This window comes from Saimiri boliviensis, chromosome 9, assembly GCF_048565385.1.
Source record: "Saimiri boliviensis isolate mSaiBol1 chromosome 9, mSaiBol1.pri, whole genome shotgun sequence".
Lineage (NCBI taxonomy): Eukaryota > Metazoa > Chordata > Mammalia > Primates > Cebidae > Saimiri > Saimiri boliviensis.
This window is the reverse complement of record NC_133457.1, coordinates 15,800,693-15,872,781: the sequence shown is the minus strand read 5'-3', so window position 1 is coordinate 15,872,781 and position 72,089 is coordinate 15,800,693. Positions and strand designations below refer to the sequence as shown.

Sequence of the window (72,089 nt, the reverse complement as noted above, 5' to 3'; positions counted from 1 at the left end):
AAGGAGTTTAAAGAACAATTATATGGCATTTGTGAAGCTGAAAACCTCTGGATAATCATATCTCCTGCTTTTGATCAGTCTCAACTCTTGAATGGACTTTATTCACTTAAACTACAAATCACATTTTGGCATGAAAATAATAATAAGTATTTCTCAGAAAAGCCAGAAATGTATAATTATGAGAATTTATTCTTTTTAAAGCACTGATTGTAAGCAGAGGGAAAGCACCAAAGAGCCTCAATCTAATATTTTTAATGTACATTTTTCACATTCTATTAAAATTTTAAAGTTTTAATAAATGTAGGAAGATGAATGGGAAAATGAAATTTCTTATGGAAATAAATACACACAAATATGCACATTTTCTAAATGATGATTAATAACATAGTTAAAGCCCATGTATATGCAGTCTTATTTATCAGACTATATCCAAGCAGGGTATAAGAAAAAAGTATTATGCAGCATGTAAGCCAGATTCTAACCAGCTTTGGCACCTAAACAGGAGTAATATTTTTGGAGGCATGAGTTTGTTTTGAACAACGAATCAAATGTCTTCTGCACAGATAGGGGTTTATTTAACACCAGAGCCATGTCTTTTTCTACTTACATTTCCTGGAAAAATAAGTACAAATTTTGTAACCAGTCTATGAATAATTAAATACCTTCTCATGAATGGCAGACTTCAGATGGTTTAGAATTTCAACCTGGATAAACAAGTGTATATTTGTATGTCTGTCTAGGTTTATGTGTACCTATACTCCATTCCATAAACCATTTCACAGAAATGTTTCTAAAGCCCTCTCCTGTCTCCCACTTTCCACATTTCATGAAAAGATATGTGTGTGGAGGATGGTGGCTCTTCGTAGGATTCTATTTAAGTGCTTCTGTCTTGAGACCAGTCACAAGGCTACTTTAGAAATCAGAGCATGCATTTTCTCAAGATGCTCCCCACATCAGTAACATTCTGTTTGAAGTAGAGAGTGTTCTTGGTTTATCAGAGAAATCATAGATACTTCTTTCCAGTGAAAAGGGTCAAAGAATATTTTGATGATTGTGAACCAGGATGAGAAAAGAAGACTTCTATGTTCTATTAAAGGAGGAAGTAGAAGTGGAAACCAGTTATTGTGTGTATGGTATGTGATGTGTAAGGTTGGATAGTGATCAGTCATGAGGTGCCTGGCCTCTGGAAGCCTTTCCTCTTGTTTCATTCAGCATCTAATTTTTAAAAATTCTTCAATTATGTCCAATGCAGGCAAATGAAAATGTTCAAATCATCTTTGACTCCCCTCACCCCAAATACAACTCAGGAGGACAAAGAGCAGATCACCTAGGATTTCTTTTCCAGACACAGAAGATAGAGTTGGTCTTCAAATGGCCATTGAGGTGACTCTAGCATTTTTTGGTTAAAGACTCTCCATTTTTTTTCAGTTTCTCAGAGACTGGATGAGAAAGAAACTCATCAGATATAATAAGAACATTTGAATTCTATGTATTGTTTAAAGATTATACAACAGTAGTCATGCTTTGTAACTTAATGTATAGAAATTTAGATAGATATATGTAACACTCTTCCTTTAAAAATATTTTAATTATTATGAATACATAACAGTTGTACATATTTATTCTCCCTTTGAGTTTTGGTTAGTCAAGGAGATTTGGGGCTTTATTTTTATCTTATGTGATTCATTTACAACTTGATATCAGTCAGTAGTTGGCTTACCATGCCTGGATAGGGCATCCTTGCCTGAATAGAGTCTAAACCATGCAAATAAACATCATAAATCAACTATATGAGGTTATTTCTATTCAAACATATAATTGTACAAAAAGTAAATACATTTTTTTCCTGTAAAAGTGCAGTGTAGTTGCCTTTTATGTGTATTTGACTTACCTAAATTTTCATTACTACAAAATAGAAGTCTGTATTGATAAATTTTAAAATAATGTTAATTTGAAAATGATAGTGAATTACAATTGTGTTTGTACTGTTGTCTATGGTGGCACCACTGTGTCAAACAGAAATACCAGCTCTGCTCTAATGAAATAAATCTTGGAGTTCTCAAGTGTTTATTATGCAAAAGTTTCAGAGATGTATGTATTGCATAAAGTGTGGGAATGTGACCAACTTTTAATTATATGATCATTGTGAAATATTCAGACAATTCAAACATATAAAAAAGAGAAAGTAAAAACCATCTGCTAAGCCATTAAGAAATATAATTATTGTCTCTAATAATTGTTTTGAAACTTGCTAAAAGAGTTAGGCAAAATATTGACATATTTGCCTTATGGTACCAAATTACAGCAAGATTAGAAGAAATACTGACATCAGTTAAGCAACTTACACTTAAATACTAATGCTCCATCACTTTTGCTTATTTTGATTTATTTCCATCCTCACTCCCACTGTTAGATTTGAATAAAACACAACTCCCTGGATGCCTTCAGCCACGAAGCAGCCCTCAATCCCTTCATTCTCCTAAATACAAAGTCTTTTCTGCTCTGCTTCCAGAACACACCTCTGCTTCTTCTGCATTACTCCATGTCTGCCTCCACCGTTCCTGTCTAGTCCACCATCACATTGCACTAAAGCCAAAGCCTCCTGAATAATCTCCCTCCATCTGCTTCTGCCCCTCTAAAATTGCCTCTCCATTCAAAAGCCAACTGTGTTAATCAATGGTTGGGTTCATTTATCCAAGTATTCATGGCCTTGAACCTATTTTGTGCCCAGTACTTTTCAAGTGGCTAGAGATACATTGGTGAACAAAACAAAGTCCCTCTTCTCTTGCAACAACTTGTAGGTCCTGGAACTTCACAGGCTTTCTTGGACCTGCATGCTCTTGCTTGGGCAATTCCTTTTATCCAGAATGCCTTTCTTTTATTTCTTTTCATGGTTTACTTGAAATAGTTCTTCAAGATTCAGCAAAATGTTCACATCTTTAAGGAAGACTTCTGTGACCCCCATCATACCCCCTCGAGTCTGGGTTAAGTGCACATCTCTCTGCTGTCAGTTTCTTGTGCACTCCTGTTTCTCAGCACTCACTCATACTGTATTGTCATATTTAATTACCTTCCTATCTTCATGCATTAGACTGTGAACTCTTCCTAGGAAGGAACTCTGTGTTTCCACTCTTGTTTATTATATCTTGTTTATTACCTTGTTTATCATATGTTATTTATTACCCTTGACTTAACTTATCAGTTGTTGGAATATAGTTGAGAAAAAGGGCCAGAGATTTTCAATTCAGCATCATAGAGTTATGAGGCAGAAAATAGTGTATAATGAAGAGTCTCAGGCTGAGAAATCTATTTTGGGCTTGTCCTTTTGTATCTTCTGAAAGAGTTTTAGTATTTGGTTGGCTATGGATGACCCTATTTAAGGCAGGGATCACGTAAGAGGGAACAGGTTTGCAGAGACTGAAAATAAACATAGCTAATATTGAACCCATTTCTTTCTTTCTTTCTTTCTTTCTTTCTTTCTTTCTTTCTTTCTTTCTTTCTCTTTCTTTCCTCCTTTCTTTCTTTCTTTTTATTTTGGAGATGGAGTTTCACTCTTGTCTCCCAGGCTGGTGTGCAATGACGTAATCTTGGCTCATTGCAACCTCCGTCTTCCAGGTTCAGGTGATTCTCCTGCCTCAGTCTCCTGAGTAGCTGGAATTACAGGCACATGCCACCATGCCCAGCTAAGTTTTGTATTTTTAGTAGAGGTGGGGTTTCTCTGTGTTGGCCAGGATGGTGTTGAACTCCTGACTTCAGGTGATATACCTACCTTGGCCTCCCAAAGTGCTGGGCTTATAGGCATGAGCCACCACACCCAGCTTGAACCCATTTTTAACCTTCCAGCTGGGTGATTCTCTGCAAATTACATGAAAGCAAGACTAATTGTTTTAAAATTACTATCCCAATAATTGGTATCTAGATCATGCAATACCTAGTTGCTTTTTCTCCAGGCAGATGAAAATGTGGTGTGATGGCAATGGTAAGTTACAACCATGAAGTGTGAGCTTTTGCTTATTTCATTCACTGGCAATTTTCTGACTCCTCTTAAAGTTTGGGCCCATGTTAGGCCTACTCATCTTCATCCTTCCTATTTCTCCAGGCACAGGAATGTGGTAGGGTGTGTTAGGCAGTGGTTTACAGTCAAACAGAATTGGTCTGATCTCTTAGAGAATATGTTTTTCTGAGATTCTAGCTGCAGAAAGAACATTAAATCCACATGTGTTGTTTTCTCTGGTTGCTATTGACATTCAGCAATCAACATCTGGTCTATTTTTAGTTTTTAAATTTTTTTTCTTTCTTTTTGTTTTAATGTGGCTTTTTTAGTTTTCTGAACTTACCCCAGATGCAAAGACTGTTTAAATGCTAACCTTTTCTCCAGGGCTTTATTTCATAGTGTTGATGACTCAACAAATGATTATTATCACTTTCCTCTGTAAAATGAAGGATGCCAATCCTTATGTTCTTTTATGCATTTCTAGAAATGAATCGATTGCCTAAAACAAAATGCTTAAAATTTAACTTTATACTTTTCTAATGAATTAAAGGGGCATTTAAAAAAATAATTGAAAAAACCTGGCTTAATGAATCAGAACAATAATATATTCCTCATCTTGGCTCAGAATGAATTGGCTTGATTTTGCAAAGGTCAAGGGATTTTTTTCTGCCAATGCTGAGTTCATTCACCTTCTTAATCTTGCTTTGAAATATGCAATATTATGTGTAGAATAGACACTGGGGATCTCAGAACATCCCTTTCAGGTTTTTTGGTTTGTTTTGAGACAGAATTTCACTCTTTCATCCAGGCAGGAGTGCAGTGGCGTAATCTCGGCTCACAGCAACCTCCGCCTTCCAGGTTCAAATGATTCTCCTGTCTCACCCTCCCTAGCAGCTAGGATTATAGACACACAACACCATGCCTGGCTAATCATGGTATTTTTAGTAGAGACAGGGTTTCACCATATTGGCCAGGCTGGTCTTGAACTCCTGACCTCAAGTCATCCACCCGCCTTGGCCTCCCAAAGTGCTGGGATTACAGGCGTGAGCCACCATGCCCGGTCCTTGGAGTTTTAATAAAAAGAATTAAAGATTCATATTAAGACTTGCCTTGGAGTGACTCACAGATTCAATAGTCATCACCTTCTTTGGGTGGGGGAAATTAGAGGCTCTGACTAACCAAGTTTCGTTCAGTTCAAAAGAATCAACATTTACTGTTTAACCTCAAGCCATGTGAATTTCTTGAATCTCAGCCGATTTTATTTTATAATTGGAAAGTACCAGGACCACCCTGAAAAAACAGATGATAATTTGCCTTTAAAGAAAAAAGACTTATTAAATAAATATTGATTTCCAGGAGAAAAGCTCAAGGCACAGATGTCCACACCCAATAACTAGCTAATCTACTTTAAATGCCAAAGATGAATACAAAAAAAGAAAGAAAGAAAGAAAGAAAAGAAACTATGACTTTTATCTGCAATTTGACAGGTACATGAAATACTTTGACCAAATTTTAGTTGCCTGGAGCTTAGGTTCCAAATGCTTGCTTCTTTGGTTTTAAATATTTAATGAATTTTTAATTAAAATATTTGAATATAAAGTGCTAGTTAAATAATTTTTTAGTGTTCTCATTCTGCTTTCCCTATGACTAATGACTGAGAAAATGCAGTCATTTTCATTCAAATATTATTTGAAGCTGGTTGTCTTCTTTACCTCAAAATTAGCATCAGCACTGCTGACTATTCACACTATTTTCTTGTCATTTTTTATTAAGAACATTTAGCCTGAGATGGCACAAGGGGAGACGTAAGGTGATCTGCAGAGTGTTTGTATTTCAAGTTGATGTGTAATCTTTTCAAATGTTTTAATGTTAATATGTAAATAAATCATCCTCTGAATACATTTACTAATTTATAGCAGAATATTTTAGAATTTTCTTCTATGAAGCTGATTTGTGTATGCAGGGTTGTGAAATTGCTATTAATATACTAATGAGTAAGACCTAGTATGTATTGACTAATTGCTCCTATTGGTAAGTTTCATATTTGGGGAAAATAGAGTCATGTGAAATATGTTTTGATAATAAGGTTTTTCTCAGAAAATTAAAAGAACATTATCCCAAGATTTACTTACAAAATACCTTATTATCCAGAAGTCAGTTCCATAAAAACTATAGAGATATGAAAGTTATTCCCCTTACTCCCTAATAATGAAGGACCCCTCAGTAACTATGTGGTTGGTTATCTTTTTAAAGGGTTGAGTGGCAAGAATTGTCACCAAATGTTGACTTCATTTTCCTCACTTTATTTTACCAAGGATAAGATGCATTTTAAAACAAACACTATTCAAGATTTGAGACAGAGTAAAATTAGTAAGTCTGGTCTTCCAAATCATGTGCTGTCTATGAAAATATAGAGTCAAAGGATCCATGTTTTCATGAGCCACAGGATTTCTATGTTGAAAAATAAAAGATGAATAAACATAATCTGAGAAAAATAAACAGAACCCCTTTGATACAATATTATGTCATAACCAGGTTCTCTATTTTTTATGTGTGTGTGTGTGTGTGTGTGTGTGTGTGTGTGTGTGTGTTTATACAGAATATTTTTTAAAAAATTATTTTTTCTCATCTTCAGAGCTTCTTGGGTTTGAAAAAAATCAGATTATAGGAAGTAGCTAGCAAGTTAGGCATTAGAAACCAAAGACCACCAGTGCCAGACCAGGCGTGGTGGCTCATACCTGTCATCCCAGCACTTTGGGTGAAAGTGAGACCAGCTTGGGCAACACAGCAAGACCTTGTATCTATACAACATTAAATAAAAAAATATCTCCAGGTATAGTGGTGCACACCTGTAGTCCTAGTTACTCGGGACACTGAAGCAGAATTGTTTCAGGAGTTTGAGGCTGCAGTGAGCTATGGTCACGCCATTGCACTCTAGCCTGAGTGACACAGCAAAACCCTATCTCTAAATTAAATAATAAAAACAAAAATCAAAGCCTGCTAGATGATGCCTCTGATTTCAATGAAAATGACAAAAGTAATAACCTTAATGATGTAGAAACAATACAGTCCTGGCTTACCAAGTGCTCTTAGATCCACTTAGTTTTAACAGAGCAAATTCTTTTTTTTTTTTTTTTAAGAAAGAAGAAGAAAAAGAAGAAAAAGAAAAAAAAAGAAAGAAAGAAAAAGAATGAAGGAGAGGAAGAAAGAGAAAGAGGAAGAGGAAGAAGGAGAGAGAACGGGAGTGTTGCTTTATTGCCCGGGCTAGAATGCAGTCTAAAAATGGGTATGCCAATAATTGTGCTTAATAATGGAGACAGGAAAAAATGAGGGAAGAAAATAACAAACAAGCAGCCAACCAATATTTCATTTAAACCTATAAATAGGTGTGATGTGGTACTGATAAGAGTGTATATTTTGTGTATGTGAAGTGGAGAGTTCTATAAATGTTTATTAAGTTTACTTGTTCCGGGTCTAAGTTCAAGTCCTGGATATCCTTGTTAATTTTCTGTCTTGTTGATCTCTCTAATATTGATGTTGAAGTCTCCCACTATTATTGTGTGGGAGTCTAAGTCTCTTTATAAGTCTTAGAGCAAATTCTTATGAATGAATCCAGATGGCTATTCCGGTTACTCTTCCAGCATATGATATCCTGCTTTCTAGTTGGTGACAAATATTTTACCCCTTGAGATGGATTTTAAAAATCTTTCCCATGGCTGGGCTCAGTGGCTCACACCTGTAATCCTAGCCCTTTGGGAGGCCAAGGCAGGCAGATTGCCTGAGGTCAGGAGATCAAGACCAGCCTGGGCAACACAGTGAAATCCCATCTATACTAAATTACAAAAAATTAGCTGGGTTTGGTGGCATGAGCCTGTTGTCCCAGCTACTTGGGAGGCAGAGGCAGGAGAATTGTGAGACTCTGTCTCAAAAAAACAAAACAAAACAAAACAAAACATCGTTTCTCTCTCTGGATCAGAGCACAAATAAATGGTACAATATTTTTAAAATATCTTGGTTTTCTTTCTTGTCTATTTACACAAACCTGCTTTCAACCTCATGATTGTTTCTTCCAATTGAGATCTGATTGGCAAGTCTACAGACTAAGCCAGTCTGTCTCCTCCTTTGAAACTCTCATGTTTTAATTAGAGAATATCACAAAAAGAAGGCGTGAGCCACCTTAGGATCACTTTGTCCAACCCCTCATTTGTGAGCTAATGAAATAGGAGCAGAGAGGTGAAGGGCCTCTCTGCTTTGTTCAAAGTAACATGGCTAGGTAGTAACAGGTTTGGTTTAGATGGAGCAGAGGGGCTCTTTCTTATATATTCTTCGGGTTGTGCAGCTTCTTCCTTTTTAAAAAACTGTTTATTATGCAAATATTATTTTAAAGTGGCCATTTTTTTCCTTTTCTAACTGAATAGTATAAACTTGATATGTTAGGCTGATATCACTGGCGTGTTGGCTGCCTGTCATATACACTCCCTTCGTTTCTTGGGCAAGGAATGGGGTAAGGAATTATCCATTACTTTCGGTGTCCAAAAGTAAGAAATGACAAACACTTGCTTTTGCACATTTTGCAGTAGCTAGGATAAAGGCAGATAACCTGCCAGGAAATCCACTCTGGAGCAAGTGATGCAAAGATACAGGGACAGAGGAGATTTTGTCCAAGTGCAGGTAGCAGAGACAAGAGTTCCAGTGTCTGAACAGTGCTGGAGACAGTGCTAATAACAGGCAATGTCCAGGATTGGTAGGGGCAATATCTGATATTCTGCAGTGTGGCCATATTGCCCATCCCAATGTTTCCTGAGAAACAATTTTGGCTGTGTTCCTCATATCCAGCCTTTCTGGGTTCCTTCTCATTTTCTGAACCTAACATTCCAGCTATTCTGGAAATTCTGTGAGCATACAATAAACTTTGACAATTTTTGGGTTTAACTCATCTGAAGTTAGTTTTGGTTATACTCAATGAAAAATTTTGGTAAAGGTTACCTGGCTCAAATAAAATAGACTTCACTTTCTGGGTCTGGGAATAACCAGTGAACATCGTTCTGAGCATCAGTTTCTCATGCATAAAATTTGGAAAGGAAAACCTGAGAGAGGTTAGCTGAGTCACTTCTTTGCTTCGCAGAGTCAGATTCTATAAGAATATGTTAGAACATGGAAGAATTCGACCTGCTCTCTTCTTAAGTCCCCAAAATATTTGTCTTCCAATAAAATACAAGGACAAAAAAGAGGCAATGAAAGCAGAAAAGGAAAAAAAAAAAAAAGAAGCCCATACAAATCCTTGCTTTGTTTTGATAGAAACCCATGAAATACAGCAAGTTGGTTTCAATGTTCTAAAGCTTTGCACAATTAGTTAATCTTAATCACTGCCTACAGAATCCAAGCATGGACAATTCCAAATTTTTACACAGTCTCATTCATTAAAATAAAGGCAGAAGCCAGGCTTAGGTAGAGTGATAGTTTTATGAAACACAAGCCTTGTAATTTTCCAACATCTGTGGAGAGTTAAAAAACAATCACTAGGATCACTTCAGTTGCTCCGAAGCTGGTAATACGTGAGTCATGTTAGGTGCTTTCTGGGCCCTACAAAATCATCAGATAGATTTTCAAATGTGTTTGCGGTAAGAGCCACACCTCTTTTTTTCTGGGCATGGAAAAACGGTGTAAAATAGACTCTCAAAGAAGCCAGCATCGTAAGCAACAGACACACAGTTTATTTTTAGAGACTGGGTTACCATTAGCACATATTTGGACATTTTTTGGTCTGACTCAAATACACAAAAAACACTTTCCTGATCATTCATTTATGGAGCAAGTTCTCAGCCTCCACCCTACCCAGAATATAAAATGTAAAGATTCTAATAATAGGGGTACACTTAATAAATGTATTGATGCGTGTTTCTCTTTCAACACGACTGATTTGCCCTAAGCAGTATCTAGTTAATGAGGTCTTAAATTGACAGAATAAATAGGTGTGCTCTGCTCTAACTTCAACATGAGGCCATGGCAGACATGGCTCTTTTCAGCTACCTAACTTTACTTTCAACTATTTTCCTACCCATTCAAGTGCCCCTTTAGTGAGAATGGACCTCCAGCTGTCTGTTTCCTCCTGAAGAGGTCAGCTGTCTTGCTGCACTCAACTTCTTTGTTGGAAGCTGACTCTATACAACTAAAGAACTGCTGGCAAACAACTGTAATTAAGAAATTTAAGCTTGAGAGTATTAGGATGAGGCAGCTTAATGCCTTGTTACCTTTGAGTATTTTTGGAAAGCATGAGGTACTTTTTGTTTCTGGTTAAAACTGAAGGAAACATTTTAAGTCCAGCCTTCCACATAATAAAAAAACCAGGCTGTATATTTGGACAGACTTTATTCTTAGTAGTTACTTCATTTAGGTTTTTACTTTTAAAATTCTTCTAATAGGGAAAAACACTTTCATTCAACTTTTCAAACTAAGTTGTAAAATGGCCATGTCCTTGAGAGATGATACATTTATTTAAATTTGACTGATATTATTTTCTGAAGGTGGGTTAGGATAAACAGAAAAGAGCTTTAAAAAAAAAACATTAAGATGAGTTAAAAAACAAATGTCAGGAGTCTGGCAGGAAGCATGATTCATCCACAAAAAAACATGGGGCAAACAAGTCTTCCAGGAGGGAGCTGTGAGCTGCCTTGAGGCTTATCCACTAGGCATACAGAGGCTGGAGAGTAGCTTTTGTTTTAATGGGAGTTTCTTGGTCAGGGCTAGCTTGACATCCAAAGAATACACCGGGGAAATCTTGGCAAATAGAAATTCCAGTAGGACTTTTTGTTTATGATCTCTCCTTACTTCTAGTATGTGAATTACTCGAGGGTAGGGCATAGCACTGTGTTACTCACTACTAGATCCCTAGTACCTGAAAAGTACCCGATACCTGAAAAGGACCTGATACCTGAAAAGGACTTAATATTTGTTATAGGAAGGAAGGGAGGGAGAGAACGAATGAGGAAGGGATGGAGGGAAGAGAAAAGGAACTGTGTTCCATTGAGACCCCCTGGGGTAAGAAAATCTGGGGTGTGTGGCTTTCAGTAGTTCAGTGAGCACATTGCTGTCTTTACGTCTCCATCTGTGGCGTGTACAAATCCGTAACACCCCACAGGCGTGCGGTTATAAGATTGCTGAAGCAACAGCCTCTAGGTTGACAAAGTTTATCCCAACATGCTCACTCTCTCCAAAGCTCTGTCTGACTTTTAATTTACCCACCACTATTTAGTGGCTCCTGCTTGGATTACTTCAATATTTCTGCATCTCCCATCATGTTGCCCTTTGACTTGCATTTGGCTGCTGGTTCTCAACTGAGGTCCTATCTTTATTTCTGAAATTTACCACAGGGTCTGCAACTGACCTCTAAACACCAAGTTTGCACAATATCTGTGACTGCCTAGGTGTTTCAAGTTGGGCAGCAATCATTTATTCTCAAGTATTCTCCAACTCTGGTCACTGCTTGACCTCACTGAGTCTCGTGTTCACAATGTGGTCGAAACCTGTGGGTGACTGAGTCTTCAGAGGAAAGAACTAAAGGATTCACCTAGGAGGAGCTAAAAAAGCGGAGACTGACTAAAGGAGAAGAGAATGAAAAGAAAGGATTCCTGGAATCTGGTACCACAGAATGCTCCCAGATGGGCGTGAAAAAGTTCTATATACTTTAAAGTCTGACTCTGGATTTGTCCTGTCCCGAATGCTGACTGTCCCAGCCTGCAATACATTTAGGGAGATGCACGACTGTGCAAACAAAGCAAATTGCAAACCAGTTTTAGTAATTTCTCAATGAAGGGATTACCCTGTAATTCTCTGTGAACCTTCTATTTTGCAAGCCCAAAGGGAAAATAGTTTGTTCTAGACACATCTATTATTGCTTGTCCCCACCTCCACTAGCAATAAGGGAAGCTGCCCTTGCCTTCAAGTCTCTGCTGAGCACACACAACCATGCTCAACGTCCTCATCCATTAAATACAGTCAGAAGAGTGTCTGCCTCATAAATCGTAATTGGGATTAAATGAATCACGTCTAGAGTGTTTGGGAGATTGTCTGTTACATAGCAAGCATCTAAGAAGCATTAGCAATGATGTTGACAGTAATGATAAGAGATGACATGATGGTGATTATGATGGTATTAACATATTATTAGCTGTGACGGATTGAACAAGGAATGCGTTTATCCAAAGAGTACCAACCCAGAAGCTGCATGTTGTCTTACAATTCCTGTGGCTGGTTGCAAAAGATGAGCTAGGCCAGAGTCCTCTCAAAAAAACCAACCAACTGTGGCCGATAAAAGCCATAGGCTGGAATGGACATTGTGTGGCATTGCGAAGGTTAAAATTGGGAGGCAAAAAGTAATTGAAAGAAGTGAATAAAAAAGAAGAGACATTGTTTTTTTTTAAAAAAGAAAGAAACAAAAGAAAAGAATAGAAATCACTAAGAAACAGAGACACTTAGTAAGAGAGCCCAGAATACCCAGCCAGCCCCTACCTATCTTTTAATTCTGTGATTCCCACTATCAGTTTCTTAAAGGTCTCCTAGAGTCCAACCATAACACTCAGCTTTTAGTTTTAAGTTCCTCTGGGCTTGAGTATTCTTTGGTTTTTGAGCCTAAAGAATCCTGACTAGATTTTAAAAATACTTTTTATAGCACAATTAATCATACAACGAAAGTGAGTCAGATATCATCTGGCTGCAAGGCTTCCTTTCAACTACAGTTTACAAATTTTAAAGTGTACCAGTTATTACAAACACTGATGAACAGATTTAGCTCTGTATGAACATTGGAATTTCCATGGATAGGCCGTCCCGTGCATCCCCATTCTCTAGGCCACTATGAAGAGATTCTTAAATGTCAGTGGTATGAGCCAGTAACTGAAGTAACAGAGGAAGGTGTCAGAGAGTGCAAATTCAAAGGTCTATAGGGAAACTTCATGCATATATTGGGTGTAATATAATAAAGAGTTGGAGGAATTTTGCAGAAATAAAGAGGTCTGCCATCCTGGACTCCTCCCCAAGACAGAAATTTCTCTTAAGATCAGGCTTCTGCTGATGGGTGGAAATCAATATGGACCCAGTTAAACAAAAGCCAGAAATGTAGATTTTTAAAGTTTAAAGTCTTTTGATTTTTAAATGTTAAAAAGTAATTTAATTTTTTTTAAAAGATCTGACCCAAAAAAATGTATCTACAGATACAAACTTTATCTGAGGCTGCCAGTTTCTGCCCTCTGAAATAATAGGATGGGAAATAGTTTACAGTAAAGAACCAGATGGTACACAACTTGTCATATTTCCTAAGTCCATGTTCTACTCTGGTTACACTGTAAAAAGACAAGAGAGAGGAGACGTTGAGACTTTTTGTTAGAGGGAAATAAAAAATGCACATCAATGTTTGACCAAAAGATTCAAAAAAGACATAACATTATCACAAAATTGTGGGTCCTGGTGATTAACAATGCACACATATATTGGGATACAGTCATGTGGGGTCCTCCAGGACACTTGTACGTCGTTTTGCAGTTGCCCTCCCCATCATTTACATTTTGTCAACAATACCTAGGAAATCATAATATGTAGGTAATTTTCAAAACTTAAAAAAAAAATGTCTAACAGATTAGGATTAAACTCTTGGCTTTGGAGTTGTATTTAAGCATCCTCTTTGATGACAGAAAGAAAGTAGTTTAAGTGAGGTACACGTATATTTTAATAGTCCTAGAATAATGTTTTCTAGGTGTTATTATTTTTTAAAATTCATGGCTAATCTAATCGATTGAAAAAGGATTGACTAGATTTGGTTTGGTTTTGATGAAGCGCAAAACGTTCTTTAAAGAGCAAGTTCACATGATACAGGACACAGCTTTCAAATCATAATCCAGTGACAGTCTTCTTTGTGTCTACTGCAATTGTCCTTATTTATTTTCTAAGGATTACTTAGACACCACCGTGAAATGTCAATCTATTACATTCTGTCTTTTGCTCTAAGTTCTTCAAATCTAAAGCAAAGTGTTTTTAGTGGAGAGATTACTTTCCTCTCACTCAAAACTTGTGCATCTAATGCTAGAGACAAAAAGATGAGAGATTCAGTTATTGCTCTTTAAGAACTCTGGATTTAGTATGAAAAAGTACTTACTACTTCTGGTGTTAGCCCCACCATCTAAAAAGCTTAAAAGTCATCACTATCCTTAAATAGCAAAAAGCTGAACAAACTGAGAATCAACAACGATTCTTAGACCTATAAAAGAACTAAGGTTGCAGAGCAAACTGCCACTGAAATCTGGACAGGCAGTGATAGGAAAATAATGGCTGAAGAGAAGCCCAAGTCATAATCCTTGGATCCTATGAATTTGCTATATGACAAAGCAAAGAGGAATGAAGGTAGTAGATGGAATTATGATTGCTAATCAACTGGTTTAAAGAGGAAGATTATCCTGGATTATTAGTTGCACCCAATATAATTATGAGTCTTCAAATTTGGAAAATGGCTGCAGAAGAGAACTATTGTGATAGTCGTTTGAAAAGTCCTTGGACTTATGTTAATGAATGGGAAACAAGGAAATGAATTCTCCCCTAGAGCATCCAGAAGGAACATAGCCCTGCTGATTCATTGATTGTAGCCTGGTGTAAATGATTTCAGACTTCTGACTTCCAGAACTTTAAGATAATATATTTGTATTGTTTTAAGACACCAAGCTGTAGCAATTTGCTATAGTGGCAGTAGGAAAATAATACAAAGGTGAACCCAGAGAATCACAGTGGAGTGACTTACCTGGAGCAGAAGGCACTAACACCACAAGGTGGTAGAGAAACTAAAATTTTAATTTTAACAAATTCCTAGAGATTGAGTATGGATTACCTGAGAGCAAAAACTCCTGCAGGTCACAATTTTAGAAAGGCTTCAATAGTTTCTTCGGTTTTTACCTCTGGGAACTACTCCAAGTTCTCATGATAAATATTCTACGAAAGTTTCCCTTGCAGCACTAACAGGAGAAAGAAATCAATGTAAAACATACCCACAGCCTTCTCCATAATCGACTGCTCTGCAGAGAAAAGGACTTTTACCTGAGCCTTATCCAAGCTGGAAAAGAGCATTCCTCCCACTTTAGTTCCCTCTAGTGTGTCTGTCTCAACTAAGAGGGTACAAAAACTATACAACTGGAGAAATGTTTGTGAAAGTCATAGCCCACAGACACAGGCTGACTAAAAGAGTGAGATTTCGTCGTAAGTATATAGAAGGAATCCCCTCTCCGACATTTTATCACCACACCAGCAAGACTGCAATATGGTAACAATGGATTACATCTGAAAGAGCTGCAAGATGCAGATTCTCTGTGAGGAGGAGTATTTAGGGACTCCTAAAGTCAAGAGAGAAGACAAAAGCAAGGATACTAGGAGAACAGGAAGCCTCTCACACCCATAGCTATAGCAGAGATTAAACACAGCCTAGATTCCAGCCAGAATAACGTAAATCTTGACAGTAAAGGACGATTTAACTCAGTTATTTTTACCCAATGCAACGTATGGCTTTCAGCAAAAACTACAAGATGTACAAAAAGGTAAAACATGCGTGCATGTGCCTGCATGTGTGTGCGCGCGCGCACACACACACACACACACGTCTGAAGAGACAAAGCAAGCATAAGACCCAGACTCAAATGTAACACAGATGTTTGAATTTCAGACAGAAAATTTAAAATAGCGATGATAACTATGTTAAGGGTTCTATTTTTGTTAGTTAGGGCTGCCATAACGAAGTACCATAGACTGGTGGTTTAAACAAGGGAATTTTATTTTGCCCTGGAGGTTAGAAGTCCAGCATCAAGGTGCCTTCAGGTTTGTCTTCTTCTCAGGCTTGTCTCCATGACTCACAGGTGGCCACCTTCTTGCTGTGTCTGAGAGTTTTTCTCTGTCTGTGGGCATCCTTGGTATCTCTGTGTGTTTAAATTTCCTCTTCTTATAAGGACAGCAGTCAGAAAGAAAGAGATAAAAGTGCCTGCATTTAAATATGATAAAATTTTCTGTTTCAAAATACCAATGAAATGACAGTAAATTCCTGTAACTAATAAGCATATATAGAAGGGTCACAGGATAGAAGGTAGAAAGACAAATTGATTTCCTATATACCAGCAATAAACAACTAAACTTTGAAATTAGAAAAAGAATCAATACCACTTACAGCAGCTCACTCAACTACATAGATAAAAATCTAATATAGTATATATAGAAAATACATGTAGAAGATGACAAAACATCAATAAATGAAATAAAGAAAACCTAAATAAATGAAGAAAGGTGTGTTTTATATATACACAACACATGTATATTTTCCTACTCTACAATCAGTAGTCACATTCCTCAGTATTTACCCAACTTGTTTGAACAAACTCATGTGCACCCAGAAATGTGCACATGGTTGTTTATGAAAGAGAAACTTGTTACTCTACATTTTTTTCTACACATGAGCAAAATTTGAACCATCTACAATAGTCCCCCCTTATTCCTGGTTTCACTTTTCATTGTTTCAGTTACTCATGGTCAACTGCGGTCTAAAATATTTTATAGGTAACTCGATTTGAACAGTTGGGGGAGGTACTGGTTTAGGCCAGTGCTTCTTGAAATGTGGTCCCAAACCAGTAGCATCATCATCTGGAAACCTGCTAGAATTGCAAGTCATTGTAACTCACCCAAGGTTTCTATCAGAAACTCTGGAGATAGGCCCAGAAACGTATTTTGACAAGACTTCCAGGGGACTCTGATCAGCTAACATGAACAGTAGGAGGTTTCAGCAGAAGGAAAGCTCAGGATTGATACCTTGCACTAACATGGGCTGTCTTTAGTGTGAAGACATGTTTTTGTGCTTCCCAGGAAGAGCTGAAGAAGGTGGATGAGAACCAAGAGCCAGCAGGCCTGGAATGGACCTACAATGGTGAGGAATAAATATACCAAGACCAGAAACTGCAAGTAATCTCCTAAACCAGGGGTTGGTGGAGGAGAGCATGGCTGAGACTCAAGGTGTGTTAGTTTGTTTTCACACTGTTAATAAAGACATAACAGAGACTGGGCAATTTATAAAGGAAAGAGCTTTAATAGACTCACAGTTCAGCTGGAGAGGCCTCAGAATTGTGGCAGAAGGCAAAGAAGAAGCAAAGGCACATCTTACATGGCAGCAGGCAAAAGAGCTTGTGCAGGGGACCTCCCATTTATGAAATGATCAGATCTCGTGAGACTTATCACTACCATGAGAACAGTATGGGTGAAACTGCCCTCATGATTCAGATATTTCCGTGTGGCCCCACCTTTGACATGTGGGATTTATTACAATTCAAGGTGAACTTTGAGTGGAGACACAGCCAAACCATATCACAAGGGGTTGGCAGCATCCGAGAGACACCAAGAAGGGCCAAGGCAGCAACATGGTGGGCCTGCCACCCAGTCTGGCAAAGAGCCAGTGCACAGGGCTGGTCCAGCAAGCGTTCAGCTCTACTCAGGCATTCTCCTGTGAGATAGAAAGGGATGAAGAGAAACAGCACTTACAAAGATATTGAAGCTTACACTCTCTGAATGCATATATATAATGAACTATTTTCAGCTGCTTAACTTAGAAGATGAAGGTACTCTCATACCCTCTTCCTACCCAAACTCTGACCAGCTGACAGAGTTTATGTATAAGCTACATATACATTTTTTAAAAAATAAAATTTTACAAAGCTGTATTGAGTGCACATATTTCAACACAACATAAATCTACCTGACTCATTTCACTATTTGCTTATTTAGAAACTATTTCAGAATAAAAGATTAGTATTTCAGATTCCCTTGTCAGATAGCCTGGAAAAAAATGAAGACTGCTGAGGATTTTGAAACATTTCACTTTGAAGGCGCAGAAATGTTGCAGTGACAATTTAAAACCACTTGATGGCAGTAAAAGCACATTTCTTACCTGCACATCGCAGATGATTTAACCATAACCTCCAAAATTAAAGACTTGGCTGGAATACCCTATTTGCATTTCTAACTTTGTCTAGAGTTCCCCTTACCCCTATCTGCCAGGTTTATATTCCTAGAGTTCCTCGAATGTAAGTATAACAAGAACAAAAATTTAAATCACACATTCTGTTTTTGGTTTCTTTCATCAGCAATATTTTTGCTGTGGCTTATAATTGATGTAATTCAGAGACACGGCTCAATTAAGTCCCAATTTTAACGTCTTTACCTCAAATGCTCTTTTAGGCCCATGTAAGTATCTTTCAACATCAATTCATGTCTGTGAGCTTGAGTGTTTGTGTGTGGATGTGTGTGTGTGTTTACCCAGAGAGATTTGAGAACATATATAAGACAGTTGTTAGCATTACAGTGAACAAGAGCCCTTTTGGACACATTTATAAAGTACCTTTACTCTTTCTCATCACAGCCCTGCAAAGCCACTATCTTGGCTTTTTCTTCATCACCACCTTGAAAAAACTCTTGGGGACGTCCCATAATTTTTCAGAAATTAAAAGAAGAAAGGTTTTCTAGTTACTTTTCCCCCACAGATTGTTTCATTTCAACAATTAAATCACCTATCTCTCCATGATACTTAAAATTGCTACCTTCATCTAAAGTTAAACTTCTTCCCTTTTTTGGTCTGCTTCCCGCTAGAAGTCTGCAGTTGGGAGAAGCGGTAAGGTGGTTACACACGTCTTGGTCCATGGTCCCACCGAGTTTCTACTCTTCCTCCCACCAGGCTGCCTGTGACTCGAGGGTTCCAATAAAGGAGAGGGAAGAGAGGTAAAGAGCAGAAGGCGGTTTTTTTCACCAACACCTCTGCAATCTTACATTCATTTTGCGGGGACGGGGACTGTAGCAGTAGTTCAAATCTGCCCATTTCTCTTGTGGTCATTTTTTTGAGGGCTTTTGTGAGCTGTGTGACTACAGAGCCAGGTCAGGGCCGACTTCACGGGTGTGAGCGCTATGTAGAATCTCAGGAGCACAGGCATAGAGGGGCCCCAGGCTTGGCTTAATACTCCGTTGTTGCCTCCTTGCATTTTTAAAATAATTTTTGATCAAGAGACCCTGGATTTTCATTTTCCATTGGGCCCCAGAAATCACAGGGCTGGATTTGACTCAGCCCCTTCAACTGCAGCTTTACTGCAGGGCACTCACTCTTTTTCCGCGGATAATTTATAATCTCCCTCTGCCTCTCTGGTCAGATTTTGCCCCTGGCAGAAACACCCTTGGACAGGGTCCCATGAATAAAGATCACATACCAATGTTTCCTTGCTCCATAAAAGCAAGGACTTGGGAATATGGCTATTATAAACCTCTCTGCTAGAGTCAGAAGCCTCTCTGCCAGCTCTCTCTAGTCAGTTTCCTATCAGGCGTGAATCAAGTAATTCAACTGTGTTCCTAAGCAACCCCAGACCCACGTAGGCTCTCCAGTTAGTCCTTGAGTGGAGCTTAGTCCTCTCACTGGGCTTGAGTGAGGTGGAGCATCGTATCTTCCTCCTCCAGATAGCTGTCAACAAACCACTTCTTTCCTTAACTCCCTGGCATCTTCAGACTTAACTCTTTTGTACCTATAAGTGGGTGAGAAACTAATGGTCAAAACTTCAGTTTTTGACCCCTCCCATTTTAGGTCTGTACAGGGAGTTTAGCATCACTTTGGAAGTTGCAAGTTCTCTTTGTTTTGTTCTTGGCCTTTAGAACTCAATAGAAAAGGAGACAGAAAGAGTCTCAGTATAATGCCCAACCACATCATTTATAGGGAAAACTTTTATTCAAGATTAGAGATTTTGAAATTTAAATATTTATTTGAGTCACATTTTAAATATCCTCAATTCCCCTAAGATATTCATATCTTCACTAACAGATGGATCAATTCAACAAATATTTTGATAATCTCTTTTGTACAGTAACCAGTAATCAGCTGAGCTAATATGCAAATTAGCAAGAGCCCCCACATTCTTGGGGAGCTCACAGTTAGAATTTGAAACACAAAGACAACTTTCTGAAGATGAATGATGTACAAATGCAATAAGATCAGAGGGAAGAGAGAAAATAAACTCTGGGAAAAAAAAGAACATTTCACCAGAACTAAAATTAGATTTGGATTATAAAAAGATAAGAATATGGTGGGCAAAATGTGGAGAATAATTTCAAAGCTAGAGACAGTAATTTGTTCAAAGGCTATTTCAATAATCCAGGTAATATGATGAGGGCCTAAACTAAATCAGGATCTCTTGGGGAAGAAGAAAAGAAGCATAAGTAGGTGGTAGAAATGAGAGAAATTATTGACCAATTAAATGAGAAGGAAAGAGGAACTGAAAAATAATTCCAGAGAAAAACCAGTCCAGAAATACCATCTCGCAGAAGAGGGGGTATTAAATATAAATATAACAGAGTATTAAAATGTATCATTTTTAATATAACTACATGTTAATTCATTTTAATTCAATTATCAAACAGTACAAGCATGCTTTTTAAAATTCAGTGTTTGTTTTATATAATATAGCCAACGTTGGATGTAGTAACTAGTCTGCCGTTTGCAAAATCTTACTGCTTGAATTTCCAAGAACAGCATGTAGACAGGTAAGTCAATTTTAGCAAAATCCAAACAAAAAACCACATTACGTATGTCCAAAACTGTGTAATGCAGTTTGTGCAAAAGTAATTAAGTTCAAAAATGTTTACTGTATGCTGTGTGAGTTGCTGGTGGGAATGTAATGATGCAACTACTTTGAAAGACTGTTGGGAAGTTTCCAGTAAAGAAAAACATATTCTTACCCTATTTCAGCATAAATGAGAACACACGTCTGCTGAAAGATCAGAGTGTTTACCGAAGATTTATTCACAGTAACCAAAAACTAGAATGGATAATAAACCAGATCATTAACACTATATTGTTTTGCTACCATACAATGTGTATTAGTCTGTTCTCACACTGCTATAAAGAACTACCTAAGCCTGGGTAATTTATGAAGAAAAGAGTTTTGATTGACTTCCAGTTCCACAGGCTTAACAGGGAGCATGACTGGGAGGCCTCAGGAAACTTACAATCGTGACAGAAGGCAAAAGTGAAGTAAGCACTTTCTTCCCACGGCAGCAGGAGAGTGAGAGAGCAAGCGGCGAACTGCCACACACTTTAAAACCATCAGTTCTCATGAGAACTCACTATCATGAGAACATTATGGGGGAAACGGCCCTCATGATTCAGTTACCTCACACCAGGTCCCTCCCCTGATACGTGGGGATGACAATTCAAGATGAGATTTGGGTGGGGACACAGAGCCAAGCAATACCACAATACAACACCATGTAACAATAAAAATAAACTATTGTTATGTGTAACAACATGGATATGAACATCAAGATATTATGTTGTGTGAATAAAGTTTAGGCACACAAGAGTAAATACTATATAACAGAACCTTCAATATGAAGTTCAAGAACAAGTAACACTGATAAATGACGTATTGATTTTCTATTGCTGTAGTAACAAATTAAACATAGAGATTTTAAACAAAGCAGTTTTATAGTCTCACAGTTTAAAGAGACTAGAAATCTGGCAACAGCTTACCTGGGTCCTCTCCTTAGGATCTCACATGAGTGCAATCAAGATATCAGCCAGGATGTTTTCTCTTATTTAGGCTTGTTTGGGACAGAACCCTTTTCCAAACTCACACAGAGTGTTGGCAGAATTCATTTCCTTTGCTTGTAGAAATGAGGTCCTCAGCTTCTTGCTGGCCGGTAGCTAGTGGCCACCCTCAGCTCTTAGATCCTGCTCAAGTTTTTAAGGGCTGCTTACATGTCCCTCCCAAGCTGGCTTTTTCACTTTGGCTACCTACTTCCTCGAGCCAGTAAGGAAAGACTTTTGCACAAGCCTGCTATCAAGACAGGTTTATACAGCGTAATGTAATGGAAGGCAAATCCCTCACCTTTGCCATATTAGGTTAAAAAGCAGTTACACGTTGCCCCTATACTTCAGGAAAGGGTATCGCACAAATATTGAACACAAGAAAGTGGTGATCATAGGTGGCCACCTTAGAATCTGTCTGCAACAGATGATAATGAGAGAATAAGGCTAAGAGTTTCTTCTTTATAGGGGTTATATATAGATTTGGAAGGCACATCAGAGAATTGGGATGGTAGAAGTAGTTCATATCTTCCTCTGAGAAGTGGTTAGGGATTATATATATATATACACATACATATATATACAGCCATTATATATATAAAATGATTATATGATTATATATATATATGTATACAGTCATATTACACATGTATACACTTGCTATATGTAAAGTTATACATCATTAAAAATAATAAAAATTGACTATTTGCTAGTAGTGCTTTTGGTACTATTAGAATTATAAGAGAAACTGTGATGATGATTGTTAATCATAACAATCATATAGGTAGAGAAAGAGATGGATAGATAATTGGTAGGTAGGTGGATAGATAGATAGCTCAATCTTACCTACCTATCAATTCTGATGAAACCTGAGATCTGTGCTCTCACCAGTTTTTTGAAATTTTCACCTAGATGCCTCAAACTCTATATAGCCTGTTGAACATATTATGGAGCCTCCAAGATTGCTTTTCACCATATATTACCCCCACTGGCTAATGGCTTCACCAACTACTCAACCATACAAGCTGGAACCAAGGAAAACTTCTTTACTTGCCTATTATCAGACTCTCTGTCCACATACTTCCACTCCCTTTACCCATCCAAGACATCTCCAAGCTTTATTCATTGCAACGACTAAGTATTTCTGGGCTCTGTGATCATCAGTTAGCCAAGCTGGAAGCTCACAGTTGAACACATACTAAATGGCAATCATAAAGAAGAACAACAATAAAAAAATGAGAGAATGTTGTATAGAAAATGTACAGAGAGAATACTTTTGCATTTGTTTACAGGCAAACAAATCTGAGTGAAAAAGACAATAGATGATTATCTCTGAAGCTAGGAAAGGCAGGCTCTCTCATAGATCTAGCCTATCTTAAAGTGGCTAGTCGAAGATTAGCAAAATCATTTATCAGAAAGTGATTCAATAATCAGAGTGGGTGGCAAAATTCTTGGATTTTCTAACAAAGGCTATAAAACTAGAACTTCCTGGGATTGTTTCTTCAAACTATTCTAAACGTTTACTCCCAATCTGTCAAAACAAGTGCATTTATTTGAAATGAATTTTAGCAATATGAGCAGTCCATAGGAGACATAATGGAGAGATACATATGTGTTATTAAAACATTGTGATTAATCAATTTCTCCTCTTTATTGGTGGTATATTCTTAGTCCTAGATCCAAGTATCCCATTCATAGAAACACTTCTGGCTTTTTATTTGACTAATCTATACCATTCACTTCATCCTCATCACCACTTTATAACAGGGGATACATAATTTCCCTTGGTTAATCCTGTGTTAGAGTCGGGATTTGACCTGTTTGACTTCAAGTTCAGGACTCATATATTTCAAGTACTTATTACAGAGAGTCAGACCTTTCAAAAAATAATCACTGCCTTCCTTTCCAGACTCATCTGTCATCTTTAGTCTACATGCCTCACTGCTCCCCTCCAAATCGAAGTACTGAGATAATTTAGGATTTTCAAAAATTACCATGGGTATTTACTCAGAGTGATCCAAACTGTCAGGTTTGAGGGCACAGTCCACATACTGCCATGTATGCATAAGCCTTCTGACACAGACTTAAAGGAATTGGGATCCAACTACAAAGTTAGTGTGAAGAGTCCATACAAAACCACCCTCACTCTGACACCAAATACAAATTTTGGAGGTTCCAAACCACTCTAAGCTTTTAAACATTGCTAGAGGTTCTCACAAAACTCACTGAAAGCTATGATACTAATGGTTTATTACAAGGAAAGTGTGGACAGATAAAAATTAAGCAAAGAAAGAGGTACATAGGGCAGAGCCTGAAAGAATTCCAAACAAGTTTTTGTTTTACTCAGGATGCATTTTTTATCATCAATGTTTGATAGCATGCATGGAATACTGCCAACCAGGGAACCTCACCAGAGCTCTGCTGTCCAGAGTTTTTATCGGGGCTTCATTCTACAGGCATACTTGTTGATTGCCTATGTAGTTGATCTCAGTCTTCGGGTTGACTGATACCACGTGCCCAAAGTCCCTATCCTAAATCACAGGATTGGTCCTTCTGATGTAGACAGCTTCTGCTGTAAGACTATGAGGCTCAACTTCTATCCTCAGGAAAAACACTCCTATCAGCTATAACATAGATTGTCTCCCAGAAGCCAGGCCTCTTTTAGGGCAATCATGATCACAGTTTCTCTTATAATTCTAATAGTACCAAAAGCACTGCCAGTGGATAGTCATGAAGTCTTGTATTTAGTATTCAGTATGTGTTTAATAGATTATTTGTTGAATAAGTCAAAATAATAGGGGAATAGGATTAACTTGACTCCTATGGAAGATTCTAGCATTCAGGGATATCAAATTTGAAAACAAGGGAAAGATTCCTTAAAAGAATAGACTCCCTGAGGTGGCATCTTATAGGTGGAGTAGTGGTTCTCAACTAGAACTAGTTTTATCCCAGGGGAAATTTTGCAATATCTGGAGACATTTCTCATTGTCACAACTGGAGTCGAGGGTGCTCCTAGCGTCTAGTGGGTAGAGGCCAGGGATGCTTCTAAATGTACGACAATGCCCAGAATATCCTCCAGCCCACCAATAAAGAATTATCTGACCCACAGTGTCAATGTTGCCACGGTGACAAATACTGAGCTAGAGTCTTTTATGCTCAGACCTTTTCTTGCTGAGTGACACAGGAAGAAAACCACAGCTGGGACCAGAGGCTTCTATTTGTCCTGCTATAGAAATCTTCCTCTTATTTCTTTTAGTTATATAACATCCTGAGTTTTAGCTGGAGCCTTGGTTACCAATTTGAGACTGTATTTCTCATTTTCACTTGTAGCCAGGATTGACATTCTAGCGAATGGAAAAGAGTGGAATGGATATGGGCTTCACGTTGTGAAAGAGGAGGTGTTTTGCGCTCTTCATTCTCTCCTTCCTGAAACTTACAACATGGATGTGGAGGGTGTATCAGACCATTCTTGCACTGCAATAACAAAACACCTGAGACTGGGAAATTTATAAAGAAAAGAGATTTCAAAAGGCAGAGGCAGGACAATAAAAGCAAACCAACCCCTGCCCCCACAAAAATAGGTTTAATTGGCTCATGATTCTGCAGGCTTCACAGGAAGCATGGTGCTGGCATCTGTACAACTTCTCTGGAGGCCTTAGGCAGCTTCCTAGAAGGTGGAAGGTGAAGGGGGAGAAGGCACATCACATGGTAAAAGCAGGAGCAAGAGGGAGAGCAGGGTGTAGGGGAGGTGCTGCAGACTTCGCAATGACCAGATCTCTGGAGAACTCTTTCGGTATAGCGAAGACAGCACCAAGCCTGGAGGGATCCACCCCCATGACCCAAACAACTCCCACCAGGCCCCATCTCCAGCATTAGGGTTTACAATTCAACATGATATTTGGGTGGTGACAAGTATACAAACTATCAAAGGATGGGAATAATATTTGTCCTTTTAGATGTGGATAACAACTGCATAGGCTAGTGAAGCAATCAGATAGAAGCGTCAACTGAAAAATTCTGTAAATCACAAGATCCATAAATTTGGAAAGGAGACTTTATTTCTTATAAAGGGTTACAGCTTGCAAGGTGGTCGTTCTGACAGGCTGGAAAGTATAACCCCTGGCAGAGGCCATTGGCAGGCACTTTGAGGGAGGGAAGGGTGAACTAGGAATTTATACAGAATGCTTTGTCAAGTCTACCTATCCAACAGGTTATAGCTTCGAATATTCATGAAGGGGGTCTTAACACATGCACACTGAACAAACATATATGTTACATTTGTCCCATGTTCACTTTGGGATGGCGACTTAACATTTAACTACATTACAAGTAGGCTCTTGTCAAAATGTGAAGCGGGGATGTGAAGGCCTTCAGGGCAAAGCCTCAGTAAATCAGCCAGACCCTGTCCATGTGGGTGGTCTCTTATCAGGAGAAAGTTACTGAAATCATTTTCTTGTCTTATCAAAGCTATAGTTACGGCTTGTGAAAGGGGGATCAGTGAGTCAGTGCTTGGAGGTGGATGAGCTGCAATTGTTTCAATACTGTTCATCTCAAGGCCGGTGCTTATTTAGTTGCTGGAGAAAAAGAAAAACCTTGTGGCAGTGAGAACATAGTTTATTCTTTAAGTGTAGGGAAGCATGCCATAACTTTTGCCTGCTACGGCCTTAGGTCTTATTTATAATTTGGTGTCTTTTTGTCAGAAAGAGTCCATATTGTCAGTCTTATCATTTCTATTTTTACATTAACGCTGTTCAGTTGTGTGTCTAAACCACAAAAGGGAAGGGCTGTAATTAGGCTTATCCAGCCTCCTGTCCAGTTATGGCCAGAAACTCAGTTTTTAAGGTTTCTTTGGAGTCCCCTTGGCTAAGAGTGAGTCCAATCAGTTGACTGGGGGTTGGAGGGGGAGGGTGTAGAATGTTAATTTTAGTTCTCGGAAGGAAGCTGTGTCCCTGAATCACCTTGTTGTGTATCAGAAACCATACCCCAAAGTATGGAGCTTTGACATGCTGAACTGAAGAAGCCTCAAAGTCTCTCTGACCTTCCCCCGCCATTGTCTCCCCAAATCTTTTATCTGCCTAAATATGATCCAGACCCACCAAAAGGAACAATTCTCCCCCCTGTTCTCTGTAAGACCAAAAATGTAGTCACACCTGAACAGACCCTTTCACAAGACAATATGCAAATTAATGCCTGTTCCCTGATTCATTCATTCTCCCCAGAAATCCTCTCAATCTCATGCCTCTTCTCCCACCTTCCATAACCTGATTTGCCAGGACAATATAGAAGCTTCTGAAATGGATAGGGGTGTGGGTTATCACTCTGGTCCTCCTTGTGTTCAGGTTAATAACATTTGTTTGCCTTTTCTCCAATTATTCTGCCTTTTGTGAGTTGACTTTTTAGTGAACCTTCAGAGGGCAAAGGAGAAGCTTTTCCTTCTCCCCTATATCCTCATGGAACAGAATTACTTACCTGTCTTGCCCTGGGTATTTCTTGCTGAGGGTAATGTAAGAATAAAATCCTTTGAACCACAATATTGTTTGAACCCCTTTTAAGTGCAACTGAACTTCAACTCTAATTAATACAAACCAGATACAGTTTTTGTTGTTCTGGACGATGACTGGAAATACATAGCACTGCAGGAGACAGACAGCTACACTCACATGGTTTAGAATACAATAAATAAGAGTAATAAAAACTGATCAATACATGGGGATGACCAAAAAAAGGAAGTAGACCGCACCTCAAAAGAGACGATATTATCTGTGTGCTGCAGCCTTTGTAGCAACCAGCTAACCATACATCACACGCTATATACAGTACATGATAGGATTTGAAGTTACTATAACTTTTCAGTTGTGACATTTAGAATATGCATCCTTTTTTCCTTTTTCTGTGTTGATATTGCTTTTAATTAGTTTGTTTATAAGCTTAGGAGTTGTGATTAGGGTACATGACCGTCTGGTAGAAAAAGATATCCCCCATTTTCTGGGAGAATGTTTAGGAAAGAAATGGACATTTGATTCTTATTATAAGCATTAGAGATCCTAGGAATAATGCAGATGTTTTATTCAAAAATGTGAGGAAAATTTGGGGAAACTATACTTTTTGAGCAGCTATCAAGTGCCTGATACTCTGCGTTTCTTGTAGGATAAAACCTGGAGGAGATAATAACTGTTTTGTTCTATCTACACTTTCAGGTTGTTGCTCAAATCTCTAACCATCAAGTTAAATGCCTTTTACCCTCTCCAAGGAGGGCAAACGCAGCTGAGAAAGAGGAAATCAGTTGAGTTCCTAAGAAATATGTTAAAACTCATGAGCCAGGCATTTTGAAAGCCAAGTCTTATAAGAGCCAAGCTTTTTGAGATCACAAAGGATTTTCGAGCTACAAAAGGCTAAGCCTCTGGAGACGGCTGAACATGGAGTCCTGAAGATAAAGTTGGGGGAAAGCATGTATGCTGATGTAGGAGTATTTTCCCACACCAATGGTGATGAGGTTTAGTAAGTGAGAGGGAAGAGTATTAGTAGAGGCGACGAGACCAGAGTTTGGAAAGTGACGGTAACTGAGATGGCACATTGTGTCCTACCCTCACTCCCAGCCAAGCTCTGGATAGTGTAAAATGCAGAGCCCAGACAGAATTTGACAGAGGTCTTGAAACAAAGGATACAAGTTTTCTATGAAGCCTGAGCGAGCACCACTTTGAAGGTAAATCTCAGTGTAGAGGTACCTAACCAAAGTAGAGTCAGAGATGTTTAATCAGAGATGGACAGTACACCCTATTCCAAGTTTCTCACAATTTTGGATTAGCACAGGAGAGTTTCAGAAAGTTTTCTGTGTCCTTGAGAGAGGCACAAGAGAGCTAAGCAGGCCACTCCGTGCCCTGCTTATTCTACCTGTACATGACTGTAGAATGACCTGTACAGGTAGAATAAGCAGGACATGGAGTGGCCTGCTTGGCCATGGCAGAGGGAAAATAGAGGAGATGTGGATGCTGTGGGCACAGGTGGGCTGGAGGCTGACCACGGAGCAATAGACCTCTGCTATAGGACCCAGAGAAAGAGAGAAAAGGAAAGAGAAGCATCTGCTCCTCAAGGTATACCGACGGAAACTGAACCCAAATGAACTCCTGACTTAACCAAAACAAACAAACAAACAAAAATAAATGATCTTACTCTTGTTGCAAAGTCAAGCCCAGGCTAACCATCCTGAGATTGGGATAAAGTAGGAACGTTTGGGGGGTATAGCAGTGGGAGAAAAGAGAGCCATTCGCATAAACACACAGTGACCTCCTGTGGAGGGAGGTGAGGAACCTTCAATTATCCGCACAACCTCAGCTAGTCATGGGAGGCTTTAGAGAAATGAACTCTAAACAATGACAATAGATCCCAAATTCTAACAGTTAGAAATGGATTAAAATAAATATTCTTTAAAGGGGAAGGTGAGGGATAAATGTGACAGGATAAATTTTGGGGATGGTATCTGAAGCTTTCTACCATCTTCCCAGAAGGTCTTGCTGCTTATCATGTAGTATGGGCATGAATTGCCTCAAGAGAGGAATTGGTAGAGTTGAAAAAAAAAGTCAATTGGTATATATAATTATATATTATATATAATTTCATTTTATATATATATATATATATGTATATATATATATATATAATGGAAGCTAAAGTTTATTAGAGCAAGAGCCAGAATTATGAGAAATAAAAGCTATTTACAGAACACATTTCTAAATGCAAAGACCACCAAACTTTGGGTTTAATAACTGAAGAGGAAGAACATATGATGATTTAAGGGTAGTTTACTCAGTCAAAAGAGAGGAGTTCTACAAGAGGCAAGGAAGTGGAGCCTCACACAGCATAGGACTGGACCTTCAAAGCTTGTGTGCCTGGGAATGGCTTTCCGCCTCCATCATCACCTCCGTGGATCCGAAAACTGTGCAATAAATAAAGCAGAAAAGAATTGGTGTCACTGGAGTGGTGTAAACTACATGTTCTGTCTAGATAGCCAGGCTCATGGAGATGGCTGCCACCTATGTAGGAAGTCATGTAGAAAGCTGAATAAAAACATTAAAACATCTGTGATGAAAGTTTAGCTGTGAAGTTTTTACATGTAGAAAAGAAATAAAGAGAAGGCTGGGTTTTGTGACTCACACCTGTAATCCTAGCACTTAGGAAGGCTGAGGCAGGTGGATCATTTGAGGTCAGGACTTCGAGACCACCTTGACCAACATGGTGAGATCCCATTTCTGTTAAAAATACAAAAATTAGCCAGGCATTGTGGTATGGCTACTCAGGAGGCTGAGATAGGAGAATTGCTTGAACCTGGGAGGCAGAGGTTGAGTGAGCTGAGATCACAGCCCTGTACTCCAGCCTGGGTGACAGAGTGAGACTCCATTTTGAAATAATAATAATAATAATAATAATAATAATACATAGAACAAAAGACAGTGGAGTTCCCTCTACCACAATTTGCTGAAAATTAAAATTTTGCCTTATTTTTCTAGATTTTTAAAAACTGTAGTTGCCAAATGAGTTCTTTCTGCCTTCTGCACAGACAAAACTAATTCTCTGGGATGATGGCATGGTACTAATAGTAAAGAAAGAGTTTAGTTGACGAGAGGGCAGTCACACCTTGTGGGAGGCAGAGTTATTACTCAAATCAATCTCCCTGAAGGCTCAGAGGGTAGAAGTTTTCAAGGATAGTTTGGTGGCGGGGGACTAGGGAATGGGGAATGCTGATTGGCTGGGGATGAAATCATAGGTGTGTGGAAAACAGTCCTTGTGTGCTGAGTCCACAGGGTTGGCTGAGTCAAGAGCCAGGAGTCTGGGTGGGGTCAGTCTAAAAGACATCTCAAAAAAACCAGTTTTAGGTTCTGAAACAGTGATCTTATCTATAGGAGTAATTAAAGAAGTCACAAATCTTGTAACCTCTGGACACCTGACTCCTGAGCAATAAGGGATTCTAGGAACTATGCCCACATGAATCACGACATGAATTATGACATGTGGGTGTAGTTCCTAGAATTTCAGCAGAGTTCAGGACCCTCTCAGAATCCTAACCTTGTGGCCTTTCATTAGTTTTACAAAGGCAATTTTGTTTTAGGAAGGGCTATTATCACCCTTGCTTTAAGGTTAAACTGTAAACTAAATTTCTCCCAAAGTCAGCTTGGTCTATACCCAGGAATGACCAAGGATAGCTTGGCTGTAAGAAGCAAGATGGAGTCAACTATATCAGATTTATCTCACTGTCATAATTCATCTATATCCCTACTTCACACTATTTTATTTCTCTCTTAAAAGCAGGTAGTGTTTACCTTAATATAGATATGAATCCTAAGGCCATAGGGCAAAGAAAAGAGACCTAAGCTCGGGAGCTGGGCTGGGGGGCCTGTGTGTGGGCCTGGAACTGGGTCTGGGTCTGAAGCTAAAGCTGGGACTTGGTCTGCAGCTGGAATTGGGGCCTGTTCTGATGCTGGATCTGGGTCTTGGCCTGGAGCTGAGACTGAGTGAGACATGATCTAGGCCTGAGCCTGGTCCTGGGTTTGGGACTGGGCCTGGAACTTAGGTTGGGTGAGCCTGGGGCTGAGCTGGACCTAATTTTCACCTTAAAGAGGAAGTCAGGGCTGCTGCTGAGCTCCAGAAGCCTTGACCCTGATGAGTCAGCAGATATTAGGAGTCCTATCTGTACCTTCTCTAATAAGGTCACTGAACTATCAGTGACTGAGAATTCTGCCCCTTTCAGATGTAGACTTTCCTTTAAATTCAGAAATCTTGATATCTGGATTAAAATAAGGGTTTATCAAGAGAAGAACAAAAGTGAAGATATAGCTTTAGTTTGGGCAGAGTCTTAATAATTAGTTTGCTGCAGAACACATTCAGGGTTTTGGGTTTGTTTGAACCTTGAAAACTTTCAGTTACTAGTGTCTTATAAGTTTTAAAGTAATATTATAAGTGAATATTGCTTTTGTTTGTTACTGATGTTTTTGGAATCAAGAAATTATTTCTATAACTTTTATATCTAAAACTTTGTGGATACATGATTGTATAAAAGTAGCTAATTTTTTTTTTTTTTTTTTTTTTTTTTTTTTTTTTTTTTTTTTTTTTACCCATGAGAGAGACTGTGTAACATACCTTGAGAACAATGCCTTCAATTCCAGCTCTGCCTTTAACTTGATTTTTAATGTATCAATTAGCTCTCAGAACCTCAGTTTTAATATAATAGCATTGCCTCAGAGAATTGTGAGCAGTCTATCAGCTAATAAGAAAAATATATGAAATACATAAGCTATAAAACATTATTTTCACAGGTCAAGGCATCCCCATCCTCCAGGTCTCACTATCAGAATTGTGTTCCAAGAAGACACTGACTACTTTCAGCTGAGTTGCTTTCTGACTTGAGCAGAAGTGGCTATGAGATTGTAAAGTATCTCCTGCTAAGTAGTTGAAGTATAAGTTACTTCAGTGTGGACTCATTTTGCTCTTTGGTTTGGTCTCGGTAAAATAAAATAATCATTATTAAGTTTCTACAATGTGTCTAGCACTTGAGATTCATTTTCTCATTTAATCTTCACAACAACCTTCAAAGGAGAATTATGTTCTCTATTCAATATCTGAGGCATGTGGGTTTGAAAGAGGCTTAATAACTTGCTCTCAGTTATGTAAATGTGCTGCAGAGAACCCCGGTTTGATAAAGGGCATGGTACTGCCCTTTGATCCTATAATGGGATGCTGTCCGATTTCTTCCATTTCTCTGATTCCTATGGTGCCTACATAGGTGAGAGTAGCCTGCTCTCTGACTCATAACCATGTACCTATTTCTAATTTCTGATATTTCCTAGATTCCCAGAGTCTTGGCTATCTTTCAGTATTGTGACTTGCCTCTTTCTGTCTTGAATTGAGCCTTATGCCTGGGAGTCACTGTCAATCATTCTCTTGATATGGTGCCTAAAGTTAGAGTTTTTACTGCATATAAAAATAGTTTTATGACATATAATGATAAAGAAATTATGATATATAAACCAAGAAAAACAAATGTAGCATTCTTTCTCGATTTGCGTGTGTATGTATGTGTGTGTGTGTGTGTGTGTGTGTATGTGTGTGTGCGCTTGTTACTCAAGATAAATTACAAATCCTGAGGCAATTTCCTATCGTCTGGCTCCACCAGTTTGGTTTTTTTTTTTCAAGAATGCAAATTAATTTTAATATTGGGGTAAGGCATTTTCAAGGAAGGAAAATCTATTATTAAAATGTCACATTATTTAATTTGTATTTGTATTTCATTTTGATTAGTATTGCCTGTGTCTTTGCTTCCTGTAGTAGCACAGAGGGTAAAAATGTGTTTATATCTCCACGTTTTTCAATATTATTTATCAATTTTATTTCTAATCTTTTGCACTGTCAATAGAGATAATTTTAATTATTGAGATTCTAAGATATATATAAAAATGACCTGTCCAGTTGCTCTGAGTAAACAAATCCAGGAAATTCAAGGTCATGAGAAAGTAATTAGTTATGACCTCAAAGAGTTAATGTAGCTAAGAAAATCTGGAGGAAAGCTATGTCAAAAACAGGTCATTACTCACACCATTTTTGGTAAAAAGAAAAAGAAACAATAAAATTGACTGTAACTTCTGGACAGTAAATCTTTAAATTAACTTGACTAAGCATTGGCTATAAAACCCAGAGTGCTGAAGAATAATGGAAAAGGAAAGATGACTTGAGAGATTTAATAAAATCACCAAGTCTTATGAACATAGCATTAAAAAGGAACTAATAGTGTACTGTGTACACATGTAAGTCTTGTAGGTTGTGCCAATTTTTGAACACGCCACATTTATTACTTAGTTTTGATCTGTTAAAAAGACACAGAAAGTGTGTACAATGTAAGCTGAGACATCAGCTGTTTCAACACCTGCCCTCTCATTCTTTCACCCTATGATAATAATTTTGAAGTTTACCACAGATGAACTTGAATGAGGGTTTTTAAAATATGTACTTTTATGTATTTTGACCTAGTACACTTTGGATGGAAAGCTCTGAAGTTAGCATTCATTAAATTAATTTCAAACTCTCTACACTGTCAAAAAGTTAAATCTTAAATTTAAAAAACTACATTTTCAGAAGGGAAAAAATTTCCCCTCCCCATATCACTGTTTTACCATTGAAAATGATGTTCCAGACTGGGCACAGTGGCTCATGTTGGTAATCCCAGCATTTTGGGATGCGGAGGTGTGTGGATCACTTGAGGTCAGGAGTTCAAGACTAGCCTGGCCCACATGGTGAAACTCCATTCCTACTAAAAATACAAAAATTAGCTGGAAGTGGTGGTGAGCACCTGAACACCCAGCTACTCAGGTGGCTGAGGCAAAGAATTGCTTGAACCCGGGAGGCGGAAGCTGCAGTGCACTGAGATGGTGCCACTGTATTCCATCCAGTTTGGGTGACAGAGTGAGACTTTGTCTCAAAAAAAAAAAAAAAAATTAGAAAGAAAAAGAAAAAAATAAAGAAAATAATGTTCCTCTATGGTTTATTAACAGTTTTCTTTTTTATATTTCTGTGGCTTAAAATTTTGAATGATCACTTCGATTTCATTTCAAAAGAGATTGTTACAGAGAGTTTATTTTTCTTTAAAGACAGATATATCTAGGTTTCGAAGCCAACCCTGACACTTGCCTTGAGGACTCCTTTACTAAATCTCTCCCTGGTTTTATATTTTTTTGTAGAGATAGGGTTGACTTCTGACTGCTGTGCTGGCAGTGAGAATTTCAAGCCAGTGGATCTTAGCTTGCTGGGCTCTGTGGGGTGGAATCCACTGAGCTAGACCACTTGGGTCCCTGGCTTCAGCCCCCTTTCCTGGGTAGTGAATGTCTCGCTGGCATTCCAGGCACCACTGGGATGCAAAAACAACTCCTGCATCTAGCTCAGTGTCTGCCTAATTGACCACTCAGTTTTGTGCTTGAAACCCAAGGCCCTTGTGGTATAGGCACCTGAGGAAATCTTCTGGTCTGTGAGTTGAGAAGACCCTGGGAAAAGTGTAGTATCTGAGATGGATAGCACCGTCCTTCACAACAGGCACCCTTACGACTTCCCTTGGCTTGGGGAAGGAGTTCCCCAACCCTTTACACTTCCTGAGTGCAGTGACGCCCCACCCTGCTTCTGCTCACCCTCTTTGGGCTGTACCCATTGTCTTGCCAGTCCCAATGAGATGGACTGGGTACCTCAGTTGGAAATGCAGAAATCACCCACCTTCTTTGTTGGTTTTGCTGGGAGCTGCAGACAGGAGTTGTTCCTATTTGGCCTATTGCCTGGGAGTTCCCTCATTTACATTGTTATAGACATGTAAAGAAGAATCCCCTCACGATTGTAGGCAGGTCTGAGAAAAAAATATTTTTATTCTCATATACTTGTACATTTGAAAATGTATATACAAAATATCAATACTCTTTGATGGAACGTAACAGAATCCAGAATCTCTGCCACACATGATTCATCATCTAGAATATAATTCTAATTTACTAGACATATAGAGAAACAGGAAAATTATGACCCTTACTTAAGAGAAAAAGCAACCAATGAAGATGAACTCCAAGATAACCCAGATTTGGAACTAGAAGACATAGATTTAAAATGTTTATTAAAACTATGCTCAAAAGCCTAGAGGAAAATATGAGAGCCAGTGCAATGGCAACTGGGGCATGGGTTTATGTATATGCACTCTATTCTTCATATAAAATAATGTTACTTATTAAAGTAATGATGACAGAATATAGCTTGATTATGCACATTGAAAGGAAGCATTGACTTTGAGTTTGTTCTGAGACATTCAGATATAATAAACTATAATTTTAAAAATACTCTGCTATGAAAACAATAAAAAATCAGGTATAAGTTTTCACTCACAGACCTTGGAGTTGACTTAAATCTAAATGACTATAATAAAAATAATGAATTTCAAATAAATGGTATTAAAAGTATCTGAAGCCTCAGTGGTAGAAAGTTTTACTTTTAGATTTGGGGAAGAGAGAATATAAGAACAAGCTTCAAGAAGGAATAACAGATGAGATGAACCTTGAAAGATGTTTAGAATTTTTATATATACAGGTATGATGAAACCAAGATTAGCATCAGGTATACAAAGTGAAGGAAGTTCTGATTATAATAAACTAAAGTAGCAATCTTTAGCTATAGGGCATGGTTTGTGACAACATAATAGGAGATAATGTAAGAAGAGTACGTGGGTCCAAATTGCAGAATCTGGATCCAATAGTTTAGACATCATTCTGAAGATACCAGGGAGTCAATTAAAAGACAAAATATAAAAGCTCAATATTATTTCCTTTAAAAACCATAAACCCAGAAAGAATTTCTATTGTTTATTGTTTGATTGTTACACTTACACAGTACAAAAGACAAATGAAATTACTCTTATAATTTTAGTGTAGGTCTCTAAAGTCTATTAAGAATTATGTTTTCGCATGATAGATTTGAGGAAGAAAAGAATTTTAAAATGTGCTATAAAATTTCTTAACCTCTTGGTTACAAGATGTATATATATGTGTGTATGTGTGTATTCTTCAAACCATAAGCTCATATATATAATATATAACCATATTATTTTATATATATAATATATATATATACATTACATATATAAACCATAAACTTGTGTGTGTATATATATATAAAATATATATACTAAAACTATTTTAAACTATATTATTAAAAATATATTTAAAAGATTCAATAATATATCTCTGCTATTCAGTTTTCACATGAAGTTCTAGGATCATATGAATAAGAATAACAGAGAATGTTGCCAGAATAATTTTTTTTTACTATCTGGCCAATGATCAAATGCAGACATATAAAATAGAATACATATACACATGAGTTTATGGTTTGAAAAATATTTTACTGCACTATTAGGAAGAGTCCATCCCTGTGACTTCTTGGAGTTTGGGAGTAGGGAAAGCAAATGTACTTTCATCTTAACAAGTAAAATTTATGCATAAAATATAAATTAAAGTTAAATAACATATTACCAAGTTTGCAGAAGTGAGTGAATATTTCTTTCCTAAGGTCTTTTCTGTGGTCCTTTCTGATGAGGAAACTCAGGAGTTCCGTTTTCAGTTTGTTATGAGGGAGTTATAAAATTACAGTGTAATTTCAAAAATATTGATACAAAGGCAACGCATGGCAGAAAGTATCTTAAAGCCCAGTGTGATGTAAGAAAAATCTTTTGTGAGTAATGCATTTTTATAGTATTTCAGTTGTTTGAGGTCTAGAGATATTAGTTGGCAAAATCTGGGGATTTAAAAATGTCAGACTACTTCCCAGAACAGGAAGGACAGTGGAATTTTATGTCTCTGTTTTCATAATGCTTATTTTATCTTCCACATTATTTACTCCTTATCGCTAATGATATAAGGGAAAGGAACTTAGACATGTGGCCACAGACACTTTATGTTGCATGGCAGTGAATTATCATGTGATACTTGTTTGACTTTAAAAAGCTAATGCAGCACCCATGTTTTCCCCTACATTTGTGTTGTGGCATAAAATGGTGCCTCATTAACACACCTGGGATAATACAGATTAACATTCACATAAATATTTTCATGTTCTATAATTTCACCAAGTACATTTTGTTTGAAATATTTTCTCTGATGGTCTTAATGTTTCATGAAAACAAGGCTCACTCCAGATGTGAGTTGCTCTTGCTATGATAAAGTTGTCCTTGTAAATTAGCCCAGCGTTTACCAAAAATGAGAATCATGGAGAAAAATTGTGACTTTCCCTCCAAAATGGAAAACCATCCCAATGAATCTACTATTATCAGTTTATTTCTCCTTATTTGCTGGTTTATGACATTAATGTATTTTAAAGTTCACTATTAAATCAAGAGCAGAAAGCTAATGAACTTTAATATATTTTTATGAACTTTATGAAAAGTTCATTTTTATGAAAGCTAATGAAGTTTAATATATTTTCATGCACTGGTGGTCAAATTATGATAATAAAATGCCAGATGGCAAAATCATCGTAAAAACAATGTACTCACTTTTGTTCTGTTTTGCTCTGGGTTTCCTGAGCAAACAGGCACTTTGTGCCTACCAAGAAAAAAAAATTTTTTTTTCAAATATCCTTAGTGCATCTCTCTAGTATTTTCATATCTAAATTCCCTGACAGACAAACTCAAACATATTCTCTACTTTTGTTGAATTATCTCCTTAGGTTCTTTTTAACTTAAATTAAGATTCCACTATAAACCATACAACAAAAAAGGATGAATAAATTACAAAACTACCCCCCTTCATGATGAATACAAAAATATATCACACAGATATTCTTGAACTCATTATATTGCTTTCTTAATCATCATTACTGTTGACTTTAAATTTGCTTAACAGCACAACTTCTAAAAACTATTAAATAATATATCTTCTGCTATTCAGTTCTCACATAAAGTTCTATGATCATGTAAGTAAGAATAACATAGAGAATGTTGCCAAAACAATTTTATAAAAAATCTGACCAGTGATCAAGTGCAGACAACTTGTTGCTTTATATATCTTGCATTTTTGCACTGACTGAGAAAGTCTTATAACATCTAGTATTTTTGAGTTGCATGCCCAAACCTAAGGCAGTCCAACTCCTTTCAATTCTTAGAGGAAGAAACCAGTACATTCTTGTCATCCCATTCTTTTCACATACTCTGGGTACAACTTGTCTTTAGATAAAGGTTAAATCTGTGACACTCTCTGATTGATGTCTGCGAGTTAAAGCAAACCTACAGATGCATTTGTGAAATAATCTGTTTCATAAGCACCTTGCTTTTCTTTGAATGAAAGTTCATGAGCTCATCCTCGAAAGGATGTAAGGGATTTGAAGTTGTGTCTCAGTTGATTTATCAGCTTGTCCCTGAAGTGATCTCCCAAAAGAAAATAGAAGACTGGGTTGATGACACTGTTCAGGAAGGCCAAAGGTCGTGTCAAAATGTATAAGGAGTTGATGACGACCTGAGTGCACTGATACTGCTTCCAGCTCCCCAGGCGAGAAGCGATCCTTACATTCCGCATAACATGGTAGGGTGTAAAAAGCACAGAGAAGATTACCACTGCCATGATGACCAAGTTGAGAGGCTTTTCAAGGGCCAGAGCAGTAGCAACCTTCCTATTCCTCTGCTTTAGGAAGAGAGCAATCTTGTAATAGAAGAAACACATCACAAAAAGAGGAATAAGGAACCCCGTCAGTGTTAGACACATGCTGTAAATGAGGTTGTACTTGGGGTCTCCAGAACTTGCAAAATCATTACAGGTGGTGCCATTGTCAGTTATAACAGGATTTATAAGGGGAAGTATTGGCAGTAGTTCTAAGGTTACTAAAACCCAAATGGCCAAAGAGATTAAAATAGCAAACTCTTTCTTTTGCAGAAGGTGTTCTCGGAAAGGATACTTAATTAGCAAGTATCGATCTATGCTGATAAAAGTAAGAAAGAGAATGCTGGTATAGAGGTTGGCATGAAGCACATATCGGTTGCTTACGCAGAGCACGTCTCCATATATCCATATTTTCTTGGCGTAACTCCTCATCAGCATGGGGAGGGTGCACAGAAAAGCTAAGTCCGAGATAGAGAGGTTAAAGAGATAGATATTAGTGCTGTTCCAGTTTTTCAGACAGAATATGTAGCCATAAACAACTATGGTATTTCCAAGGATTCCCACAATGAACTCCATCCCATAAAAAATGGAAAGGTAGTACGTTTCCAGGGCAGCCTCTGCTGCCAGCCAATTTTCGCAAGTTGCATTCCATGCCTAAAGAAGAGAGAGAAAATATAAGAATTAAGCACTAGACTGTGACTAATGACAAAACTGTGCAGAACATAATAATAATGAAAAACACTTGAATGGTGAACTATGGAAGTAAGTTAGTAGGAAAGCATACCTACATATACATACAGATACACATATATGTCATTAACATATTATTTTAACAAATATTTTTGAATACCTTTCAACTATGTGCTGAATATAATTTCAGGCACTGGAGATAACAGCAGTGAATAAATCAAGGTGCCTAATCTCTAACAAATTTATACTGTCTTGGGAAGAATCAGGAAATAAACAATAAGTGATGCCATATAATGATAAGTGCTATGAAGAAAAACATATGAGAAGGTAAAAATGTTAGAAAATTTTGGGATGGAGGGTGGTATTGAGCTATTTTTTACATGTGGTAATAAGGGAAAGGTTTTTATACAAGATGACATTTAAACAGAAACCTCAAGGAGGAAAGTGAAAGAGACATATCTGTATTTGCAGGAAGTGTTTCAGGAATAAGGAAGAGCACATGTAAAGGCATTAATATGGAAACACACATAGAGGGCTTGACAAACAGCAAAGAAACAGAGGGGAAGTGTGATAAAATAAGTGAAGAGAAAATTTTGAATTCACTTTTGTGTCTCCCAACATACCACGGTCCCCAGTGTACCGCAGTTGTTCAACAAATTCTGCTGTGTTAAACTGAATTAAACCATAATCCAGAAGAGGAAATAAGAATCTTTAAAACTTCATTCTCACTATTTTAAGCTTTTACTTGTTTCCATATTGCCAAAGAATTCTACTTATTGTATTAAATTCATAAACTATGATACAACTCCAGTTTTAAAACTTATTTTTTTTAATTAAAAATAGGAAACAAAATCTTAGTAATATTAACATTGGTCATGATTGATTGAAAGATGACATGCCTCAGACTGGGTAATTTATAAATAATAGAAATTTATTTCTCACAGTTCTATAGGCTGAAAAGTCCAAGATCAAGGTGTCTGATGTGGTGTCTGATGAAAAGTCACCCTCTGCTTCAAAGACGATGGCTGTTGCGTCCTCGCAACAAATGTCAGAAGGGCAAGGCAGCTTGCTTCAACTTATTTCACAAGGATACCAATCCCATTCATGAAGGCAGAGTCCTCATGACTTAATCACTTTCCAAAGGCCCTACATTTTAATATTATTAGGTTCCAACATACGTTTTGAGGAGACACCAATATTAAGACCATAGCACTTGCCTTCGTCACATGCTTAGTGAAAGACCTTTTTTGTAATACCTTCTGAATATATACCACAGAAATAAGCTATCTGACTTACTCAAACCTCAAGTGTCTTGCTAATCTACACTTTTTCCTCTTATCATGAGACCAGATTGTGATTGGATAGGGTATTTCAACGACTTGAATTACCTGAAAAATGTATTGAATTGTCATTATTAAATATTAAATATTTTTAAAATATTTAATATAAATTTAAAATATTAAATATAAATTATAATATTTATAAATATTAAATATTTTTATTTCTAGTGAGGAAACCCAAGATTAAAAATAAAATGTCCTAAAATCCTCCTTGTCAAGTAGGATTACTTGCAATCAAAGAATTCTTTCAATATAGAATTTTGGTAACCAGAACAAAATAAGAATAAATTCACCTAAATCGCTTTTTTAAGGGAAGCATGCAAAATTCAGTAGACTTTGCTATTATAAGGCATCTGGAAAACTCATATGTATTTTTGTCAAATTCAAGTGGTTTACTTTAAAGATCATTGCTATTTTGAGAGTGTTTCATTTATGCAAATAAGTCACAGAATTGAAGATACAATAAGTTGAATATTTTGAAAAGTTATTTTTAATCACTTGCTTTAAAACATCGTACATTTTTCTGAGTCTCTTGAATCCTTCTACGGCAACCTGCCACTAAGTCCAATTCCAGACAAAGCTGAGTGGGAAGTTTCTGAAGCAGCAGACACGGAATGCTGCTGAAGAATAAAGCAGGTTGGTTTCACTCTATCTTCGAGGTTGCTTAATTCTACTGTTCTCTCACATTGCCAGAATATTTCCATATTTCTGTCATTTGATATTTTTTAATCTCTTAAAAGTCTTTTCATTTACTCTACCTTACTCATTATTAGCAAATAGTTTTGCCTCCTGGTTCATTGAGATAGAGACCATTTGTTGAGCTTATGCTAGATCCAACTCATTCACAAATTCTCAGCATTTCTATGCTACCATTATTTCCTCTTTTCTGACATTTTAGCATCCTTCTCTCCATCTTCAGTCTGCATCTCATCTTTTCCATCAGCATTTAAACACTCTCATCTCTTCAGTCTTAAACATAACTGGAGCAACATAAACAACTCTCCCTAGTTTCACATGTTCCTCTCCTCTTCATAGTTTGATTTCTGAAAAGAGCCATCTCACTAAGTGTTTTAACATCTTGACACCCCATTCCCTTTAAACTTACTCCAATTTGGCTTCTGATCTACCAGTCCTACAAGTAGCCTCCACATTGCTCAATCCAATAATTATTTCTCACTAGTCTTATTTTATTTCTCAGTTGTTTTTAATACTACATCTTCCAGAAACACTCTTCCATTTTCTTCTGAGACATGACAATATCCTAGTTTTCATTCTTTCTCCTTGGTTGTTCTTTGCACGCACCTTTGGGGCCCAAGTCTTCTTGGCTCAAGCATTAAGTGTTGAGTAACTCAAAGCTAATTTCTGGGCTCCATCTTTCCATAAATTCTGCCTGAAAGATCTCATTCATTTTTGAGTGAACTACACATCAACAACTCCCAGATTTCCAGCCCAGCTTGGATCTGCCTTAAAAACTCTAGTTTTTCATTGCCATTAAATGATTTCTCTTAGGCATCTCTGCTTCCAGAAATCCTATACTAAATTCTCCAAGTTCCTTACCCAGCCTGCAGCATATTCACCTATTTCAGTAAATGGTTCTCCCATGTACCCAGGTGTTCATAAAAATCTAGCAATATCCTCAAAATCATCTAAAACTTAACACCAATAATGAATAAACTACCAAGTCTGTTTACTGTAATGTCTGGATATTTCTCAAATCTATCAATCCTGCTCCATAGCTTTCATTATTATTTCAGTCCAGGCTACTCTCATCTCTATCTTGCACTATGTCATAGTCTCCTATTGTCTCCTCACATCCTCTCTGGCCCTCATCAATTCATCTTTACCACTATAACTAAACAGTCTTGAAAAACTACAATTCAAAATCGGATCATACAGCTTTCCCTGATCAAAACCCATTACCTTTCCACTATCCAAGGAATGTAGTCTAAAATCCTTAAGGGGGATATCAAGATCTGCATGATCCGGCCCCTGTACTCACTTCAATTTTCCTTGGCCTTACTCTCCTCCTAACTCATTTGTTTCCTCTTTGAATGCAGAGAGAGCCTTCTTCATGTGCAATCCCTCCGTCTGAATCTCTTTTCACTGCTGTTTTTGTTCTGTGATACCTGGCCTCTCTGTTCAAGTGCAGGTTTCCCAAGATAGGCTGTCTGACCCTCAGTCTAAACTAGATCCCCCCATTTATGCTATTGCTTTATATTAAACTTCTTAGAATTTTTTACAACTTTGTCTTACTCATTTTTTAGTGTTCAAATCTGGCACAGTGACCAGCAGGTAATAGGTGGTGTATAAATCCTTGTTAAGTGAAAAGATGAATATAAACACCTATTTACAAAGCATTTTTATAAGTATTTTCTCCAAGGCCAAATAAGTAGCAAGACAATCAAATTAAGCTCATTGCTTTATTTCACTGTGAAAGCCAACACTATGTATAATGTAAGTATTCAAAGCTGGCAATTGTAGTAGTAGTAGTAGTAGCTGTAGTTTAGAAACACATTTGTACAAGGTAAAATAAAATATCTATCTTCAAGGATAAATTTTTAAATTTAAGCATTTAATTAAGAAATGACACCTAAAATAATAAACATACGTCTAGAAAGGGATGCATTAAAGTATTAATACTTTTATCTCTATTGATGAGATTTCAGGTAGTTTTTATTATGCACTTTCTCTTTTTATCTAAATTTCCCATCATTTTTTCTCTCAAAATAGGCATCTATTTGATGATTTTAAAGACTTTAAATTTCTAGAAATACAGCAAAAATGTCAATGGACTGTTTAAAATATTAACAAACTTCATTGTTTAGCTCAATGGTCAGTTTTCACTATTAATCTTTAGTCTCAGTAGCATTTAAGTCCACTTCCATTTCTGGAAGCACTCTCTTCCTGTCTTTGTGACAAATATGTCACAGAAAGCAGGAAAAAAAATCTCCTTGTTTTCCTCCTTTCTCCATGTTCAGGCTCTTTTGTGGACTAATCCTTCTTTGCCCGTTTAAATGTTGAACCTTCTAAGGTCTTAGTTCAGAACTCTTGTGTTGTTTTGGGGGTACTCACAAAGCTGGTGCACAAATTCAAATGAAAATTAAGATACAGAAAATTCTATGACACAAGAAATTTGTTTCATTTTTGCATTTCCTTTTTTCTGGTCATAACGTCTATCTTTCTGCCTTGTCAGCACTGCTAATGTTAATAGCTTATGTATTGTGCACAGCAGAAAGATTTGGCTGCAATGGAAGGAAAATATAGCCACAAAGGCTTCCCAATTTCCTGTAACTAACACTCAGGTAAGTGAGGGGTCACATAAAAGTCAAGGAGCATTCTGCTGTACAGTAGTCCAGAAGGTTGGAGATTGAAGGAGTAGTAGGGGTGGAGAATACCAGAGTTGGAATAAGAAAAATGAATGGCTAAATCATCATATTTGCCTTGCTTCTCATAGAGTTGTTTATTTTTTTAAAAACAACTTAAAAAATGTATGTACAAAATTATTGTTAGTCGTGTAACACTCAAAAGAATCAAATAGGCAAAAACAAGAAACAAAAATGGTCTGTAAACAGACCACTCCTAATATTTGGGTACCCTTCTACACTTTAATATTTATTTCAATTTATATTTACAAAAATGATATTTTATGATGTTTTATAATCTTTCTTTGATACATTTGTTTCATTCCTTTTTCTAAGTTCCTAATTCTAATAGATTATGGTTTTATAAATACAAGATGTCCAATATTTGCAGACTAATTTAGCTTCACCAGGATACACAAGTTTGAAGGTACTATATTTCAAACTGGATATATTTGTAGTCAGGTATGTTTTTAGTGTGGCATCACAATTCTATAAACATATGAAGTAAGTTGCTCTTTTAAGCAAAACTTCGAATTGAAGAGAAAATTCTGTCATGAAAATTAAAATTCTCTCTTCTGCTTTCTAGTGGTTATATTCTTAATTTTTAGGAAATGGAAGTAGTGATGAATTGTAACTGATTTGGATGAATTATTTTAAACAGGTTTTTATTTTTAAGATCAGAAATTAAAGTGAAATCTTTAGCTCCTAGTCCAAAAATATATATAAAACTGTTAGAATTATTGAACTGGAAGCAATACCTAATTTACTCACATAAGCAGATCAATAATTCTTACTCATTTTTAATTTAAAAATATTTTTTACTTTAAACATATTCAGCCTTTTGAAGATGTGGCATTTTTGAAATTTACTTTAATATATATAAATTTGATAGTTTCTAGGCTTTTTAATTGTTTGCTTTTATAGTCATCACAATTAAACAAAGAAAACTTGTAAAATTTTTACTTTTAAGTACTACCTTAAGGCAAATTTACATAGTAATATGAGAATTTTTTTAACAAATTACTTTTTCTATTACTAAGCAATTTGAGTAAAAATATATGTTCACATTGAAAAGACAGAATAATTTAACATTTATAACTTTATTTTTATGTATTCCATACATTACATCAGAAATTAAAATATTAAAAGATAATAGTATGGCACAATTGTGTATTAATTTCTTTAAAAATACCACATGCATTTTGAAAAGATATTGAAGGTAAAATATAAATGATTTCTACAATTTTTTATTTTTCCTAAGTAAATTATATTCTTGGATAATATAATTTTCACACGCATATTTGTTAAATTTAGTTTTTAGGATGCCTGAAAATTCCCTCAAATACATTATTTTCTAAACATAAAAATATTATGTCTGGGCACGGTGGCTCATGCCTGTAATCCCAGCACTTTGGGAGACTGAGGCAGGTGGATCACCTGAGGTCAGGAGTTTGAGACCAGCCTGACCAACATGGTGAAACTCCGTCTCTACTAAAAAACACAAAAAAATTAGCCTGGCATAGTAGTGGTGGGGCCTGTAATCCCACCCACTCCACTTGAACCTGAGATGTGGAGGTTGCAGTGAACTGAGATCATGTCATTGTACTCTAGTCTGGGTGACAAGAATGAAACTCTGTCTCATAATATATATATATTTACATTACAATATATTAATATATTTTATATATTAAATAAATATATTTAGTAAATTAATAAAAATATAATACACATATATTATAAATATACCTATATATAAAAAACCTTTATATATATATAAAATACATGATTGTTTCAAATGATTTAGGAACTTCAATTTTTTCCCCATAAGTAGTTATATTTATTTAAGTAAATTCGATTACTATTCTTGTTGAAATATAAATTGTTGAGACGTTAGCAAATATAATAAATCCCTTTGAAGAAAGTAAAATTAGTATTTGACAACTAAAACAAGAAAGTTAATTTGTTGAAAAATAAATGTAGAGATATAAATAATGACTTCCTTTTCTATTCTTTTGCTGTTTTACATCTATTAGTAAAGAATTAACTTAAACACTTAATACTTAACACCTTAATTGCTTACAGGCCACCTTTACAAGGATATCTGGCCTTACTTTATACACTGAGAGACACAACTGGCCATGCAGCTTACCATTCTGTTGGAAGTCCTGATCCCTTCACAGAAACTCTGCCAGCAGCTGGATATAGCTTCTGACCCAGCGCTGTGCCGCTGGACATGGTTAGTACAGTCTTATTTGCATATCATGCAGTCAAGATTAATAATTCAAAAGCCCAGGAATAATTTATTCAGTCAAACCTCCAAGTCATAGATGTTCACTCAGGGGAATTTTTGTGAGGCTTTCATTTTCACATTCACATTTATTTTATTTTTACATTCAATTTTCCAACTGAATGACAAAAAACAAATAACTCATTTCACAGAAAACACATTTATCAAGTAGATTTTTAAAACACTACTGTTGAAATTATTTTATCCACTACCAAAGCAACAGAGAAGCATTCCTTATTTTTGTTTTTATTTGCATATTTAGACAATAAGAAGTGGTAAATAATGTTTATGTTGGAATACAGTTGCCTCCGCATTTCTTTCTTTTTTTCAAATTAATATTTTTTGGTGAATTCTATATTGAGAATATAATAATGAAACTTCTTTCTTCAATAACCTCGAGGGAACTATAAAAGTGAAATTTTAGAGGGAAACCTGGATATATGCTACGTTGATGTACTCAGAAAAAGATACTAGAGTTCAAGTTATTTTCCATTTATTTTTCTGTGATTAAAATCAAGTAACACATGAAAAGATACATCAGATGGCTAGAGATTAGGGAGAGAGTTGCTAAGTTAGGTAACCTTAATAGATGGCAATTTATATATCCTAATTAATGCTCTGTAAAACACCTGGAAGTACATTACCACCATTTCAGACAAGAAGGACACCTGACTTTTTCTGAGCATTATATTAGATTTAGATTCAGGTAAACACTCAGTCTTCTTGATGTGAAGCATAGGGATTATACTGAGAAAGCCCATAATTGTGTGGGCAGTAATAGCTGAATTTAAATGCTATGTAAGTTGAATATTGAGTTAGCAAAGACAGGCAGAAGCTCAAAAATAGGCTCTGTTACAGGCATCCTCCTAGCTAAGCATTTCCCCTCACCAATATCTGATAGCTTAAAACTCAGAACTTCAAAGTAGCTACATGTTACACACTTAAAATGTATACATGTGTGAAATATAAATATATTTATGTATAGAAATATGCGTATTTACATGAAATAAAAATATCTATAATTTGCTGAGTTCTTCTGATGTGCCAGACAGGTATTATACTAAGTATATTTATACATCAAATGCATATAGTAATTCTCTGAGGTTGTTACGATTTAAGATTTTTCTCATTTTGCAGATTAAAAAGCTGAGGCTCAGAGAGATTAATTAGCTTTCTCAAGATTGAAGAATCAGTAAGTGGAGGGACCAGAGCTTAAGCCTATATACTTGGACTCTAAAAGCACTGACTCGGATTCTTGACTGCCTACAGGATTGAATGACAATACCTTGTGCACAACAAAGTCTAAAAATTAATAACAGGTATTTTTCGGTAATGCAACTCTCTTCTACTTTTAGAAGGAAGAAGGGTTAAAACATTGTGAGCTAAAAGCATTTGAATAACCAATGCCAGGCTTGTTAATTTTAGACAGAAATTAATATGAACTTCTTCCAAGAAACAAAGACAAATGGATGTTATTTCACAGGTTTCTGCCACCATTCTGATGGAAGAAAAGGGTGATGCCCTCTTTGTGGGGTGGTAGGAGTTACCCAGAGCTTCCTGTTTCTTCTCCACACTTCCTGACTACTATCTCACTCTGGCTGCTAAGACAAAAAGTGGTGTATGCTTCTCCTTTTTCATAGTATAAGTCATCCAGACTGTAGCCTGGTGGCCTTGTTTCCCTTTCAAGTCCTACTTCCTGTTGCCTCAGAATATTCTCAGTTGAGATCTGGAGTGTTTCTGGGAAAGATTTACTAAAAGGTCACCAGTATTTCTGCTACAAAGCTTTACGCAGGTCTAAAAAGGATAGCTGCACAGGAACAAGGCTGGATTCAGGATCATAACCCTGTGAGCAGGGAGGGTTTCATGGCCTGCTACTATGTAGTCTCACAGTGCCTCACACCCAAAAAGATCACACACATAATTTAATGCTAAATTGTTTTAGTTCCATTATTTCTTAACAAGGGACCCCATATGTTTCTTTTGCACTGGGCTCTACTAATTATGTAGCCAGTTTTGCCTGTGAGAGTAGAAACCTCCTCAGAAACTATTTCTATTCAGCATTGCACATCAAATTTTGAGAAGGCAAAGTTGTTTTTTTTTTTTTTTTTTTTTTTGTTGTTGTTGTTTTGCACATAACATGCTGAAATACACTGCTTGAGAATCAATGGAAGTTTGAAAGGCAGTGAAGTTTGCAGTACTGGCAGGCATGGTGATTCATACCTGTAATTTCAATACTTTGGGAGAACAAGGTGGGCATATCACTGGAGCCCAAAAATTGGAGACTAGCCTGGGCAACCTGGCGAAACCCTGTCTCTATAAAGAGTGCAAAAATTAGCTGGGGCATGGTGGGTGAGTGCCTTTAGTTTCAGCTACTTGGGAGGCTTGAGGTGAGAGGATTGCCTGAACCTGGGGAGGCTGAGGCTGCAGTGAGCCATGATTGTGCCACTGCCCTACAACCTGGGAGACAGACTGAGACCCTGTCTCAAAAAAAAAAAAAAAAGTGCAACAATGAATATATTTAAAAATATGTATTTTTAAAAGCTTGCAGTACTATTTGCTAAGAGGTAGTATAGCACAGTGTTTAAGAGCATAGGTCCTAGAGGCAGACTGCTTTGTTTCAAATACTGACTTCACTTACTTACTAGCTTTCCATTTTTGTGTTTGTAAAACAGGGATAATGAGAGTTACCAATATTATGAGTTGTTATGTACATATTAGAAGTACATATGCTATATAGTATGAGGTACTAATATATACATATGCTATATAGTATGAGGTACATATTGGTTGCTAAATAATTGTTAGCTATTATAGAAATTTATAACAAATGAGAGAAGACTTTCTCCAAAATGATAATGGCAATCCAATGCCATTGATGTTAGAATTCTTGCTGCTCAGAAATATCCATTTAAAAGGTTCTTATAAAAGCCAACATGGTAAAAAGATTAGTGAGATCTTATCCTGGCTTTACCTTTTACTAGTTGTGTGATCGTTAAAAAAAAGTCACATATCCTAATTTCCTTGTTTAGAAAAGGAGAATAATAATTTCACCACGTAAAACTCATAATGTTCATAGTATCATACGTATACATATGATCCTCATACATATGATATGATGCATATGTACACATATGAGCCTCATACATATGATACTATGAACATTATGAGTTTTACATGGTGGAATGTTATCCATATGAGTATCATATGGATATCATATGATACATGTATGATAATATCATACTCTTAGTATCAAATGATATAATGTTTGAAAATGCAATGGGCTCGAATTAAAGAGCAGTTAATGTAAACCAAGCAAACTAATCAGGAAGTTCAAGAAAAAAAAAAGAAATACAATAGAAATCTTAATTAAATCCAATGCTGATAACTTCTATTGGATCTGGTCACTCACACCTGTAATCCCAGCACTTGGGAGGCCAAAGCAGGAGGATCACTTGAGCTCAGGAATTCAAAACCAACCTGGGCAGCATAGCAAGACTTCCTCTACTAAAATGGAAAAAATTAGCTGTGCGTGATGGCACACACCCATAGTCCCAGCTACTCAGGTGGCTGAGGTGGGAGAATTGCTTGAGCCCAGGATGTCAAGACTGCAGTGAGCTATGATGGCATCAACTGCACTCCAGCCCAAGTGGCAGAGTGGGACCCTGTCTAAAAAAAATTAATAATAATAATAACTTCTACTAACATTTTTTCCAGCAGTCACTCTATAACAACACAGTGTATACATTAATTCTTATAGTATTCACAATAATTTAATGCAGTGAATGCTATTAATAACAGAATTTTCAGTTGAAGAAACAAAGCCTAAAAAAGATTAAATAAATGATCCACAAATACATAGCTAATACATGATTTGGCTATATAATTTAATGCTTTGCCTGTTTGACTCCTGAATCCAAACCCTTCTCCATTATTCTCCTGAGTCTCTCATGGTAAGGAAGAAAATATTTTTAAAAAAGAAAAGAAGAAAATATTGGATTGAAATAGAAAATTATTGATACTGGAACATTTTTACCTTATATATGGCAATTTTATATGGTTTAGTAAAATAAGTTTGAAATTAACACTAAATTTAATTATTGGGTATAAAACTTTGATTATCCATTTAATAATTTAAATCTTCCAACTATAAAGAATAGAGCATTTTAGATAAGAAATCAAACGTGTTAAAAATAAACAGTTAAAGTATTTATAGAAAGATTCTCCTAGCAACATCTCTGGGAATGTTTACAAGACGAATTTAATAGCCCAAAAAGTCTGTGTGGAAAACAAAGTGGTTTAAGGGTCATACTAATCTTCAAGGATCACAAGCAGAGAAAGAGGAGGGCAATTAATCTAATTTGAGAACTTTCCTCTAAATCCGTAAGGAGAAATTTTAATACTAACAACCCCCAAAGGTTGAAAGAAATCAAGATTATTGGGGAGGATATTTTGGTGTTTCTGAATAGACAGAAGCAAGATTACACAGTTATTTTCTTTTTCAAAGAATGGTTTTATGTAGTAAAATAATAAAGGACAAACAGCCAAAGGAAAAACACAGTAGAAGGTATTCGTGTCTCCAAATTCTTCCAGCTTCTAGAAATCAACAAATTCTAATAACCAAATTTACTTTTCCAGGGAAAACAGTCTATTCAAATAGGCACTCAAGCAATCTACTTCCTTCTCATATGAAAATCCTTGCCATTTAGGAGCTACATGATTAATGGAAGTTTTTGCATTATTGACTTTTTTCTGATTACACAGTAAAGAAGAGTATATGTCCTATCTATTAGTATTGGGCCTAACTCAAAGGAATTGTTCTGCTAAATTAAAACACCTTTTGTCTTTCAGTTTATACTGAAATTGGACAGCAGATTCATTTTTAATAATATGTAGTGAGCCTTACTCACAGGTGTTTCTCTATAAAATAATACTGTCTTGTTACCTTGACAGAAATAACAGTATATGAAATTCAGGCATTTGTGTAAAATTAGAGATAGATTTCATTCTCTCTCTCTTTCTCTCTCTCTCTCTCTCTCTCTCTCTTACTCTCTTTTGAAAGAGGGTCTTGTTCTGTCACCCAGGCTGGAGTGCAGTAGCATGACCATAGCTCACTATAGCCCTGATATCCTGGGCTCAAGCAAACCTCCTGCCTCAGCCTCCTGAGTAACTGGCACTATAGGTGCACACCACCAATCCTGGTTAATTTTTTAAAGTTTTTTGTAGAGAAAGTGTTTCCCAGGCTGGTCTTGAACTCCTGAGCTCAGGCAATCCTTCCACTTTAGCCTCCCAAAGTGCTGGATAGCACTTTGCTATCCAGGCATGTGGCACCATACCAGGCCAGATTTTATTCTTAACTGTTGCTGATCAAGGCATCTTTTCTATTTAAAAAAAAATAGAGTTTACCTAATATTTTAACCTATTAATTTGTTAATTGGTTACTCAACTACTTAGTCTCTTCCAGTCACATTTATTGTATTTTGTGCAAATTTGCTTGATTCCTGGAATATTTTACATTATTTATAAAAACAAAAAGCAGCTATTTATTGTCTTGATGTACTTTTTCAATGGGCTACTAATTAACCACTCTTCATCTTACTTGTTTGAATATATTATTTGCCCTAACATAAGAACAAGAAATAAGAAATTATTTGCCCTTGATATAAGAACAAGAACAAAGACCTCTCTAACTGAGTCTCATTGAGCATCTTAGTAATTGAATTGAGAGGTTTTCAAAATTCCCTGAAGTACAATGTGTTCATTAAGTGAGTTAACTGTTTTGTAATTGTGTTATGAATTAAATAAAATTACCTGCCTCTGTAATAACACATTTAGTAGCATGATTCTTTGGTATTAGTGTCTGTATTTCTACAATATAATCATTAATGTACTTATTATATTTAAAGTTGTTTTTTATGCTAATTTGTTTGTAAAGAAATTTTTTATGCTGTAAAGCTGATAAAATTTGGCTTCACGGGTAGGTCAGTATTGTAATAAAGCAAATAAAGACTTTTCAGATTGTAGCAGTCTGACAATTATAAGCAATGTAAAGGGTTAAAGAAATACTTCATTCTCTACTTTAAAAGAAATCTCCCATCCTGTATGTATTAAGTGTCTATACATTGTTATTTTTCACGTTCACCTAATTTTAAATTCTAACATCACTTGCACTACTTGAAAGAATTATTGCTGGTCAAAATGCCAAGTGTGAACTGTAAGATCTGGAAAAGTGATGGTAAGTCATTGACTCTAGGACCCTCATCATCAGAACAAGGACCTCAGCGTGGTTAGAGGGAATATGGTGGGGGAAGGCTGACTCTGGGAACAATGAAGAATGTCTTGTGCACAATGGAAATGTGAGGGCTCACCCTAGGGGAAGAGAGAGTGGCAGAGAGCTCTCCCTGACATCTGTACGTGTACACTGTTTCCTGATGTTAAGGAGAAAATCACTCTTATCCATCCCAAGGCTAGGCCTTAGCAATGTCTATACTAAAAAAAAATGGAAAAAGAAATAAAGAAGGAAAGAAAAATAATAGCAAGCTTGAGAGAGAGAGAGAATCCAGAAATTTGACATTCCTCCATGCACCCATCTAGGGGAGAGGGATATAACAAATCTTCTCCCTGCCAAAGGAGAAACTTTTGCAAAAGACCATTTCAAAACCTAGAAACTTTTGCCAAAAGACCATTTACTTTAAACAAAGCTGGTTTGTTTACTATGACCACAGTGAAATGCAACAGTTACATCAATTTGTCTTGCCACTGAAAAAGCTTGTCATCCTCAAACTTGAAGCATACTTTTTGAATGAAAATGGCCCTTCCCTCTATTCTATTTCCCCACCCCCTTCACTCATTTTCAAAGATGTGTGCCTTTATCTACCAGAAACTGGTGAAATGCTAATTTATAACAGAGACTAGAATACAGGAAAAATAAAAACAAAACAGTTTCCGACAGCAGTAGATTCTTTTTTTTTTTTTTTTTTTTTTTTTTTGAGACGGAGTTTCGCTCTTATTACCCAGGCTGGAGTGCAATGGCGCGATCTCGGCTCACCACAACCTCCACCTTCTGGGTTCAGGCAATTCTCCTGCCTCAGCCTCCTGAGTAGCTGGGATTACAGGCACGCACCACCATGCCCAGCTAATTTTTTGTATTTTTAGTAGAGACGGGGTTTCACCATGTTGACCAGGATGGTCTCGATCTCTTGACCTTGTGATCCACCCTCCTCGGCCTCCCAAAGTGCTGAGATTACAGGCTTGAGCCACCGTGCCCGGCCTAGCAGTAGATTCTTGAATGTTAAATACAAAGCATCATGAGAGGAGGAAGAGAAGCAGTGAATAAAAAAACCCTTCATAGACTAATATCCGGAATCTACAAGGAACTTAAACTAATTGACAAGAAAAAAAAATCCCGTCAAAAAGTAGATGAAGGATATGAACAGACACTTTTCAAAAGAAGACATTTATACAGCTGGCAAACATATGAAAAAGAGCTCAGCATCACTAGTCATTAGAGAAATACAAATCAAAACCAACATCTCATGCCAGTTAGAATGGCAATCATTAAAAAGTCAGGAAACAACAGATGCTGGTGCAGATGCCAAGAAATAGGAACACTTTTACACTGTTGGTGGGAGTGTAAATTAGTTCAACCATCGTGGAAGACAGTGTGCCAATTCCTCAATGATCTTTAACCAGAAATACAACTTGACCCAGCAATCCCATTACTGGGTATATACTCAAAGGAATATAAATCATTCTACTATAAAGACACACACACATATGCTTATTGCATCACTATTCACAATAGCAAAGACTTGGAACCAACACAAATGCCCATTAATGATAGACTGGGTAAAGAATATGTGGCACATATATACCATGGAATACTATGCAGCCATAAAAAAGGATGAGTTCATGTCCTTTGCAGGGACATGGATCAAGCTGGAAACCGTCATTCTCAGCAAACTAACATAGGAACAGAAAACCAAACACTGCATTTTCTTACTCATAAATGGGAGTTGAACAATGACAACACATGGACACAGGAAGGGGAACATCACACACCACGGCCTGTCAGGGGTGGGGAGTTAGGGGAAGGATAGCATTAGGATAAATACCTAATGTAGATAAAGAGTTGATGGGTGCAGCAAACCACCACAACACGTGTATACCTATGTAACAAACCTGCATGTTCAGCACATGTATCCTAGAACTTAAACTATAATTAAAAAAAGAAAAGCCCTTCACAAAGCAATATTTCTCTTATGATTTCTCCTCTATACTTTTAACTCAGACATTAATATTTCATTATCTATCTTATATGCTATTTTCTTTTCAATAATCAATTCAAAAAATATATTGACCACCTGCTATGTTCAAGACAATATGTGAAAGAAAAGGCATGAAACCTGACCTCAAAAACCTTACAACTGCCTGGCGCGGTGGCTCACGCCTGTAGTCCCAGCACTTTAGGAGGCCTAGGTGGGTGGATCATGCGGTCAAGAGATCGAGACCATTCTGGTCAACATGGTGAAACCCCGTCTCTACTAAAAATACAAAAAATTAGCTGGGCATGGTGACGCGTGCCTGTAATCCCAGCTACTCAGGAGGCTGAGGCAGGAGAATTGCCTGAACCCAGGAGGCGGAGGTTGCGGTGAGCCGAGATCGCGCCATTGCACTCCAGCCTGGATAACAAGAGCGAAACTCCGTCTCAAAAAAAAAAAAAACTTACAACTTTTTTACACTCAAATCCTTTAACAATTCTCAACAAGCTCTCATACCACATGAAATTTCTTCTTTTTGCTGTCATGTTACTTCAGCTAGTCACAATATGATGCTTGTTAATTGCTTGAATTCTTAGAAGATTGAATTTATGCAATACTCTCAAGGACCTATTCAGCTTTTCCATAATTCCCAGTGACAATCTCCCTTTTATTGACTTGCCAAATAAAATAGAATATACTATGACATCTTGAAAATTCATGTCATTATCTAAGTCTTGATTTTTTTTTTTTTTTTTTTTTTTTTTTTTTTTTTTTGAGACAGAGTTTCACTCTTGTTACCCAGGCTGGAGTGCAATGGCGCGATCTCGGCTCACCGCAACCTCCTCCTCCTGGGTTCAGGCAATTCTCCTGCCTCAGCCTCCTGAGTAGCTGGGATTACAGACACGCGCCACCATGCCCAGCTAATTTTTTGTATTTTAGTAAAGACGGGGTTTCACCATGTTGACCAGGATGGTCTCGATCTCTTGACCTCGTGATCCACCCGCCTCGGCCTCCCAAAGTGCTGGGATTATAGGCGTGAGCCACCGCGCCCGGCCCCTAAGTCTCGATTTTCTTATATATGAAGTAAATTTGTGGGCTGGGTCATGGATGGTAAATACAAGGCATAAGGGCTGCCTTTGTCCATGCCGTCCATGGTAGACATTATTTATCAATCATGCTATTGTTGCTGCTGTGTTCAAACTTAATGTCAAAATCTTTTCCAACACAGTTCTCCAGGAAGTTGCTACCAATTAATGATGTCATACTGAGTATATCTTGGCTTAATATAGGAGCTCTAATTTAAATACAAGTTGTTTGCTTCTACCATATGAAATTTTCCTTTTAAAATGTATAGTATCAAGATTTTTTCTTTTCCCAAGCAACGAACAAATAACTCTGTTAAAAAGTTGGCAAAAGACATGAACAGATACTTCCCAAAAGAAGGCATACATTGAGATGCCATTTCACGCCAGTTAGAATGGCAATCATTAAAAAATCTGGAGACAACAGATGCTGGAGAGGATGTGGAGAAATAGGAACACTTTTACACTGTTGGTGAGAGTGTAAATTTGTTCAGCCATTGTGGAAGACAGTGTGGCAACTCCTCAAGAATCTAGAAATAGAAATTCCATTTGACCTAGTGATCCCATTACTGGATATATACCCAAAGGATTGTAAATAGTTCTATTATAAAGACACATGCACACGTGTGTTCATTGCAGCACTGTTTACAATAGAAAAGACCTAGAGCCAACCCAAATGCCTACTGATGATAGAATTTGGACAAGGAAAATATACAGCATGGAATACTATGCAACCATAAAAAGTGATGAGTTCTTGTCCTTTGTAGGGACATGGATGAATCTGGAAACCATCATTTTCAGCAAACTGATGCAAGAACAGAAAATCAAACACCGCATGTTCTCACTCATAGGTAAGTGTTGAACAAAGAGAACACATGGACACAGGGAGGGGAGGGACAGCAGAAGGTGGGAAGGTCGAGAAGGGATAATATGGGGAGAAATGCCTGATATAGTTGACCAGGGGATGGAGGCAGCAAACCACCTTGCCATGTATATACCTATGCAACAATCCTGCATGATCTGCACATGTACCCCGGAACCTGAAGTACAATAATAATAAAAAAAAAAGACATACAAGTGACCAACATATGTAGGAAAAAAAAATCCTCAATATGACTAATCATCAGAGAAATGGAAGTTGAAATCACAGTAAGATACCATCTCATACCAGATGGCTATTATTAAAAAGTAAAAAAAAAAAAAAAAAAAAACAGATGCTGATGAGGCTGCAGAGAAAGGGAATGCTTAGTGGGATAGTAAAATAGTTCAATCACAGTGGAAAACAGTTTGGCATTTCTCAAAGAACTGAAAACAATTACCATTCAATCCTGCAATCCCATTACTGGGTATTATATTTAAAATAAAATAAATTTTTCTACCATAAAAACCACATACACTCATCTGTTCATCACATCACTTACACCAGCTGATAAGAAGTTATTGTTAAATAATCAGAACTTTTCAAGCTAATTGAGGTCAAGGTGGAAGCGTGAACACAGCCACAGTGAGGGTATTTACACCATGGAAATTGGCAAACCCTTTAAAACAGCACCATTCTCTCCTCAGACCCTGCTCTTTACAAAGACTTGGTTGTTAAACATTTATCAGTACACCACTCCATAAATTCTTTCATTTGTTATTATTACTGCATATGGGAATATGGGAAATATACATATAAGACAAACACATACAAACATGCACACACACACACACACACACACACACAGAGATTACTTTTCCAACAAGTGCACATTAAAAACTACTCTTTGGCAGAAACTGCACTAGTATTAGGGAACACAAACATAACTTGAAGGAGTACCCTGTCTTATCTGCATGGGAGTATCTAGTCGGAAAAAAAAAAACAATATTGTGACATTTTTCCCTCATCTTTGCCTCATTTCCCCTTTGAGTCATGAAGCAAATATTTCTCAATAATGACTGGTAATTAAGCAAGTATTTGTAGAAATGATTGCTAAAAATTTCCTTAGTCTCTTTGGTGAGTTCACTCAAGTTCTCTCCCTGCGGAAAGTTACAAAGAATAATAGCTATATTAAGCACTATGGCATATGTTCTAAAAGTATCTAGAAGCCCTCTCTTTCTCACAGGTATGCACTCATCAGCAAGGAATAAGGAGCATCTCCTATTTGGATAGAGCATTCCGGTGGATCTGTACGGTTATGGCTGTGGACATCAGAAGGAGTCATGTTAAAGGTTTGGGAATCTTTAATGAGAACCCTGCCTCCTTCTCTTCTCTACAGTATCTCAGTGTAACACACTCCTCAGTCTTATTCATGGCTTCACTTTTAAGCTGAAGGAAATCATATTATTTAATCCTATTCAGCTCATTAAATTCAAAGACAACCCTTTCCCTCACTTGACTGAGATGAATTTTTAAATTTCTTAATACAGACAGACTTAAACTGCCTATCTAGGCCTAAAGGGAGAGAAAACTGTATTAAACAAGTGTTGAGTGTTGATTTATTTTATTCCTTGTTTCCTTTACACATTTATAAGCTAAATATGGAATGATAAAATATCTGTCAAAGAAAACATGATTCATGATTGAGATTATTAAGTACAAAGTGATAATTCTGTTTCAGTGTCTTATTGTTGCCTTTTAGAAACTAAATGATAAATGACTTGAAATTGTGTTGCCTATTTGAATCATGAAATTTAAGAATATTATTTATGTCATGGCATAAATGACTGCTGCACAATCCTTGGAAGGAAAATTGTGTACATACAGATTTGCACCTGCCTTAGTTTAGTTTAAAGTTACATATTGCTGTTAGATGTAATCATAATATCAAATAAAACATTATCTTAATAGTGTTTAATGTACTATCATTTATATGACTGCGTTCTTAAATGTCTGCCCGTTTAACATGTTTCATTTCAAATTGTGCAAGTATTGTAAGGAAAAAGAAATGAAATGTAAAATGAGCTGGTCTGGACATAGATGCTTTGTAAGTGCTATGTAGGGCTGACTCCAACTAGAAAAATGTTGTTGCATTGCTGTCCTTACAAATGTGCCCATCTAAGAGAGAAAAATCCTTCTTTGTCCCTGTATGTCCAGGCAAAATCTTAGGGCGTAAGCGATGGTGGCCTTATCAGAACCAAACAACCATGGGTGTTTTATTTTGAAAAATTGGTACTCTTTATCTTGAAGCATTAAATTAAGCCCATGTTTAATTTCAAGTGTTTCCTGAACTAGAGAAATTCCACTATTCTATGGCCTATTGCAGGCATCCTTTCATTCATGCTTTGACTTTTTCTGCCCTCTCCCTAGGGTGGCTCAGGCCAGTAATGTAATGACCAATGGTGAGAACATGGATCACATACCCAGCCAATCTCTCAATGCCCTTTCCTTACAAAAATTGTATTAGGTCATATTTTGTTACAAAACAGGAATTATCAGACCTACAATAAATCAGCAGGTATTTCAAAATAGTTAATTAACCTTTATCTAAAACAATATCTACATGTCTGTGCATAGAGGCCATTACACAGTTCACATGTACCAGAGGTCAAGCCTTAAGTTGGGGAGAGGGGTCCCATGGGCATAATGTTTTTCAAGGCTTGATTAGAGTTAATTATACTACATGGAATGGACTTAATTGTTAATATGATGTTTCTTTTTGGACCCGAAGACTTCCTCTGAAATTTAAAAACCTCTGAAATGTAATACTTCAGGCTAAAAATTGCAACTCGTGTTAATGATCAAGATAAAGATCCATTGTTACTGGTAGAATAGCCTTTTGAGTTTTTCTTAATAATACCGTTCACATAGTGATATTATCCATCAATAATTGAAATTTTGCATAAAGGTTTCAAAGATCTTTTATTCACTTGCATTTTCATGTTCTCTCTCTATTTTGTCTTTAACAAAGTTTATCTTCATGTGCTTCAGCGTTGTTATGTCCCCATGTCCTGTGAGAAGTTGTTCTCTGACCTCTTATATCTTTAAATTCCCAAGCTCACACTCAGTGATATTCTCCTTCCAAGGCCATAAACGCTGCGATTCCTGTTACTCTTATAAATTCCAAGTAAGGAAAGTGATGGAATGGCTTGCCTAAATACGTGAACCAAAGATGTATATTGTAGATTATGTGTCTATTGTATTTGATTGGCAAAATTCCTGTTACTCTTATAAGTTCCAAGTAAGGAAAGTGATGGAATGGCTTGCCTAAATACGTGAACCAAAGATGTATATTGTAGATTATGTGTCTATTGTATTTGATTGGCAAGATTGTTGTTGTTGTTTTTTCTGGAGTCTTGCTCTGCTGCCCAGGCTGGAATGCAGTGGCACAATCTTGGCTCACTGCAACCTCCGCCTCCCGGGTTCAAGCAATTCTCCTGCCTCAGCCTCCTAAGTAGCTGAGATTACAGGCATGCACCACCATGCCCTGTTAATTTTTGTGTGTGTATATTTGTAGTAGAAACAGGGTTTAACCATGTTGGCCAGGATGGTTTCCATCTCCTGACCTCTTGATCCGCCCACCTCAGCCTCCCAAATTGCTGAGATTACAGGCGTGAGCCACTGCACCCAGCCCGGCAAAGTTCTTAAAAGTGAGTTTGATTTACAAAACACACTAACATTTCTCTAGTAAATTATAGCATACTACATACCTCCTCCAGTAAATTGGGAAACAGAAAGGTACTGACTTTCATATGTATTTGATAACTAATGAAAAAATTACTGATATGCTGAATTATCCTTGTTATGGCTAAGTACTAAGCCAGTTGTTAAAAGGGAAAGATAGATAAGCTAAACAAGTCCCTTCCTTAAAAATTCCTTTGTAATGTACCTGAAATTCTCAGTTACCATCCACAGAGGAATTGAGCTGAGGTTGTAAATGTAGTTAGACTTTTAATAAAAGACTCTCACTTTGTTCCAAAGACTAATTCTGACATGGGAATACTAAATATAGGACTTAGAAAAATGTGAACTCATTTTGTGATTCTTGGTTTACAAACACATTGTAGTTTATATATTTGATGTGTTTTCTTTACTAACTTTATATAGCATTATATTGTAAGTGTTTTCAGAGTCAAAGTGTCTGCTTAGTGTTGCAATTTATTGGTTTCTGGTAGGGGGATTACAATCAGTGACATATAATTTTCTAATCTGTTTCCAGGCATGGTGGCACACATCTGTAATCCCAGCACTTGGGAGGCAGAAGCAGACAGATCACTTGAGGTCCGGAGTTTGAGACCAGCCTGGCCAACATGATCTAAGCCTGTCTGCCAGGTGTGGTGGTGTGTGCCTGTAGTTCCCGTTACTCAGGACACTGAAGTGGGAGGACTCCTTTCCCATTTATGATATAATATAAAGTTGACTTCTTAAGAATAAATGTATTTAATTTCATAATAATTAATAGAAAACATTAAGAACATTAATATTATGGATGACATGTAGTGTGCTGTAGGTTTAACAGAATTCAGCCAGCTAGAAGTTGCAGCACAGTTATGACAGTCCCCTTCTCTCCATGTACCTTCAGTTCAGTTTATCTCTAACTCAGCATAAGGCAATTGTGAACAATAGCTTTAGGAAGGCAAAGCCAGCTGTTGCTTTAATCTTGTGTACTATGTAAACAGAGGGAGAAATATTTGCTTTCTCTTTTATTTGTGTTAACATCATTATAAAACACAGGGCCTGTTCTTTTGTTTACTTTCAACCTTTTCTGCAAAGTTGTGCAAGCTGGTTATTTTTTCATTGCTGATGAGAAAGAAAGGGGCAGATCTAACTTAGATGGGCAGTTTTGTTGTTTATCTGGGTTTTTGCTTTTATTTTGGATGTGTTTGATTAGAAATGAATATATGTGGTCATAAAGAGTCTAAAATTTTTAAAGGCTCATTCTTAAAGAAATACAACTTTTTTAAAAATTAAAGCTATAATTTTAATATTAAAGCATATCCCCTCAGTTATATGTCTAGAAAGAACACATATATGTGAAAAAGAAACACATTAATTATAGGATAATGATGTATTTTATGACAAATGCTTACATTTTGAATTTTAATTTTTTTTAATGAAAAAGTATTAAATATTTGGTGACAAATTCATGATTGTGTGTATTATACTCGACTTATCAGATCAAGTTAAATAAAACTCAAATAATTAGATTATAAAAGTAGCATAAATACGGTAATTAAATGTTGGTAACTAGCCAGGCTTGGTGACTCAAGCCTGTAATCCTGCCACTTTGGGAGGCAGAGGCAGGAGGATCCTTTGAGCCCAGGAATTCAAGACCAGCCTGGGGAACATGGTGAAACCCTGGTCTTTACGGAAAATAGAAAAATTAGCCTGGCATGGTAGCACACACCTGTAGTTTCAGCTATTCCAGAGGCTGAGATGGGGGAATCACCTGAGCTTGGGGAGAATGAGGCTACAGGGAGCCATAATTGCACTACTGCACTGCAGCCAGGGTGACAGAGTGAGACCCTATCTCCAAAAAATAAAATAAAATAAATCAAACAAAACCCCCCAAAACAAATAAAAAATAAATATTGGTAAATAATTATCTTGGCTCTGTAAGAAATTCTGTATCTGACAATTTTTGAATTCTGCTTTTTTTTTTTTTAAGTGATCTTTACAAATTTGTGGGCGTTGGACCATTTGCTAGTGGAAACAGAGTTTGAACCTACTATTGTTATTGGTAGGTGATCTTACTAATTATCAGATTAAAATAAACACATATTAGAAGCTCAATAGATATTAGTCTTTCTATTGACCACCTATCTCCTTCTGTCTTGAGTTATTACAACTGATTAGTCCAAATACTCTGAATCATCTTTTCCTCTGGCGTATGTTCATCCTGCAACTGATCAGCAACCAGTCTTTCTTTTGATAAATTGCTTTTAATCATGTCCAGTCCATTCATTAATAACTTCATTTTTGCATAAGTTCGATTATTTTGAAAACACAAGGGGGGGACTTTTGTGCTTTTGAAGTGTATTTTCTTAAAATGCTTAATTTTCTTTGCCTCTGTATCATTGATGTCATGAATCCTTCTAATGTTTTTGCTGCCCTTCCGTTCTCTCGGAGTTCATGACATCAATTCTTCACATCGTGACAACACTATAGATTAATGTCATTTTGTTAGGAATTTTAGCAAGCATTTCCTGGAGGTTTTCTTTCACAAACATTATTACTGCTTGGGTTTCAATGTCACATGCATTAGAGTCTACAACGCTCTACTTTTTTGAAAATACTTGCAGGAGTTGAGCACACAAACATAATAGAAGAAATACAATTTGGTGAGTTTTTTTTTTTTTTTTTTTTTTTTTTTTTCCTTTTTGGGCAGTGTGCTGCCTTCTGCTGGTAGCTCCATTTAAAGCAAGTGAGCATCATACTTTAAAATTAGTATTAAAGCTGAAAGGAATTTGAGAAACATTTCTCAAATTTAAGAACTTGTGGACTATCAAGAGTACCTATGAGGACTACAAAGATTCTTTAATTTTATTTTGAGAAACTCTTTCTTAAAAATTCAAAATCTTGACTTTAGATTTTGGTTTCAGTGCTGTGCCCAGTTCTAAAGTGGTCATCTAAATTATCTACAATTTGTGTATGTGCTTAGATGATCATATTTCTAAAAACAAAGCACAGTCATCCCTTCATATTCATGAGTTCTGCATCTGTGGATTCAACCAATCCTGGATCGAAAAGATTTTTTTAATTGTATCTTTACTGGACATATACAAACTTTTTTCTTGTCCTCTCCTTTAAACAAAATGGTATAATAACTATGTACATAACATTTATATTGAATGAGGTATTACAAGTAATCTAGAGATGATTTAGTGTGCAGTTATGTGCTATATATTGATATTTTGGTCAACAATGGACCACATATACAATGGTAGCCCCATAATATTCTAATAGAACTGAAAAATTTCTACTGCCTAGTAATATCACAGCCATTTTAACAATAGAGCACATGGCATTACCTTTACTATGTTTAAATATGTTTAATATACAAATACGATTGTATTCCATTTGTCTGCAGTATTCAGTACACTAACATGCAGTAGAAGTTTGCAACCTAGAAGCGATATGCTATATCGTATAGCCAGGTGTATGGTAGGCTCTATCATCTACGTTTGTGTACATTCTATGAAATTAACTCACAACGACAACATTGCTTAACGACATTTCTCAGAAGGTATCCCTATGATTAATGATGCATGACTGTATAGAGAAGTATTTGCATAGATTACATGCAAGTACTATGCCATTATATAACAGGAACTTGAGCATCAGTGGATTTTGGTATTTGTGAGAGGTTCTGGAATCAATTCCTTAGAGATACTAAGGGAAAAGTGTACTTAAATATTCTCCGGGACCATGTGTGGACACAGAAGCAGATCTGTAGACCTCAGTTCAAAAAAATACTGACCAGCTGATACAGTACCATTTCATAGGTGAGAAAACGAAATCCAAAAAGGTGAGGGAACTTTGTCCAGGATCAACAAAGAGTTGCAGGGAGAAATCTTGGTAAGAAAATTGTGTGTGTGTGTGTGTGTGTGTGTGTGTGTGTGTGTGTGTGTGGTGTGCGCGTGCGTGTGTGTGTGTGCACGCGCATGTGTGGGCCTGTATAGGCACATAACTTAGTAGTTTGTACCACCTGGTTTTACTTTGCTTTCTAGCTTGAAACAATGTACTGTACTTTACTTAAAAGTTATGGTCATACTGATTTCTGGACCGCTACTTGGGGAAAATGGTATCATAATTCATCAAAATGTTAATGTTTATTCTTTGTCTTATTTATTTTGTGTAAGAATCCACTCATCCAATTAAACATGGAAAGCCAAAAGTGTATTGTACTGCCAAAAATGAAAAAACAACATATGCCTGAATTCATAGAAGACTGAGTGTAATGTGGAAGATAATATGAAACATATGGAATGTGTAATAAAAAACAAAATCAAGTATATTGATTATAGTTACCTAGTGATTACCTATTTAAATATTAAAATTTTAAGAATTTAAATTAAAACACATAAACAATATTTACCTATTAGTTATAAAATATGCCAGTAGATGGTTATCACAGGATACCTTTTATAATCTACAAATGTTGACATTTTAAGTTTAGGCAAATCAAGGAATGACATGGGAAATGAAATGACAATGACATGGGAAATGAAGTTCAGGTCTTCAAAATTCCAGTGTCTCCATCAGAGCAACTTCTAATTACATGAAGATGCTGTAGCTAATGTGCCTGCAGTTTGAATTTACAAAGAAGTGATAAATGTTTTCCATTCTATACCTAGAACATTAAATAGATGAAAACACACACACACACTTCAGCCAGATTGTTTCAGGCAGCATTTGTGACAATTGCTTTTTGGTTCCAATTTCATGAGGCATATATAGTAATTTACTTTCTTTTTCTTTTCTATTGAGAAATGGAGTCTCCCTCTGTCAGTCCAGGCTGGAGCACAGTGGTGCAATCATGACAGTTCAGTGCAGCTAGAAACTCCTGGGCTCAAAGGATCCTCCCACCTCAGCCTGCTGAGAGGCTGGGACTCTGCCACCACGCCTGGCTAATTGTTTTAGAAATAGACTCTCGCTGTGTTGCCCACAGCGAAAGGATGAGTAATTTCATTCTTAAAAAGAATTTTAGGAATTAAAGAAAATATCTTCTTTCAATTTATTTAGAGGTGTTAGTTTTGAGGTGTTTATAATTTAAAATGCTTTTGTTTGATCAACTAAAGCAAGTTTGGACATTTTTCTAAACCACATTAAAGGAATTATTAAAAACATGATTTTATTGGATATCTAACTTTATCATCTTAGCTTATGCCGGAGCCCACAAGGGGGCAGACGAAGAACATATGAAAGAAAACAATCCTTAGGCTGTAGTCACTAACCGGTATGCATTTGGCTTTATTTTCTTTTTACTGAATTTTATCTTATTTTCTTCTGGCTGTGAAAGCAATTTCAATTTTTTGCACAGTATTGGAAAATTGATCACTAAAAAATCAAACCTCATTTGACTATATCTATCTCTTATTTTCTTCTAATGGAGAAATAACTGTACTGAAGTCATACATGATGCTGAAGGAGTAAATTGTAATTGTTTCTAATCCACAATTTTCCATTAATCTATTTGTAAATAATGGTTTGTTTATTTTCAAAAGAAAATGATAAAAATAACTGTCGTTTGTTTTTATATCAATTGTATATATAAATCTGTATTTTATTAATAAATGGTTTGGGTATTCTTGCATTTCCTTTCATTTTATTGTATCCTCATAGTTTGATTGGAAATTTTAAACATCTTTCTATATTTACCAGAAGATTACTTAATTAGTTAATAAAATATTTTCTAACAGGAGATGTTTTTATCAGGGAGGTATTATTTTTGTGTGTGCTCATGTATTTTGCATTGGTAATCATGTGTTAACAATTTTGAGACTAAACTATTGAAAACTATTAATTAGCAAATAAGGTAAAATTACTTTTTAATAATTTTTGAATTCTTAATAATTAAAATAGTGTTCAAAATATTTTCATGAACATGTCAAACTTTGATTCACTATAAATAAATGAGATTTAGCTAATATATTAATATATGTTACTTCTAATTTAATTAGATTAAAAATAGAATTCATCTACCAGCCTATATACTTAAATATATTCAAGCAAAGTGTTTTGCTTAAATTAGTATAAAGTATGAAGTTTCCTTATTCCCTAAGTCAATCTTCAATTCCAAGTTATTGACCGAGTTCTAGCTCATGTATATAACTTCTCCTATATTCCAAGGAGTCACAGTTTAATCTTATGGCCAATATTTTTGTTTGAGATTTTATGTATATGTGTATATTTATATACACACACATATGTACATATATGTATATACACTATATGTTTATATTTGGTATTTAATTCATAGAAAAAATATTTTAAAGGTTATGAAGTGATGATTAGAGCTCCAAATAGATACTATGTATCTTTACTTAAGGAAAAAGGGTATGCAGGAGAAAATGTTCTGAAATTTGAAATGGTCATAGCTTAAAGGCCAATTTACAAATAATCCTGTTAAATTGATCCTCACCCTCAGAAAGTTAAGAAGAAGGCTTTGAAAAAAAATGTGTTCTCTATATTTCAAGTATTTTACACTCATAGAATTATAAAGCTGACGCATAATCATTAATGATCATTGCACTATTTAGGATGAGCCACTTTTTAGGGAAGGGAGTTTAATCACCAGAGAGCATACTTCCAGGAACTCTTGAGGATCAGAAGAATATAACTTTTAGTTTTAGCAATTTAGAGTTTAAAAAAACATGAAGTTCTTTTGGGATGGCATGAACTAATAATGGTATGCCTGGCTCATCCAGAAACAGTTAGAATATGTCTCTCCAGGTCTCAGGAGAAGGGACCACAGGCCTACTGAGTCATAACATCATATGGCATAATAGCAGGGCTCCTTGAAGAGCTTGAAAATAGAGTCACCTCTTAAAGACTCTGTGGGAGATAAAGGCTTGTGGAGAATCTGAAGCCTCAGCTTGAAGGAGAAGAGTGACATTGTGTCATCAAGAGACAAATGAAGGATATGTTTGCCTGATAAAGAGGTCAACTGACTGGTGTTTTACTTGTGAGAAAGAGCTCTCACTCAGATACAACATCCAAATGAAGTCAATGGATGTTCACTGACAAAAACCAGTTCTAGAATGAAACACTCAGCCTTCTTTTGCAGGCATGTAGTTTTCTCAGCACTTTAAAAGTACTGACAACAGTACCTCTTGTTTCAAAGAAACTGACAAACGAGTAAGAAGCCTCCTTACAGTTTTTTTATAAGAGACTTCAGTCTTTAAAAAACTTGGACTTTCCAAAATGGCTCTTTTAAATTTTACAGCAATGCTCAAGCCTAGGGTGAGGGAGGAGCTAAGAAATTTAGAAATGCCACTGGAAATAATTCCAGTCCTAATCATAAGTCTCTTTTTGGCATCAAGAGAAATAAACTGTGAATACTCAACCTAAGAGAACAGTTTAAAGTACTGTTACCAAGATTAGACCCCGTTTAAAACAATAATATATTGGGAGACTGAGGCGGGTGGATCACGAGGTCAAGAGATCGAGACCATCCTGGTCAACATGGTGAAACCCCGTCTCTACTAAAAATACAAAAAAATTAGCTAGGCATGGTGGTGCGTGCCTGTAATCCCAGCTACTCAGGAGGCTGAGGCAGGAGAATTGCCTGAACCCAGGAGGCGGAGGTTGCGGTGAGCCAAGATCGCGCCATTGCACTCCAGCCTGGGTGACAAGAGCGAAACTCCGTCTCAAAAAAAAAAAAAAAAAAAAAAACCAATAATACAATACAAAACAAACTTGGAAAATGCCGGGCAAGCTATAAAAAGTTTTTATTTTATTTTTTAATTTAATTTTATTTATTTTCAATTCTGCTCTTCCTCTAAATGAAAAATTTTAAAGGCTGAAAGGCTAGACATAAATTTTGTGAAACAATCAACAAGGTTTGGTGATTTTTTGGCATTTGGAACAAACAGCAGCTGTAGGTTTTATTAGCTAAAATGGTCACCAGCCACTACTCTGTGCTTTTTTTCCCGCTGTTTCCTTTTGACAGGTTGCTAGGCAGATACTCCTCGGGTCCAAGTTAAAGAGCTCAGTGCACAAAGGAAATCCAAATCTTTTAACTCCTGGATCCTGCACGTCATGCCTGCTCTGGCATCTGGTGAGTTTCTAAATATCTGAGCACCTTATTGGTTCACTGGGTATTTGTGCAACTCAAATTCCCTCCTGGCACTCCCCAACACATACACTTAGAGCCAAAGCAACATACCAATTAGCTGTGATTTATTTAGCAAGGTGTTAAATGCTTTTTCCACTACTGAGGTGTATCAGAAGTGGTGTTGATTTGTTTATATGGTAAAGAAACTAAGCATAATTAATTGTTTTTTTTTCCACTCAAGACCAATTTATTCTCAAATTTTGCCAACACAGAAATATATATATATATAAATTGCGTTTTAGGTTTTGGGGTACATGTGAAGAACATGCAGGATTGTTGCATAGGTACATACATGACAATGTGATTTGCTGCCTTCCCCCCAATCACCTATATCTAGCATTTCTCCCCATGTTATCCCTCCCCAACTCCTCACCCCACGCTGTCCCCCCCCCAGCTCCCCCCAACAGACCTCAGTGTGTGAAATATTATCCTTTACCTGCAGGGCATCAGCAGCCAGTGTTCCATTGCCACTGTGTTGTAACTCCGACTTCCTCTCCCACAAATTAAGCAAAGAGTAAGTGGAGAGAGTAGGGTCAGATTTTTCTAGAATGGCCCTTGTGACAGGGAGCTTTTTGCACTATCCTTCATTTAACAAAGGACTGTGCGTTAAATCTTTTAATTCACTTCATCCTGTATTTTAAAATAAATGTTTTCCACATAGATTTTCCCCCTTGGGGAAGAAAAAAAAAAAAAAACAAGATAACTCAAATACAGTAAAAAAACAATTCAGGATCTTAGGTTGCAGGCAGTTCAAAAACAGCAAAACGGTTCTTTTTTTCCACCAGAATACCGCAATGGCAGAACTTAAGAATGGGGATACTAAAATGGAGGGGCGGTCACAGCAGCTGCCCCTGGCCGGCTGGAACACACGGCACTACCCAGGCATAGGCTGGGGCCAGAGGCAGTGGGTGTCCCGATGCCAGCCTGCCCATCCCGGTAATGAAAGCAAGCAGGATTTGCAGCTGTGGCCCTGGGGGCAAGTGAACTTGTGGAAAGCTAGGGTCTGAGGCTGCAAACACCCTTGGAGCCGGCAGTCCCAGAGCAGGTGAGGCTTGTATCTGTACCTGTATTCCAAACAGACTCCTGGCACAGGGCTGGGTCCACATCCTGGCCTCTGTATCTTGATCCCGGCTGGGGCCAGTTGACTGGTCACTCTGGCCAGTGCTCACACTGGAAGTCCATCACAGGCTAAATCACCTCCTTCCTAACAAACTAGCACCCCTTGCAAGTGCTGTTTCCGGGGAGCAGACGTCCTAGAGAAGAAATAAATCCCAATTTTGCACAAATCTTACAAACACCACAGAGGCGCATCACACGAAGACTGTGTTTTTTGGGAGGCTGAGGTGGGTGGATCACTTGAGGTCAGGAGTTTGAAACCAGCCTGGCCAACATGATGAAACACTGTCTCAACTAAAAAAATAAAAATAAATTTAAAAAACCCCAAAAAACAAAATTAGTCATCGTGGTGGTGGGCACCAGTAATCCCAGCTACTGAGGAGGCTGAAGCAGGAAAATCACTTGAACCTGGGAGGCGGAGGTTGCAGTGAGCTGAGATTGTGCAATTACACTCCAGCCTGGGCTACAGAGTGAGACTCCATCAAAAAACAAAAACAAACAAAAAACTAACAAACAAAAAAGTCTGAGATTTGCTGCATCTGGTTTCCTGGAAGGCGGACCAAAGAAGGTCTCTGCCGCCAAAAACCTCCCTGTCACAAGGGCCATTCTGGAAAACTCTGACCCATGTTACTCCCTCCACTTACTCTCTGCTTAATTTGCGGGAGGGGAAGTCAGAGTTATATTGAAGTAGCAACGGAACACTGGCTGCTGATCCCTTGCAGGTATCCAGGGACCAGGACCACGAGGCGGATGCCTAGCGCAGGATAACCATGCAGTCCTCCTTCAGCCACAACAGCCTCCCGTAATAATTAACTCTTGATGATCCACGTTGCACACTATTAACAACAGACCTGTGGATATTTGTGGCAGTCTCAGAAATCTTGAGACTTTCCTGAGGTTAACTAGTTAGCTGTTCTATACTTAATCTGGTGGTTCTATGATTCAGATTCCTTTGTTTTCCTACCACCCTTTCTAAGAAAACAAAAAGTAGTCTCCAAAATCCTTAAGCAATTGATGACAGAGCCTTCCAAACTGTCCTATGGGGGTTGGTTTCCAGCTCTGCCACTTATTAGCCATGGGACCTTTGAAACGCATGTAAATTCAATTTCTTCCTTTTCCTTCTCTGCAAAATACCTGTTAATATTGTTGTCAGCCGGGCATCAGCCAGGCATGGAGGCTCACACCTATAATCCCAGCACTTTGGCAGGCCAAGGAGGGTGGATCACCTGAGGCCTGGAGTTCAAGACCAGCCTGGTCAACATGGGGAAACCCCATCTCTACTAAAAAATAAAATATTAGATGGGTGTGGTGGTGGGCGTCTGTGATCCCAGGTACTCTGGAAACTGAGGCAAGAGAATCACTTGAACTCGGAAGGGTGAGGTTGCAGTAAGCAGAGATCAAGCCACTGCACTCCAGCCTGGGCAACAAGCAAGACTCCATTTCAAAAAAATACATATATGTGTATATTTTCATATATATTTTATATATGTATATATGTTAAAAATATTTGTATATTTTCATATATACTATATACATATTGTTGTCTACCTCATGAAATTGTGAAAACCAAATGGGTATGCACACACATATATTTATATACTAATTTAGTATGATATATACATATATGTGTGTATATCTATATCTATCTATCCATCTATCTATCTAGGATCTTCTAAGATATATATTTCCTAAAGTAAGGTCTGATGCATATTATTATTGGGTGATAAATATTACCACTGGGAAACGGAATCATTTAAATAGTATTAGAATTCTGTATGTGAGAAGAAATGTTCCTCACTATCTATCAGTGCTTCTTGATCTTCCTGTACCTTGAAATCTTGTGAAACACTTCAAAAAAGTGTTGATGCTTAGGCCATACCCTTGAAATTGACACATAATAATAGCTCAACGTGCACCTTCAGCAAATGATGTTTTAAAACTCTTGTGTGATACTAATATGAGACCGCTGCCCTATGTCAGAAAGGAATGATTTGACCTCACCCTTATACTTGAAGCTCAGGGAAGAAAAAAGGAAGATACAGAATGTAACTGCATGTGCCACAAGTTTTAGTAGGCTGACGCTTTTTCACATTTTATTTTTGGCATTGACAGACGAATTACTCCTTCCCTCTTGAAATTCATATTTCCCTACAAATTCCTCAGAGACACTCTCCGAGTTTTCTTGCCACTCCTCAGGCTGCACAAGACTGCAGGTACAGCCAGTGCCTCATTCTGTTTTCATTTAGTGTCTCTGCAGACCACCCACCACACTGTTCTCTTAAAGATCATATCACATACTGCATCAATCAGTGCAACCTTCAAAGTGCCCATGCTCCTCAGGACCTCACCTTTCTAGCCAGCCTAGCTGCCTTCTGCTTTTCAGGAAACATGTCAAAGGATGAAATGAACTGTGTGGT

The 72,089-nt window shown here is 36.9% G+C and overlaps 1 protein-coding gene and 1 long non-coding RNA gene across 3 annotated transcripts; one reads left to right on the top strand and one right to left on the bottom strand.

Moving 5' to 3' along the window:
- Nucleotides 1-36,362: 36,362 nt before the first annotated feature.
- On the bottom strand, nt 36,363-46,403 carry SUCNR1 (succinate receptor 1). Its single transcript, XM_074405506.1, has 2 exons — nt 46,321-46,403; nt 36,363-39,433 (listed from the first exon to the last, which is right to left on the bottom strand). The coding sequence occupies exons 1-2, from the start codon at nt 46,321-46,323 to the stop codon at nt 38,480-38,482; spliced, it is 957 nt and encodes a 318-aa protein (XP_074261607.1). The 5' UTR covers nt 46,324-46,403; the 3' UTR covers nt 36,363-38,479.
- LOC141585588 (uncharacterized) lies at nt 44,014-63,054 on the top strand. Of its 2 annotated transcripts, XR_012519127.1 has the most exons (5): nt 44,014-44,111; nt 46,254-46,407; nt 47,596-47,777; nt 56,566-56,649; nt 57,904-63,054. It is a non-coding gene; the product is annotated as an uncharacterized LOC141585588 (long non-coding RNA). The 2 variants fall into 2 exon arrangements; XR_012519128.1 differs by lacking the exon at nt 46,254-46,407.
- The last annotated feature ends 9,035 nt before the right edge of the window (nt 63,055-72,089 follow it).